The sequence below is a fragment of the Pezoporus occidentalis genome, unplaced genomic scaffold (genome assembly GCF_034315485.1).
Source record: "Pezoporus occidentalis ecotype Australia unplaced genomic scaffold, CSIRO_AGI_Poc_V1 ctg99, whole genome shotgun sequence".
In the NCBI taxonomy this organism is placed as follows: Eukaryota; Metazoa; Chordata; class Aves; order Psittaciformes; family Psittacidae; genus Pezoporus; species Pezoporus occidentalis.
The window spans coordinates 2,592,156-2,649,207 of NW_026916358.1; the positions used below are offsets into that span (position 1 = coordinate 2,592,156).

The 57,052-nt window shown below is 44.9% G+C and overlaps 1 long non-coding RNA gene across 1 annotated transcript; it reads right to left on the minus strand.

Annotated features, from left to right (window-relative positions):
• Positions 1-24,194: 24,194 nt before the first annotated feature.
• On the minus strand, positions 24,195-28,610 carry LOC134157699 (uncharacterized). The gene is made up of 3 exons (XR_009962427.1): positions 27,901-28,610; positions 25,816-25,886; positions 24,195-24,653 (listed from the first exon to the last, which is right to left on the minus strand). It is a non-coding gene; the product is annotated as an uncharacterized LOC134157699 (long non-coding RNA).
• Positions 28,611-57,052: the final 28,442 nt, after the last annotated feature.

Genomic DNA, 57,052 nt, shown 5'->3' on the forward strand with positions numbered 1-57,052 from the left:
GACGTGACAAAGATAGTTACTAGCTTTTCGTTCAGTTTAATAATGCTTAATGAACATGTCTAAGGCATGTTTGAGCCATCCTAGGATGGCATGAGCAGGAAATTCACTGAGCAGTAACAGGATTTAAAGAGATAAAAGTTAGCTTGCATTTTTTAAAGATTAGCTCACACCATCCAAACTTTTTAACCCAGATGCAGCTAGCTGTTACGGTTGTGTTAGCCATCTGGTACTATAGTCTTTGGCTGAAAACAGAAGCAGTACATATCACCACTGGCTTTTGTTTTCAGAAAAAAGGAACGCTGTTTTTATGATGATCCATTCATTTGGTATCAAGCACATTTCACACATGAGTTAACTGGAGACCTGCAGTTGATATATTCTGTGGTAAGAAGGGCTTTCTATGGCTGATGGTAGAAGCGGAGATGCAGAGGGAAAAGTTGCATTTTCAATGTGGCTGAATATAATATCATTGGGTTTTTTTTTAGCTTTCCCTTCATAAAAAGAGTCTTTATTTAGTAATGCATTGTCTCATAGAACAAAAGGGTTTGTAGTACTTTCTGGTTTTGCAGTTCAAAGCAGATAACATCTTCAGCCATATTTTGCTAAGCACAAAAACATTTGTAATTGCTTTCCACTAGCCTGCCCAGCAAACTACAAGCATTTTTATATATTTACACACTTGAAAACAACATTTTATTTTGTTCACGTTACAGATGTATGCAAAAAAATCACCAGCACTAGATAGCAGAAAGGAAACTGTGACAGCAAAGAATGTGGTGGGTGCTTTAAAATGATATTTGTGGTGTGCAACATCACCAAAGCACATCACCAAGGGAACTTCCTGGCTTCTTATTGCAGGAGGCTGAACTAGATGACTTTTAAAGGTCCCTTCCAACCCAAACCATTCTGTGATTCTGTTATTTCCTCCAGGGAGACACAAAGTCCTTTCAAGAAGAAAAGGAATGCTGCTGCCACACCATGCAGTATGGGACACCAAGGTCTCCTGTATACTCAGTGTCCTGGAGATAGGACTAGAGTTCGAGTAAGTTTGTAACCTCAGGTTTCTCTGTGTCTCATGGAAAAAATCTAGCACCCAAAAGAATGGAAGATAACAAATCCTGGGTTTGTAGTTTGTGACTTTGACCAATGCACAGTTAGGAAGTGATACAAGGATGCTCAACTATTGCCTGCCTGGCAGCAGCTGCAACAGCTTTTTGGAGGATAAAATCCTGCTCCCTCACAGGTTGCCATTAAAAATGCCCCCACCCTCTATTTCAATGAAACAAACCTGAATTTCTGTCCAGCTGGTGTGGGGGCCCCTTCTCTGCTCTCAGTGAAGTTACGTCCAAGCTGACCTGCAGTGCTCTCTGTTGGGAGGCTCACTGCTATGGATCAGCTCCCAGAAAACTGACTAGCATGGAGATTTTCCCTGTGCCGTGACTTCTCTATCAGCATAAGAAATGTCGTACTCCTGGCTTAAGGGCCCCTGTCAGCACTTACTACCTGACAGTTTTACTCCAGGGATGCTGGTGTCCAGGAGATGCCTAAGAGAGCCACATAGCCTTTTTCCAAGGTCTCACTCAGCTAAGAATGATCCTGCAACCCAAGGTCTTCAAACACCCATTCTTACCTTATGCATGTTATCCAGCAATTGTGGATCTTAGGTACCTGTCACCTTAGTGTCTAAATCCCAAAGAAACAACTTAAGTAACTGAGGGGAAGCTGGAACTGGGGCAGATATCAGTGGAAGCTACTCGTCTAACACACCAAGGAGTCTGAAACACTTCTGCTGAAGTATATAAATCTAAGTAGTTGAACAGCTTAAAGGATCTGGGCTTAAGTGCTGATGTGACTGTTGAAAATGGCTCCTACGTCACTTACTTATGCTTTATTGAAAAAATTAAGTGTTAAATACAGACAAGCTTCAGAAGTGCTGAAAATACATATATAGCTGCACAGGCTTCTCTGAGCAGGTTATACCAGCTAGTAGAGCTGCTCACATGTCTGCAAGAATGAGCAGATCAAGAGACCAAATAATCCAGATTCCAAAAACCCCACTGGAAAAATATTCTAAGCGATAGGAGCTAACATTATGACAATGGGAATTTACTCTTGGGATTAGAAGAGTCCACCATGTTGCAGGTAGATTAGTGGGCAGCTGGACTCACCCTGTCCATTAAGATCTAACAGGACATTTGGTTTTTTAATAGGCCAAACTTGATAATTCTGGTCTTCAGAATGGTCTTGGGAAGTGTTCTGCACAAATAAGCTCTGCTACAGCTGAAATGCAGGGCTGTGCCTGCGCTTCTCAGGGATGGCGAGCTGCAGCACGGAGAAGGGAAATCTCTGCTTTTGCCATTGGCTTGTTGCCCACTCACGGTCCAGCTGACTGCTGCACAGGCAGGCTCTCCAGCACGCCAGGGCATCCCTGGGAATATGGTTTTCCATATGATCTGAAGCACCAAGTGGCAGCCATGCCTGCAAGCTTGCAGTTGGAGCAGCGGGCAAGGCTGATCTTGAGGGCAGACTTTGACAGGCAGGAGAGACATCCCCTCAAGGGAAACTCCATGTGTTTCATTGAGAAGGGAGCTGGCAAACACGCCTTTTACACGGTCCCACTATTGCCATCTACAGATTGTGAGCAGTGAGGGTCAGGCTGCCTGCCTGTGGTGTATCTGCTGTTGTAAAACATCAGATCTTCTTTGTTATATTTCTGTCTGTGTCTGTATTCATGTTGTGTGAATCCACTTCATGCCTGAAGAAGAGCCCTTGCTAGCAGTATCAGGACTGAAAGGAGTCCCCAGCCTGTCCTCTGTCTTACAGAGCTGAAAACTTCCACTCATAACTGCCTCTGTTTTGCACTGAAGTGAAGCAACAGCTAAATCTTGTGCCTCGTCCTTGGAGTGCTGGCAGTTTTGCTAGCTCTGGAAACAGTGTCACTGATAATTAAAAAAGGGAGAAAGGGGGGAAGAAAAGAATGAGCAAATGAAATGAGCAATGTCCAATGCAAATAGGAAAAGTAATGGTGTAAGGGGAGGCAGCAGGTGAGCTCCCTTGCTCTGCTCTGCTCAGGGCCTCGTCCATCCTCCCACCTCCATGGTGATGTGATGGGGAGAGAGCCGCATTTCAGGGCTAATATACATCCTCCATCCTCCCCATCACAGCTGCATCTGGCCCTGCGGTGGGTTATCCTCTCTCTCCAAATGTTCAAGTCATTATCAGTTTGACAAATCCAATATATATAGAAAGATCTCCAGGCAAAATCTGTTATTTCCAGAAAACGAGATTCCTATACCATCTGCAGCTAATTGTTTCATACCATATTCGTCTCAGTCCTGCTGAGCCCACTCTAGGCCTGCTGAGCCCATCACTTACCCTGGTTTTACACTGGAGGAGCTCCACTGTCTTCAGCAGATTAATACGATTAAAACTTTTGTGCGCGAGAGCAGAATCCAAGGATGAAGGAGCATCCACTGCTGTCGCTGATCACCCTTGTCATAACCTTAATGCTGATGGGATGCGCTTTGGTGGTGAGCAATGTCTACTTTTTAGGGGAGAGGGAAAGGAGGCTACCAGCCAACACTCAGATTGTGGTGAGGAGGAGAGAGAGGTATCCCTGCCTCTGAAATCAGATCCAAACCATGGGACAGAGAGATGCCCACTGCAAAAGGTTGTGGCAGTAGCCCCATGCTTCCCTCTCACCTAGGGTGATTGGCAGCATTTCCCCTCATTCAAAATTAGAGAAAACAACAGAGCTCAGCAGTAATCTTGACTCTAGAGCTTGTTGAAACTCTAGACACACATATCTGACAGATACAACAGAGATTAATGAGCCATGACCAGAAGTTTGATTTTTCTGTCAAGTGCTCCCATCAGTTTTTAATAAACAGGGGAACAACATAAACTCCAGTGCCTGCTCTCCACTGTTTAAACCAGCCAGGTTGCTTTTGGTACCATGTGTGTCTCAGCTCAGTTATGACTCCAAACCACTGAAAAATGCTGGGGTTTTGTTGGGTATTTTTTCCCCTGCTGGCCCTTTTGTGGCTGCTCTTGTGATGAGCTTTGCTTCTTGCATATTGTTTCTTTTCTCCTTAGCAAGGACTGTCTGGTGTTTTACCACTGGAAACTGTCAAACGTAATACCATGTTTACAGCTAAATGAGTTCAATTTAGTGTCATTGGTGGATTATCTGGAGCACATAAGTGCCTAAAAAACCCACTGCTTTGTTTTAAACAGCACTTTGCTTTATTTTTTTATGGGGTTTTGGAACATGGTTTCCTCATCCCTTCCAAGTACAACAGGCTGAGCCAGCTAGAGCGGAGCCTGAGGAACGTGTCATAGACTCCTCATGCTTCTGGTTACTTACATTACGATCAGGCATTGCTCTCATGAAAAAATAATCAGTACATAGACATCTGAATGTCAGGGATTCATGGTAAAGCAGTCCCAAAGGATTTTATGCTACAGAAATGTGTTTGAGAATTCCTCTATTTTTATTTCTCACACAGCATAACAGAAGCCACAAACAAAACAAAAGACTATCAGAGGATGGCTTATACCCTGAGGTATTTATGGGAGGGGAAAATAGAGAGGGAGAGAATGCTGCCATAAATCTAACTGGCCACAGAATGTCACTCTTGCTCCATGCAAATAAAGCTGAAAGGAAATTTACCTGGTAATAGTAAAACCTGAGTCTTAAGGAAGGCAACTTAGGGAAGCTCTTGCCTGTAGAGCGATGAAGAATGGCTATGCAGATATGTACAAGTGGGTACGCACACCTACTCTCGCAGGGAACCAAATGACACACTTGAACAAAATACCTTTGCAAACCACTGGAGTTCTGATCCAGATCTGAAGTTGAATCCTGCAGATGACTCTTCTCCCAAAGGGTCTTGCCAAAGGGGGGGGGGGCTTTAAGGAGAAAACCCCTGCATCCTAATAAACCTCTCCACACTGACACAGGCATGCACAGCAAGTGCAGCCAGTGCTTAGGGCACTTCAGTCTCCTTGCTTGGAAACACTTCATTTCCAATAGGATTGTGGCTGTGAGTGGGGTCCTTTCTGAGGTGCGGGATCAGGGCCACAGAGAAACTGGCTAGGCTGTATTATTTCAAACTAAAGCTGCTCTTCAACAAAAAGCACTCTCAAGTTTCAAAACATGAAATAAAAGCTGCCCTGAAATTGAAATTGTCCTTGACTCGATGCCGCCTACAACTGAAATTGCCACTAAATTTAACAGACCGATGCTTAGCATTTAATTGCCCCTGAAAAGAAGTCACCGTCAGGAAGGCACAGCATCAAAAACCACATCTTTTGGGTTTTAGTCAGGGCTTTGTTTTGAGTAGCAGGTACCTGCTTCTCCAAGCTGTGAATTTGACCAGAGGAGGACACAGACGTTGCCCCCCATGCAAGGGAGGGACCCCACCACAGTGCCACCTCTGCGTACAGGGGAAAGGCTAGTGCTGCAGGGCACCTCCACATTGCTCTTTTGGGAAACAAAAGCTTTCCCGGGCCTCCAGAATGAGACTGAGGAAGCAGAGCAGGGATTATCTGCAGGCCACTTCTAGAGAAGATATTAGAGGTTGTGTGGTACATCTCCAGCCTGCTGAAAACATGTTTTTGCAGATCAGCGAAAGTGAAGGAAAATGCTTTTCTGTTCTTAACATATTTTACATAACTGCAGGAACTTTTCTGTCTCAGATTGGTCCCAAAAGTGCAACTTTTGGGAAAAAAAAGAATAGAATCTATATAAAGAATAAAATACAAAAGTTTAGATTGGATCAAAAATAATTTAGTTCTGAAATGTTGGTCTTTGGTAAACCTTGAAGTGTTTTGACTTTATTTTTTTACCTGTGTTTTTGGTGTATATTTACTTAGATTTCAAAACAGAAGCTTACTCTCAGTCTAAGAATTACATCTTTTATTTGAAAGTATAGAAAAAGGTTATTTTGGTCATTTTAAAAAACACTTTCCAATTGTATTTGAATATGGTGTACTCATTAAAAAATCCCTTCTCCTCCCTAAGGCTTTGATTTTGACAAATCCACATTTTCCAGAAACATTTCCCAGAACACTCCCCAAATTTCTCTGATATTTACATCTGTTCTTCTCTAAGAATGTGTCACAGCTGTAGATCAACAGGAATCACACAGAACGCAGTTGATTTATGGTCAAATATTTCTAAATCAACTTGCATTTAAGAGTAGTGAATAGTACATGTCCATATACCAGCAGTGTATCATAAGGATTTTGTACCTCTTTTACATTTTTCACATTTCTTTTGCATAATTATACACGATTCATGTGCAATTGTAATTTTTACAATTATTTTACATAATTACATGTTATTAGAGCTGAAATTTGGGCAGAGTTAAAGTCTGCGAGCCAGATCCTCAATGTTTCAGGCACCCGCCCTGATGGCATCATCTGTCTCCAGAGCTGGGCAAATTGGACCAAAAGGAACTACTGTCCTCAAAATTCAGGACAACCCCATAGCGACACATGGCTGCGAAGTAGCAAGGAAAAGGTAAAACTGTTTGCCTCTGCCACTTTTATCCTTAACTGCAGTTTTGTCCTTGCTAGACATGGAGCTCCCAGCAAGTCAGATGAAATCTGTGGGAAGCTGCATACCACTTGCCTGCGTCTGTCCCCACTCTGCCTTCCTCTCCGGCCCCCAAACCACAGGCACTTGGATGCAAGACAAGCCTACTGAGGGGCTTCCGTTTAGTCCCAGAATATTGATTCCTCTGGCAGAAAAATCAAATTTTCCATGTGCTTGGTAAATAAGGGTAGGAAGGGTCCCACACGCAGCAGCCGTAGGGCGTTTTCTTCACCTTCACTAGGCGGCTCAGGCATACTCTTCATGAGTGGTGGCTTAGTGGGACACACTACCCTCTGTGAAGGTGAATATTAATAACAAGCTTAGCTCCTGGGCTTTGCCACTGCCCTGGTTTTGGCAGGCTTTCTGCTCTGGTAAGGCCTTTGTAAGCTGAGGCGTGCAGGGTGTGTGGACGCCTTGCTTCCCTAGCTGGATTATCCCTCGTCCCTTCTGCATTTTAAGAGATTTGGTGGGCCTGTTAACAGCTTCTACCTGTTTTAAGACCTGTGACAGCAGGCTGAATGGCTCGCTTCATGCGGCCCCGTTCACCCGCCACTCCTGCTCGCGGTGTTGACATGATTGATGTAAATCATAAAACGCGGCTGGGTGACCTCACGAGTGTCCAGCTCTCCTCACGCACGTCTCCAGGCAGAAGGGCTCATATTTATAAACAGTGGTATATTCACGTCTCAGTAACCTGCTTTATTTACACTGCTCGCGCAGGGCCACTACCACACAAATGAAATATTATTCCCCACCATGTGTGTTTCGGTTCTCTGCTGGCTGTGTGTTTTCTTTCATGCACTGCCCTCACTGTCGGTGAGCTTGTCGGCAGCTCTCCCCAGCATGGGGCTGGGGAATGGGGAGGGGGGTGAATTACCTCCACTGCTGTTTCCAGGGCAGTGCGGTGACAAACAAGTGTGGGACCCCCCAACCTGGTTTGGGGCTGCAACCTGCACCCTGGTTTCTGCAGACTGGAGGGGAGCAAGTCAGTCCCCTCACATTAACACCTGGGAAGGCTGCCATAATACAACCATCATAGTGAAACCCCTGTCCTTGCTCATCACATCCTCCACTTGCCGTGCCATGCTGGTGGGATGCTAGCTCCTGGGAGATGGTGGTTTTGGCTATGCTCTGATGAGGGCAACTGGGAGTTAGTTACGCCATAATGAAGCTTCTCAAGCATCTGGGTATGGCGGAACCAGCTGGTATTCTCTAGCAAAGACATCTTTCCGCAGTCATTTTTAAGGAGATCTTTTTACTACAGCCTCCAAAGAGCTCATTTCTGGCTCATGAATTAAGAGAAAAATGTGTTTTCTCCCAAAATAATCACAGCAATGAACTCAACAATAAAAGTTGGTTATCACCCTTCTGGGCTTTGCTTTGGATTTTTTTTATATTGTCTTTCTACCACTAATTTTAAACAGGGAAGGCAGGTTTAATGCCTTTTAAAAATCTTGTTTAAAAGATATTTTTAAAAGTTGTGTCTGGTTCATTATCTCCCCAGCTTCTGCTTTGAAAATGTCTTTTTTTAATTTTCTCATCAGGATGTTTATGGTAAATATTAACTTATTAACAAGTCAAGAAAGTCAATAGCTGGAACTCCGTCGATCTCGAAAGACTGTGCACGTTTGAAAATGAACTCCACGGCCTGAAGCTCCAGAGGTGAAAGAGCTCTCTATTGCCTTTACTGATGGAAAGAGAAAAGTATCTCATAAAAAAGCTCCGTTTCTTTAAACTGCATATGCATGACTCCTTCAGCAGCACTTCAACGACATCTAAATCATGGGGCCCCAGAGTGCTCACCGGCTTCTGGATCTGGATGCATGCTCTGGACACATCCTGGCAGTGAGCAGGATGGGACCTGTGTTTAAAATGGATCCTCCTTCTCCTGTCCCATACCATGGTTTCCACAGGAAGAAAACAGGGAGCATGAACAGGGAGGGGACAGTCAGTGCTGTGAAATGTGATGGAGACAGGGCGCGTCTCCCTGGTGTTTGTTAGAAACCAGAGCAGGGGCAGAGCTAAGGAAGGATCGGTATTTGGGCAGCCTCTTATTTGCTGAGTACCTCAGGAAAGTTTAGCTGCCAACCTGGGGTCATGGGCTATGGGACGAGGGAGCAGCTCCTCTGGGGCTGGCAGACACATCTGGAAGCAGACATTTGGCTTGCGGCTGCAGCGCATGTGTCGGGTTTGGTGTGTGTCTGGAAAAGCGTGCTGCAAGGACCATCACCCCTGGGACTGAGGCAGGGAGAGCGAGAAGAACCAAATGACTGAAAAAAACTTGCTCAGGGAAAGTACTTTTCTCTTTGTGTGCTTGTATATCCTTTTACCTGGCCTCACAGGTTCACAGCTGCATTTGCCTTCCCCTCTTGAAGGTTTCCTTTACATTTGCTGTTGTTATTCCCAGAATGCGATGGAGGAATTCCTCTTTGTCAAAGGCATCCAGCAAGGCTATGCTAAACTTCCCTGGTTTGCTTGTTGGGATCACAAGGCAGTTCAGTTATTTGTCAAAGTGCACTTGTTGAAACCTGGGCCCTCTTGCGTTTCCCCATCTTTCAGAAGGCTTTTAGGAAGGGTCTGATTCTGCCCACCCTCCCTTATAGCAAATAGCACATTTTTTCCAAGCAGCAGTGGGATTGCCTGTGCACAGCCTATATAAATAGAGGTAGCAGAATCTGGCTTCAGGAAATTTTCAATATTCTTGAAGTATCTAATAAATTATTTCAGAAATCTAAATGACACTGAAATGAAAAATTGCCCCATTGAACCATAGGGAAATTTGGCTGGGGAACCCCCACATTTAGTGTTTGATATTTGTAAATATATCAATATTCTCTTCAGCTTCTAGTTGAGGAACTGAGACCACATTGTAATTCTTACAAGATGGATTTCCTGCTCTCACTCAAGGGGTTTTCCCCACAAAGTTTGGTAGGAAGTGTGTTGAGCCTCATTAACTTTCATCTTGTTGCTGAAATAGTGCTGGAAACTGTTGGAGGCGCATATTAGGCAAATCTAGCTTGGCTGTGTGGACAGCAGTGAAGAGCTGCTGCAAGGCAAGGTGAACCAAGGTATGGTCAAAAGCAAAAGCAAATCAAATATGATTGCAGAAGGAAGTTTGTCTCCAGCAACAGTTACTATATCCCACCGTTCTTATGTGTCAGTACCTAATACCAGATTTCCTGTCCAAAATCAAGCAGGACTGGGTTAGGAGCTAAGGAGGCCATTTCAGAGCACTACCCTTCAAGACAGCTCCACCTTTATTCCTGTTATATTTAATTGGCTTTCTATAAAATCTCCATAATGTCTCTTTATCTCAGAAAAAAATACTTTGCTTTTGCTCTCTCCGTGATCTGTTTTACCCTGGCACTGTTCTGTCAGCTTCTGTGGAGCTGCTTCTTATTTACAGAGGGGTCCAGAAGAAGAGACCTAGGGACTTTGCATCTAAACATTTTACACACTGTTCCTAGTCTTCCTTTACCCCTATCCCAGTCTATCTCTCTGAAAAAAAGTGGAAAGTCGCCTTGAGGATGGCTCTGGAAGCACTTCAACACCTCCTAAATAGAAGACAACAGGAGCCAGCAGTGCTCAGGATACTGAGTCCCACAGGACTAGACTGTGATCTTTGTGCACATTCTGTCTGTTCTACTCTCTGGCTCAGGGCTGGGATAGCCCACGTACATGACTCCAGATGCTAGCAATATAGAGTACATTAGAAACAGAGTTGAGCCAAAATGCTCTCTTTGGACTTCTTAGGGAGTATGTGGAAGTGCAGATTGAGATTTGAGCTGTAAACTTCCCCAAAACAAAGACTGATAGAGTCAGTGTGATTTTTGTACGGAGGGAGAAGGCTGGGGAAACCCTGTTCGCCTCCAGCATATCTGATGTGAACAGCAATGTTTTCCAACGCAGCATCAGAAATTCTGCCTAGGATGCCGGGTACGTTGTATTGCTGAAAAGAGAGTAACACAGTATTGATGTCCAACTATGTGGGCCTTAACCTTTTAGCCCCAAGGGACCTCTGGGAGTTTTGTCTGAAGAGCACCCGAAAGGTCAGGGCACAAATTTGCAGGTGCAAAATAGAGTTTGCAAACACAGATCACAAAGGTGCAAATGTCATATTCTGGTCTTTTGCTCTGCCATCTGCCAGGCTGTAGGCAGAAAGCTGGGTGCTGTGCAGAGCTCCAGGAAAACCCATGATCTTAATTGTTTAATATAGTGTGCCAGTCAAAGGATGAATGTTCTCCTGCTTCTGTGATGCGCTTTTTCATTTTCTATCTCGGCTTGCACACTGCCTCCTTCTGACAGTTTTTCGAGTCATGACCTTCAGAGTCTGTGTGTGGCTTCTCCTTCTTTCTGCACCCAGCCTAGAGATTTTACAAACTTCCCACCAAGAGGGATGGATTATTTTAGATCACGTGGACACCTGATTTCTTTTACCTTTCTGTATTCCCAAACAGCTGTAATATTTGCTAACAAGAATCTCTTCTCAACCTAATCCAGTTCACATGAATATCACATGAGGCTACCTCCTGCAAGAGGCAGCCTTAAGATGTAATGCATGTTTTGTGTTCACTGTCTTCCTTCCCTTGTCCTTATTTTGCCTTCAAAGGGTCTGTCTGTGTGAGAAGGGCAAAAAGACATGAGCCTTGAAGTGCATACCTATCTGAATTAACGGTGAGTGCAGCTGAATATTTGCTATCTGGAGAGCATGCAGTACAGTGATTGCATTTATTAAACATGTCAGGGTAATTTCCAAACTCGAGCACTGCCACAGTGCTGTGAGAGAAAGCTTGTATTGCTGTTACGAGCCCAGCTTGTCTGCCAACATGTCTACCCGTTCTGCAGGTGTATGAGTTACAGCCCAAGGCAAAAATATCCATGCCTTCCCCAAAGATCTCATGGTGCTTCTGCAGGCCAGATGGTTCCAATTTGAGGCCTACGCTCAGTGATGTAGCTGTATTGAGTTTCTTCCCTGAAACCAACAAAACCTGCTTTAGCATTTTGCTTGGATTAAAATATTTGTCCCTTTTTTCACAGGGCAGAAGAGGGACTCCTGAAGCCACTGAAGGAAGGAAATCATTACAGGGTTCTACAGAAGTAGGTCATGTGCTACAGCTGCTCATAGTTTAAGAGGAAGAAACATGGGACCTCAAACATGGAACATGACTCCTTCAAAATGCTTGAGAGCAACCCAAGAAAAACATCCTCAGAGGCTTATTTAATAAACATTATCTATAATAGTCTCAATGTGTGCTCATGTTTCCTTAGGAGTTTGCACCTACTTTCCAGAGCTAACGAGATTTCAAAATAGAGCGCAGAATAATTTAATGAAAAGGATTTAATAGTTTGTGTTGAAGCTAATACGGTCCATTAGGAGCTGTCATTTTATAAACAATGAAGGTATGTTACCCTCTTTATTGCTGTAAAGCCATTCCAAGCAAGGTTTGTAAACAGTCAGTAATGATCTATAGAACATGCACAAAAGACAATTAGATCCACATTTGAAAAATGTGCTTTCCCTCCCATTTGATTTCTTTTTAAGTAAACCTAAGAAGAACATATATGTATGTCGATGGATAAATGCATAGCATAAATACCACAGATATATATGTGTGTTTATTTATTTATATATGCGTGTATGTGGATTTCATTAACAATCATACAATGTTCATTATCTTTAAAGCACTGCTATTTCCACAGCTCAGAAAGCGCCTAAAGTGAACTGTTAAATCAATTGAAAAGTTTTTCATTATAATCAAAGTGTCACTTCACTGTGGCTTTTTTTTTTTCCCAGCAAACTTAACATGTTTGTGAAGACTCAACCTGCTTTCTTTAACAACTGTGAACACAAAAGATTATGAACCAAAATTATGCCAATTTCAATGTGCAGAGTGTTTTTCTTCACAATAAGATTTAGTGTAACCACAAAACATGTCCGTAAGTTTAAAAAGAGAGTCGCCGAGGCTTGGAGCTCCTTATGCTTGGTGCTGTTTTCCCCCCAGTGTGATCCCAGAGGATGGCAACACTATTGTAAATGACAGCTTAAAGCAGCCTGAGAAAGAGACGGACAGAAGAGCTGCCCAGCCCGAGTTCCCCCTTCCCCACACCCCATTTTTTTGGAAGCCATGCAAAAATGAAGTATGAGAGAAATCAGACCTAATAACTACAAGGGAGTTACTCCTGGTGTACAGTGAGGTAAGTGTTTGGAAAATCAGGTCCATAAAGTGCCTTTATTCCTTATTACTACATGATCTAGAAGCAGATGAAATAGTCAAAAGATGACTAAGTTGGTAAAAGAAAATGGATACAACCTTATTATTTATAAAGTGAACTTCTCATTAAAAAGGGGCAGCTTTTTCAAACAGCATTTAGATTCTTACTAAAGAAAACAGGCAAGAAGGAAACTTCAGACTGTTACACGTTTACGCTAGAAAGATTTCTCTGAGCTACTCTGTGCGATGTCTTAGGAGTGCCAGGTGCTTGAAAGCCAGGTACATGGAAATCCTACTAAAAAGCTGAGCAGAAACATGTATAACGAAGTAGGATCAAGTCTAGGCAACCAATTGCAGCAAGTGTTAATCTTTTTGGCAGGTTTGGTTATTCAGCATGTTTTGTGCTACCTTTTATAAATGGTCTATCATTATTTGAACATAGGGTTGGGCTGAGCTTGAAGACTGAACGAGATCCTACTTGAAATCCCATAGAAATTGTAACGAGAATGAAGCATGTCTTTTCACATGACAGCAACACCAAAAATTACAGGGAAAAAAAATCCTACAGATGTGCTGTTTGGTTATTCCCTTCTTTCCTATAGCATGTTTTATTTCTCAGATGAATAAGAAAGGAAACTATTTTACATCTATATTCTCAGCTACTGTCAATGGATTTCATTGAAATTAGGATTATTGATTTACAGTGCTGCCTTGGCTGACTTCATGATAGCACATGTAAGAGACTCAACACAGTCTCTCTGTTGGTCAATGGACATTTTTAGTCATTTTTATGGGAATGGCACCAAGTCTGATCTAGCATTATATCCATGTCTAAGATCATTCAAACCTGCTAATCAACTGCTAGGGAAAACTGAAAAGACTTCACAAACTCCTCTAGACAGGAGAGGCATTCAGGGCATGGAAGTACTTTGTCAGGTACACTATCATTGTCACAGAGATAAAAGCGCAAATCAGTCATTTTCTATTAGAAGATGTTCAAATAAAACTAATGCAAATGGGCGCAGGTATAGCCTAGCAGAAGAAGCTGAGTGGACATGTGAAGTCTCAGGATGCATATGAGCACCCAGCATTCTGGATTCATCTAACTGAACACAGATTTTCCAGACGAAATACTTACATCACTCAAGGCTCTTTCTGAAGTCAATACAGAGAAATAGGTATTTCTAGGAAGTATCTATTCATTACCTCCTAGGGCTGAAAACTCCATCTGACCAGATGAACTGAGTCTTCAAAACACCTATTTCCCTCTGTTGACGTTGAAGGGATCCAAGGAATCCACCTTGGCTGTCAAGGTATACAAGACAAATGCCTGAAGCCGAGGACTGAGGGAGTCCATCCCACAGTCTGCAGAACTACTTTTGCAATTCAGACAAAAGCTACAGGAGCATATTGAGCCTCTTCACATCCTTTGAGGTGGGGAACATCTGGATTTTACCAGTCCTGAGGTTCTACTGGACCATTGTTACTGGTCTTGACCCAGACAGATAATGGGTAGGATGGATTTGTTTTAAGATTGCTAATATTTGCACTATATTTAAAGCATATTGCAGTATTTATGACTTTGACTTGGTGAGCGCAGAGCCAGTCTCATAGTTTCAAGTGTAATTAAAAAATTCCTGCTACCTGGTGGTTTTTAAACGAAAATTATTAAGAAAGAGATAATTTTAGGTTTTTACCCAATGGATACGTTTCTAATGTTTACTTACTTTTGAAAATTTCCCTACGGCTGAAGAGGATCGAAAGAGGGGATGCAGGATGGGAAAAGAGATTCCTGTTCTCATTTACTTTCCTTTCAGGGAAAATTTCAGTACTTTAGATTTCTTCCTTCCCATGTAAAAGAAGAGAAAACAAAATATTGGGGACAGGTGCCTCTAACGTATTCTTGTCAGACATGCTGGGAACAGGAGAGCTCTGTTTCTGAAATACTACTGTTAGCTACATTACGTGGAGGTCTTGTTAGTGGTAAGCAGCAAATTGGTGTTTAGCGATGCAGGTGACAGCACTTATTAATTTGGGGGAAAGGAAAGAAATCTCCAAATTCTCAGGGAGACAGGCATAGTCTTGTATGTCAATATGAGGAATTTATGCAAGCATCCTCTCATTCTAATGAGGTAGAAAAAGCACTACTGCAGAGACAGTAGTAGAATAACAGCTTATGCCCTGATTCGGAAAACATGTGCTTAAGCCATCTTTATGCAGGACAGCACTTAATCCTCTGCTTAACTTTGATTTACACGGGTGCTTATGTGGTATCTCAGGTAGGGATGACTACAGACTGGGACGAGCAGTGCCTCAATTAATAACAAACTCAGCTCTGCATTTATCTAGTAACAATAACAACAATAATAGTAATGACAATAAGTTGTGGTTACGTAGCTACTTTCAATTCAATAGATCAGGTATAAAGCTGTACAAACATTAATGGCTCCCTGCATTCCCAAACTGGGAGGAGGTTTAGTCATTCCTCTATGGTAGGAGAACACCTAAAGGTAGCTGGTGTGAGCCACTGTGGGGTCTCAGATGAAGAGAGCAGTGAGCTGGTCAGCCTGCTTGGAGTCCAGCAACTGATTCTTGCTTCACTCACTAAGCAGTCCAAACAAAATGCAGAAAGTGCAGTCTCCTGTACTCAAAGTTAGGCTGTGGCAGAATGCAGCAATACAGGGGTGTCCTGAGCCCACCAGGCCATCACACAGTCACAAGAACATCCTTTCCATTGTCATCACCTAATAACAGACAATGGGAAATTAATTTAATTTACAGACTTCATTTGAAACAAAAGCATTGCAATTTGCATCCCCAGTTCAAACTTTTTATCTCAAAACAAACCGATTTGGAAAGAATAGAAGCATGAGATATGTCTGGTTTCTTGTCTGGGTTACACTCCAAAATTTGATGATCACACCCAGATGACTAAAATAATGAAGGTGATAGATTAGTGTATTGATGCATAATCACTGTCTAGCCTGAAAAACTTATGAGCTGTGTGATTTTGAAAACAATTACTTGTAATTAAAGCAATGCTGCTCCCCTTCTCAAAGAAATATTTTGTGGATAACACCAATTAATTACATTTTTCAATGAGAATAGCACTTAAATGCCTGTGTTGCTATTTATTTCTGACCACATTCAGAATTTTGAAGAGATATGAATTATGTATTGTTTAGCAGTATTATTTTGGGGTTGGGATTTTAAAAAATACTTCCCCCTTTTTTGATAGCATCTCTTGAATGAATTAAAAGCTAACCATTTCCACAGGGTAAGGATATGAACTGACTCTCATAATGATGAAAGGGAGGTTTTCAGCCAAACAAACATTGTCTGATGAAGTCAGCGTATCTATCCAGCTTAACTATCTGCTTATTTGTCTCTGATTTTCCACACCTTTCAAAGATAGATTTGGTGAACTAAAAGGCAACATAATGCCCTGGAAAGCAGAAATCTACCATTGTGCTAATTAAATGCTAACTACATTTGCTTTTAAAAAGTCAGAACATGTATTTTTTTCTGACTAAAACATGGTGTAGGCTTTCCTTCCAATGAAGTTGCAGTACAGGGTTATAACCTATCTCAGTATTAGAATGTTGCTGTGAAAACTGTTCTTGCAGTAGTCTAGCTCTACATGTTTCAGCTATTCATCTAAACATGAATTAAAAACTGAGTTTAACATCTGAATCCTGGCTTAGTATTTGAAACCTCACATAGATTTGAAAGAGCTGTATGGAAAAAAAAGAGGGTTTGTTTTTTCTAAAACTGCAGCTTTACCTCACTGATTCTACAAAACCAAACTCTACAGTCCATCTTTTAAGTGAAACAAAACACGAAGCCTGGGCTTTATGTATTTGCATATGCAATTAACATTAAAACTTTTCCACCCCTTCTCCCCTTCCCTAGCTACCACAAAGCCTCTAAAAAACTGTGTTTGCTAACAACATCTATCTGACACCTTTCCTCTGGCAGCTGTGGTTCCTTGAAGAGACAGATAGGTCTCACTCCCTTTTCTGCCTCGAAACAGTGAGTTCTCACTTCCTAAAAAAGGCCAAGCTTCTCCTGATAAATCTCTTCCCAGGTTTGTATCACTGGCAGCCACATGAAGTGGTGTTTTCTCCCCAGAACCTATCTTCCATGTGAATTGCCATCCTCATCTTGGTAAATGCTCTGCAGAACACAGTCGCAGTGGCTGCCAAGAAAGGAGGACTGGACTCCTGCTGCCTTCCCAGCTCACTCCTGCTACCCTGAAATTCTGGCTCCATCAACATATGGAAAAGAGAAGCATCCTCTGAAAATGCCTGTACACACAATAGGCATATGAGCAGCTGTATCCAGAGAAAAAGCGTTTAATACATCATATATGTCGCACGTGCCCTGGGAACAAAAAGCAAGACAACATTTCCTTTAAAATCAGTCTGCACTCTCAGTAGAAAGTGTGTCCATGTAACCACACACTCACTTGTGAGTGGGAAAGACTGAGATCATGGCCTCGATTTGTTTGTGTTTTCCTGATGTGTCACAGTGAGGTCTCTGCAGCAGCTCAGCCATCCAAGGAACAGCATGCTTCAAGCTCAGACTTTTCCATGACCCACAGAAACATTCTCCATGTCTGTTTTGGCAGCTGGGCATAACTCAATCTGCTATGGTATCCATGCTTAGACAATTCTACGAGTAAGCAAAACAGCTACTGTTTTCATCCTACCATGCTTTCCGTAGTATCTGGATGTTGAAATAACACTGCCAAAAAATTGACATCTCATGCTTTGACAATGGTTGCTCCTGATCGTACACAGCAATACATGATCTCAGGCACAGCAAGGAGCCCAAGCCTCGGCTTTCTGACATGTCAGTCACTCCTCAGCACCTATCAGGCACACATACACGCTGCCAATAGCCAGCAAGTTCAAGCACCTCCGCTTGAAAATAGCTGCAGCAACGTTGGAAAAGGAGGCATGTTTTTCAGAATATTGCGAACTTGTGAAAACAATTCTGCAACTGAAACTGAGAATAGCCTTTGCAATCGCTACTCCTCTCAGGCAGCCAGCTCACTCTTGGGTGCTATAAATACACAGTAATAAACCGTACCCAGAAACCATGGTACAGTAATGTTACAGTAAATTCTGGTAGAATTGCTTTTGAGGTGCACCAGCCTGTGAAAGAGGAAGAGAAATGGGAGACACTCGCATGTTCGGGGGAATGAAGAGGAAATACCTTCACAACCTCATTTCCCTACCTCTGAACACAGCTCTCCTGTGCCTTGTCTGTAGCCTATGGTGCCCTGGCAGCCCATTCATGCATAGAAAGACTTGGCAGAACACATGGTTACCCTTACACTGAATTCTTTTGCCATGTGTGTTTAATATATCTCTGTGATCTGATTCAAGTAGAGCAGATTTGAATACCTCATTATACGGAGACCAATATGTCTTCATACACACAGTAATTATATTGTTCATTCTGATGTTAGAACACTGGATCTCTTGCTGAAAGTCAGAGGACTCACATACATTTTCAGTCACTTAGACATAAGTGACTACGCTGACATTCAAATTCTAAACAAATTACTAATGAGCTTCCCCACTTTTTTATCTTCTCCCGAAAAGCAGATTTCTCAGTCTCTGAGAGAAACAGAATGGAAGAGCTTAAATGAGAAGACACACTCACATGACTGCAGTCTAAGGAATAGAAGCCCATTTCTCAGCCAGTGTGAACTGCCAGAGCTGTGTTGGCTCCTTGGGGAGAGGAGAAAAGACAGGAGAAGCAAGGGGATGGAAATACTTTAACCACACTTCAGATATCTACCTTTGTGCTTGGATTTTGTAACGAAGATTGATCCAATTTTTAGCAAGTGAGCATTTTCCCCTAACGGAAACATGAGCTGCGGACAGTAGTTTCTTTCCTTTCTCTACTATTTTTTTATCCTCTAGTAGCCTTTTTGGGTATAAAACACAAATTGTACTTGTATTACAATTTGTATTATAAAATACAAATTGTACTTGCATTTCTAGTTAATGTATATTCTTTGGAGTCCCAAACAATGTCTGGGTGTGCTGCAGGACTGCAGGGTACACTCTGGTTGGACACAGGAATACATAGGACAGACTGTCAAGATAGACAATGCCTTATGTGACCACAAGTGAGTTTTGGAGTTTAAAGGACATGCCTGTGACCATCACAGTGACTAGTATGGAAGCACCCTTTGAGCAATGTCCCTTGGATGTGACCTATGATGATTTGGGCAGACTGCAGGTATTCAGAGCACTCAGTGCCCAGACTTCACTCCCTCCATCACCACCTACAGGTATAACTCTCTGTTTTAGCACTACCCTATAAAGATATGTAGTCTTTGGGTCTTAATTGCTTCACAGTCATCTTTTCTTTCCTTACAGTACCTTGATACTTGAGGTCAGGTGTTGAAATGCCACTTGGGTGTGTGGGACCAGAGTGTTAGCAGCTGGCTTTCACTCCAGTTCCCAAACCATTTACTGTGGGGGTCTGTATTCACTCAGAGTTCACTGTGACATTCATACCCTTATTATTATCCTGTGTTAATTAAATTTCATATTGTTCTTAATTGTGTAGGTGGCCCCTGAGACAATGTGAAGGATTCATTATTAGAAAGACAGAGTTTTATTTAGTGCAGAATTCAGCACTGAGAGAGACCTCATTTCACCTACCCAGGGAAAAAGCAGCAGTAGAAGGGAAATAGATGCTGCCATATTGGTCAAGAGCAAAACTAGCAAGCAAGGCTTAAAGAAGCAAGACCAGAAGGGTGAGATTAAGAACATTTAAGTGCATGTGTTTAAATTTAACCTTAGACTAAAATGCACTAATAATATTATGTGGCATCCACTTGTCTTCTGTCAATGCTGTGTCTTATTGACAAAGTTTTTAATGCAGAATTTATTCCATTTTCAGTCACAAAGTGATTCAGCTGTGGGAAGGAAAGGTGTGTAACAGGATGACTGACTGCACCCGTGTGGCTTGGAGCATGTGTATGGAGCCAGGCAGCAATAATGTGGCCCCTTTTACTCATGCCCCTCAGGGGCTGCAGGGGCCATGTGTGGGCATAAATCCGGGCCCCTTACTTGCTGATCTGCTCCTCCCCTATACCGAATTTCTTTCCACTTTCTGTGGAAAAATAATGATACCTCTGTGCAACAAAGCACGTGACTTCTTCAAGGGGTGATGAACATTTGGTAATAAAATTCCTTGCCAATCTCTGTGGTTCACTCTGTGTATTCAGACTAACAGTTAGCTGATCTCCCTGGTGAAAACTGGAAGTCCATGTGCTTTCTCTGCAGTAATACAATATGATGCCCCAATGATACAGTCCTAGATAAAACATGGTTTTCACAGACTACATCCTCTTGTCTATCTCCCTGTTTGTGGGAAAATAAATGAACACACAGTGTGTGTGCTTGTTCTCAGAAACTTCCAGATGTGTTTTCTGGTTTCCATGTTTTTTGTCAAACCACTGTGGATGCTCTTTCATTGCTTCCCATACAAAAAGCAGTCCTGGTTGAACACAGTGCATACCAGCTGGCAAAGGGACGGGTTCCCAGCAGGCTTTTGGCATTTGATACGCTAATGTGTACAAACAGGTTGATATGATTAAGGTTAAAGAATAAGAGACAATTCCAGACTTTTCTAATTATTGTATAGCTTTAAATATTTGCTGGCGCTTTTTATTTTGAAGAAGTCGGGAAGCCATTTGGTCATAATGGCAGCCTGATGGTTAATAGATAAGAGACATTATATCCTTCTTCTACCATTTCTGTGACCATAAACCACACTTACAAGCAGAAAAGAATACAGCACAAAATAGAACTGTATTTCTGGATGTCCAAGTTTTAAAAGCTTCACTATCAACAAGAGAAAAACTGCATGGGCTTCATTTTCATAGCATTCACTATAGAGTTATTAGGAAGTGATTTGGAGAACTCTACAGCTGTAAAACCAAGGGGACCTAGAGAACAGAAATCAGTGTAGCCAGCACACTGCAGTTTGCTGGTTGGCTTGGGTCTCCTTCCAGCCCCGCAGTATTCCCAGTTCTCTTTGTGCTGTACTCAGGAAAGGCACAAAGCTGTTTTCTTTCCAGACAATTTTACCAATGGGCCTGACTGCTTAATTGGTTTGGCATAGGATACCAGTGCTCCTCCATTTGTCTGCCCTTCCTGTTTGCTTCTGTAATTCAGGCTGTAGAGCTGCTCTTCAGAGTTTTGTGTGGTAAGGTGTATCAGATTGTGTAGCAGATTGTGTGGCTTCATATTTGGTGACAAATTTGGTGTTATTTAAATGGCCTTAGGTAGCTCTTTACTTCAAACCCCTTGTCTATTTATTTCCAGCTCCATGTCAGCGTGATGCTTTGCTTAGCCAGGTGTTTATGTGCCCATGAATTTCAGCAGCTCAGGGAATTGATCTAGTGGGAAAACAGATCTTGCTTCCTTCTCCTTGTTCGCTGTTTGGCCTGCAGGCAGCAGTGTCAGCCCTGCCCAGTGCACCAGCCCCGGCACTGAAGGACCACTTGAGGAACTGCAGTCTGCATCAGGCATCACCCCATGGAAGCATGAGTATCTGCAGAGCACTCACTGCATCAGCCCCGAGTGTGCACTGCTTTTTCTGCAGCAGATCAAGGTAAAGGATTCTGCCTCTCTACTCTTCTCTGGTGAGACCCACCATGGAGTACTGCATCTGGCTCTGGGCTTCTCAGCACAGGAAAGACATGGACCTGTTGGAGCGGGTCCAGAGGAGGGCCATGAAAATCATCAGAGGGCTTTAACACTTCTCCTGTGGAGAACTGTTCAGCCTGGAGAAGTCTCCTGAGAGACCTTATTGTGGTCTTTGAGCACTTAAAGAGCGCTTATCCAAAAGATGGGGACAGAAATTCTAATAGGGCCTGTTGTGACAGGACATGGGGTAATGGTTTTAAACTCGAGGATAGTTTCAGACTAGATATAAGAAAGAATTTTATTTGTTTTTTTACAATGAGGGTGATGAAACACTGGCATAGGTTGCCCAGAGAGGTGGTGGCTGCCCCATCCCTGGAAACATTCAGGGTGAGGTTGGACAGGGCTCTGAGCAAGCTAGTCTAGTTGAAGATGTCCCTGCTCATTGCAGGGAAGGCTTAGACTAGATGAGCTTTAAAGATCTCTTCCAACCTAAAGCATTCTATGATTTTATTACATGATTCTATGTTAACTGAAAAATTATATTTGGGGGGAAAAAAATCACAAAGCAATCGAGGGTCAGATTCTCATCTAACCTATCTTAGTAGAGCCCATTGAAATCAGTAGAGCTTTGCTGATTTATGTCAGCTGAAGATCTAGTCACGACTTCTTATAACGTAAACTAATTCCTGCAGTAGGTTTATTGAAGGCAGGATTTGCAGATCAGGATTGATTTGCTCTTTTTTTTTCTGAATTATTAAAGCATCTTTAGTTTTATTTTAAATTTGCTTTTACTATTGATGGTAGCTTTTGTCTCTTGTCCTCATAATTTATCTGTTAAAAGTTCTTCTGAGTGTCAAATACTTAGAGTATCTTTCAGATTCTCAGGTGACTAAGATAGGATTCTTTCTTTAATTAAAAAGAAGAAGATTGAGTTTCAGGGCAATCATGTTTTGATATTCCCATATGTATCTAAAGTCACTCAGATTAGGAGAACTCGGCTTCAGTTTTTGAAATTAGACTTTGTTAAATTGGACTCTGAGAATGCATTTCCCTATCTGACTAAAATACCAGTGGTTTTAAATATTACAAGGTAAGCCCTCATCAACTCTGATAGATGCTAAATGGCATCTTTCTTTACGACTCAATTCTGAGCTTGTTTCTTACACTGTAAATCTGGTATAACTCTTTCAAACTCAGTAGAATTACTCTTGGTTTATACTGCCATAATGAAGGTTAAAGTCTTTCTCTAGACTCCTACTTCCCCAAAGAAAAATGGTTTGCCATGGTAACCAGTGTAACCCAAACCAGTATGTCAGATAATAGAAATTAATACACCAATATTGAAGGGTTCAGAGTTAGGCTAATTTATACCACATAAAATGTGACTTTCTGTTTTCCTGAATTAAAATACCATCTTCAGGGTATTTTACTGAACTTGACTAATTATTACAACTAATTGGAATTCAGAAGTCCACCTATGAGACACCATATCAATAGCACTAGTGAATAGTTCAGGGCCTCCTTGGTTGAGTGAAAGGGAGGGTTTATCAGCCAAGTGTGATGGTCAGTGTCACAACATTCAATGTGATTTCCTCTTCAGACTAAAGGTGTTCAGAGCACATGGTCAGCATCACTTCTGAAGTCCACCCTGTGCACGCAGACCCTGGGTGCCCGCATTGTTTCTGGGCCACCTCTGCTCCTCCCTCCTTGCTCATTTCCCCAACCCTGTCAGAGAAGTCCTGTTCCTCTCCCTTCTAGCCTCAGGAGTCTACATCTCATCAGCTGGCAGACACCTCTATCTTGCCAGGCAAATGTGGGCAAAGCAAACCAGATCGAGGAAGAAGTGAAAACAGAGGTAGTGTGGGTCAGCAGCAGAGTCCAACTGTGTCAGACACCACAGTTAGACTCTGAGGTCCTCTCTCCTGTTACCCAGCAGCAAAGGCCTTGTGCACATCTCTTCCTTCCAATGAAGGAAGCATTTCAGAGCTCACCAGAAGAGTTTGCTGTCGAGATTCAAGTCCTTACAATGACCCTGGTTTTTAATAACACACATATATCCACCTCTGTGGCTTCAAACCTCCACACAGTCACACTGACAAATGATTCAGCCTAATCAATCCCTTTAAAGAGATTCTTACCTTGCCTGGCCTGGCCTGGCCCTCCATTCCTTTCCTTTCCCTTTCTTTTTTTTGTACAGATTACTTTTCACAGCAAAGCCCAACAATTTTCCTTCTTCAGCATTTCTTCTCCCAGTGCTTTCCTAGGATAATAGCATAGTGATGGCTGCTTGATGCAGGTGCAGGTGAGGGGGGAGCCAGCAAGGGCAAGGACAAGCTAAAAAAACTAGACACTGGGATGAAGACTTGCATATAATGAGGGTTTATGACTTTCAAAACAACAGGCATACAGCACCACAGCATCTCCAGCTGTGGTCAGGCCCTCTACACAGAATGGGTGGGCAAAACACCCATCACAATTTAACTCATTTGGCTCTGATGGGTAAATGAATGTGATTTCATGATGTGTGATGCCACCTCAGTCACCTCCTGCAAACTTCTCCCATCTATTCCCCCTTGGTCCTGCTGGCATCATACAGAATATGGTCTCAAGCCTGACAGAGAAAGTCTACTATCATGCTCTTAAAAAAACAGGGGGAAAGGATTTTGTTTTTTAAAAAGAACCATTTTACTTCCACTCCACGTTTTTTTCCTGGTGAAAAGTTCAGTGCTTTACATGGTACCTGAAATTGGCAGTGATGTGTCACAAAATAAGATGGATAGTGAACAGCATGATGGTTCTGTTGACCTAGATTTGTTTAACTGGCAGGGCAAACTGAGATACCTGCAGAGCCTTGGACAAGCAAGGACTGTGGAAAAACCTGTCATGATATGTCCTGTTATATGGTGGCAATGGCAGTGAAACAGTGCAGTGAACAGCAACAGCTAAAAGCACAGCGGAAAAAATATGTCTTTCAACTGATGTGTAACCAAAAGGTCAAGCATACATAAAAAATGGTGATATAGGTCTTCTAATGGCCTGGACAGGCGCCAAGCTTTGTGCATCCAATACTACAGGTAGCACAGCGCAGAATTCTTCCAAATGGCACATACCACCTCGTGAGCAGTCTTTCTGCTTTTCATCATTCACACTTCAAATTGCCTAGAAAATGTAATTTAGGTTGTCAGTTTCCAAATAACCTTTACAACCCTTCCCTCAGTACTTTGTGAGAATCACGACAGTCACCTTCCCCACCAGCTCAGATTTTCACAAACGCTATCTTTCTTCTTTCTATAGCTGATCATCTTTCATTTACAACATGCTCCTCTATTGCCACCATGGGTCCTTAACAGCCCAGAAATAGTCCATACCTGTCCCGCTACCAGGTAAAATGGATGTCTGCCACTCCTTGTGGCAAGCAATGTGTGCAACTGTAAATTCTAACTCTTCTTGGAGCCTAGGTCACAGAGCAGCATGCAGTGGGAACCTGCATGCCTCCACATTGACACTTGTAGGATGGCTGCCATGACCAAGAACATTCTACTTTTCACCGCTGCTTGCAAAAGACAAGGAAGCAGCAGTGAAATACGCTGGTATCCTACTGCTAGATAGCATCCTAGGTGTAGTGTAAGCTTCTTTACATTGAAAAAAGGCAAACCAGCCCTCCCCAAGGAGCTCAGAACTAATTCAGTGGGGCTGGACTCCTACTGTCTTGATGAGCCAAGGCCAAGCAAAATGCAGTGAGACAGCAGGCAGTGGGGCAGCAGCATACAAGTATCACATGAGGAGTTCAACTAAAACATACATGTGCCACATACGAAGGGGGCAAAATGAACTATTCTGATGAATAATGCATAACCCAGCACTAATGAATGCAGAACAGGTGTTACAGATAGGTTGAAAACACTTCTACAGACATGACATAGACTGCTGTACAACTTCACAGATGCAGTACTCATCTTTCATGTAGAAGAGCTTTGGCCACATCCCTGCTTTTGATTAGGAATAAGGTGGAACTGAACACTACTTTCTTACATGAACATACCAAATAGACCAGTAGTTGATCCTACCCAGGCTGCTGATTTTGCCTGGAGTCCCACACAGAGATAGTGGAGTATGTGCACAGGCTGCGGAGAAGCTGTTCGCACCCAGCTAGAGCTGTGAAAAGCAGCAGGTATCCAAGGCAAGGAAACCATCAGCAGAAATCATTGGCAAGGAAGTGTTCTGTATTGTTCGGTTTGTGATTTACACTGGACCTGTATTTAAATATACCAAAGACAACCTGGGGTAGGGGTGTCATTTCAGCTTTTAGAAAACTTCATACCTCTCTCCTGCTCAGCACTGCACAATACTTTTGCTTACATCCTCTGACTGATCACATATGATTTAAAGTGGCTGAAATAGGTAGATAGTAGCTGTTATTGTGTCATGTTTACATGCATTGATGTGCAGTAGAAACAGAGGGAAAAGAAGTGATTGTGGTCAAGTGAACTACTGTAGGATAAAGAGAGATAAATAATTCAGATTCTCATTATAACAGAAGAGTACAGCTCCCATAGAGAGAAGGAAACTGTCTTTGTGTGAATTGGTATGCTGTGGCTGTTTAGTAGCCATAGCATGTAATCTAGCATTAGTATTAACATAAATCAGTGGCAGGAATTAACAATATTTCTAAAGTCTTATATGATAACTGGATCCACACTATATTGTTTAGTCCTCCTGGGCATTTTAATAATCACGTAATAGAAATGTTGGAGTAGCTGAGATATTCTTTATATTGCTCTATGAAAGGTCTTTAACACAATGTCTTTAGCAGACAGTTTTGATAGAACGTGGTGTACAAAAAGAAATATGCCTATTTTGGTAATATGGGTATGTTTCATTAGCTCAGCCCGCAGCGATATGACATTACATTTAAAAAGGAATACAATTAATAACAATGAGAGGGGATTTTTTTAGCTCTCAGAGTATAGCTGGAGGAACTGAGCAAGGTGTCAGGGCAATTAAATAGAGGCACTGTATTACCTTTGTCTGAACACTCATAACATCTTCCCACCTCAATACACTGAATAGGGGATTTCTTTGTAGTAGGATCCCTAATTTATTTTGATGTTTCCTATAACTCAGATAATAATAAGATGGACTTTTTTATTAATCTTTTAAAAAGTACAAATCTTGGGAATTAGCATGGCTGTGGATCCATATATTTCCCATTTTTACATAGAGTGTGGAATGATTATATTAGAGATACACACAATAGCTTCTCAGAACTGAATTTAATGGAACGACCATATCAGCACCGTGGAAAAGTGAAAAATACTGCCAGTGCATGTACAGCACATGGATTAGATAACTGAAGTCCAGGGGAAAAGTTATACTTTGAGACTATTAAAATAATCAACATGGGTATTATTTTATTCAGCATTAACCTTTACGTTCTATGTTAAATGACAATGAAACTGGTGGAACACAATCCTTCCCTAGAGTAACAGTATCCGGCATTTCTTTCATCTCTAAAGAGGCTTCTTAATATCCTGCAATCCTAAAAATGCTATTTTTCCCCTACTGCAGGTCAGATTTAATAACAGTAACAGGAGATAAATGGATTGGGTTCAGCTGAGCCTTCAGCAGTCCTGTGGATGGGAGGCAGGGATCTCTGCCCTCCCGGGAGAAGCAGCAGCAAAAGGCAGCAGGGACACTGCAAGGACAGCCTCAGGGGACGGAGTCCTTATTCCCACTTCAAATGCAGTCCTTCCTGTTGTGCCCACTTCTCTGCCAGAGGCTATTCCGCTTGTCCCAGTGTGGCCTGCACATCTGTGTGGGAAGATTGGGAGCATGCTTTGGCCCTGGGGATGAGGGCGGCAAGGACTTAACTTCTCTGCAACCAACACCCAAACACATGTGGATGCTTCGAGAAAGAAAGGGGGAAAGTGTCCCTTTTGCAGGGCAGCTCGCTCATACCACTCACACTGTCTCAACAGTGACAGCTCTGTGAGAAAAAGCCTTAGGCAGGCACCAAAGCAGAAGTGACCTTCCCATCCCTCCACACCTCCACATGCCCTGGGTGCTCCAGTGCCATTTATGGGTGCCTGGCAGCAGTGCACCGGAGGCTGCAAGAAAACACCGAGCCAAGGGATTAATGAACAACTCCACAGCCGTTCATGAGTAACATATTACAGCCCAGCGGAGTACAGTTTCCTAACCCACGGAGCTCCGGGTTACTCCTCCCGCAACAGCACCTGGGTTAATGGCACACGGCGCCAGCCACCCCAGCCCGTCCCCAGGCAGCAGCTGCCCCTGGCCCTGTTTAGCCTCACACGTATGCGGCGGCACACGGCGCCTCGAGCCATTAAATCCCCCCAGCGCGGCGGGAAGGGCTCCCCTCCCCTGCTAAGTGTTATTGACAGACCCATCACAGGCAGTGATGCATCAGTGCCCGCCTCAGCCCCAGCAGGCCGGGCTGTGGGGTGACATGCAGTCGCCGTGGTAACGGCGGGGCGCGGGGCCTGCCGGGAGGGGTGTGGTGGCTGCCCGGCGGCCATGTTGGTGGGGCCCAGCGGGGAGGTTTCACGCCCTCCCATCGATCCGGCGCTATCGACCACTCCAATTTGCAGGAATTTATGGTATCGATGTGGGGCTGATTAACATTTTGTGCCAGAGCGGTTCAATACGGGCTGGTAACAGCTTTTAATGATTAATTGACTTTTACGATTCCATCTCGGTGCTGCCAGTGAGCTGTGAGCGGCGGGCACGCTGCTCCCTGAAACACTCTCCAGTGGCATGGGGCAGTGATTGAGTACCTGGGAAATTAGTGTCCTTGCTGTCTCGTTCTATGAAAGATAAATGCTATGACATTTAATGCAGACCTTAATTTAGATGAGAAGACAGCAGATCATTTTGCAGTTTAATCATAAACAGGTAAATATCAAAACTGGTTTACCATTTTGCTAGTTAGGTGGACAGATAGCAGGGGTAAAGCTCAGCAGGCAGCGGGGGGAATGGCAGAGGTAAGGTAAGGTGATGAGACTTGGAGCCAGCAATAGTTTAGCGATAACGGTAATATAAGTATAGACAGTGTATCACACCCAGAATCCAGGTATGGTCTTCCCACATGGCCATCCGCTCTCGCTTTCCTCCTGTAATCTCATTCACTGCGCTCATTCACCATGCGAGCTGTAAAACGAGGGCTTCCAATCCATTATATGGGGGGAAAAAAAACACCTACAGTTAATCTGTTCTCTAAAACAAACATAAACATTATGGAAAAATTGCAAAGCAAAACAAAATTTTATTATACTCCATAACAACTGAAAAAAGATTGTCTGGGAAGCTGTGTGCTGTCAACTCCTACCTTCCTGTGTTCATATTTATAGCCTATTCCTTTGCATTCATTTTAATTAAAAAGATTGTAAGTTTCTTTTTAAATAACTGTCTAAACAAAATGTCAGATTATGCATGTTTATCCATATTTTGATCCTCTTGGAAATTTTATTCTCTGCTTTCTCACCACTCCATCATCCCCTGTATTTGAGCTGATTTACAGATGAAATGAGGCTGCAATGGGCCAGCTTCTTAAATCATTTTGACCCACTTTAGAGGAGCTGGAGAGCTGCCGGATCTCCCCATTCGAGGATTCCCTTGGCACAAGGGAGTTCCTAGCTCGTACAAAGCTGACGGAGCCAATTCCTATGCCATCTGTTCCCACAGGACCCATTTAGGGGAGCCTAGTGGGGGCAGAGTAGGGGTGCAGTTGAGGTATTTCTGCATTTTCCCTCCTCTTTCCCAAGACCTTCATGGGGCCAATGGCTAACCTGTTAAAGTGCAGCATGAATCCCAGAAGCATAACGGTACAATGGGCTCCCTTTCAGCTCTTCTTCTGAGCTGAACCCAGAACTTCTTTTTACAAATTGGCTGGGATACTCTAAGAAGCTGTGCAGATGAGGCGAGCTCCAAAGGCTCTTTTCATTCAAGCTGAATCACCTTATAGAAATCATTGTCAAGGAGCAGTCAGACAAAGCATTAAATTGCAAAACTGACTGGGCAGTAACCTCTGGGGAAAGGGGACAAACTTCTGGACACAGCTGAGTACATCCACATCTTAACCCTGATCAGCAGAAGTCAGAAGAGCTCACCTAATAGCAGCCCTTGGTGGTGTCATGCCAGCTATGTGATACCTGGAAGGGGGTGCTTAGCTCTTGAATCAAAATTCACAGTGCTGAGCAAGTCACCTAAAGCTCTGTCTACACTAGATGTTTGTCTATGGATTTGTTGTGATGAGCTTTGTGACCTCCCTGTTGCTGTGATCAAAATGGCATCTACTCTGGCAGGTATCTCTGCTTGAAAGCACCAACTATTAGCTGAGAGGTAGTAAAGGATGGCTTTTTAAACCACTTCTCAACTGGTGCCGCTTGTTACACTGCAACTCAATAGTAGGAGCACATCCCCTTCTTAGCACACAGGCAGGCTGGTGGGTAAGTGGGGTGCATGCTTCCCTGGAGTTAAGCAGGGACAGAGTCCACACAGGCAACCTACCTCAGCAATGAAGTGGCAACTATGTGTTGAGGGTGAGCCTTGATGTGCTGTTTCTTTGTATTTTTGCCACCACCATTCAAGGGTTTGCTACTGTCTCTCAGCCTGAGCTCCTCTGCAACTGGCGCATTTGGAATGTGGCAGCGTACCACACTGTGCATGGGACAGACCAAGAGGTTCCTAGCAACATCCCAGAATCCAGCTTTGATGCCTTAAGGGAGAGAGAACAGAGCAAGTCCCCAGGGCTACTCCAGCTCTAAGAGGGGAGGGGAAGCAGTGTAACATGTCTGAGAGCCATTCTTGGCTGTGGTCACTGGGTAACTGAGGGAATGACTGCTGATCCTAGGAGAAGCAGCAGGTTCTTTGATGCATACTCTGACCTCTCATTCCATGTCATCAGACAGCCTGGCTTTCAAGGATGCAGGACACTAGTTAAATGGCTATTATAACAGCCCATTATAACCAAGGCAAAGGTCAGCCTAAGCCACTGCTCTCACTGTGCTTGTGCTAACAGCTGGCTCTCGATAGAGCTTGAATGTGTCCCCACAGACTGCCTCTCCACTGACCCAGAAGTTTGAAGATTCAGGCTAGTCAGTGTGCATTCCAGCTTTAGAGATCAGCAGTGAGTAAATTCCTGGGTTAGGTCACAAGTTTGGGCTAAGGCATAGGCAAGACATGTAGATAGATATAAAGCTTAAATTTCCTGTACATCAGCTGAGGAAAGCTAGCACTGAGAAAGAAACTATGCAAAGATGGGCACAATGAGACATATGCCTGCTCCTGCCATGTGTGGTGATCCAGCCCTAATCTCACAGCTGTGTGTATCCATGTAACTACAGCACTGGACCTAAAACTTGTATCTCCTGGGACAGAATGTCATATAACCATTTGGCCTGGATCACAGATGGAGCAGGTATGTCTGTCTGTACTCATTGATGTAAAACATACCTTAAGAATGTGCATGGCAAGCTAAATGTGTCACCGAATCTCCCAGTGAGTGGACTTTTGCTCCCTATCAGAGCTGCAGTTGTATCTTTGAATGTCAATGCCTGAACTGGGCTGTCCTGTGTTCGGCTACCTTAGTCACACATGTGGGGACAGGTGGCTTATCTCTGTTCTTCCTTTGGTATGGGACTTGTGGTGATAGTTTTAGCTAGCAGCCTGTTGAATATGTGCTGCAGAAGTGGGACTCCAGCTATATATCAGCAGACTCTACAATAATATAGAAAAGGGAGTCTCATCAGAATAATTTAGGTGAGAGTGGGAATAGTGATGAGAGTACTTGTATTTTTTCTGTATTGGCTGGGTCACTCTGCAGCCCAGAAGGCAGAGCTCATAAAGCCAGAGCGAGTAGAAAGGAGTGATATGAGAGGTGCAGGTAATGAGTATTCCCACTGTGAATGGAAAGCTCTGAACCCTGGTTTTTGGTCCATGCCTGTCTACACACACTGCAAAAGCAGTGCCTCATCTTTGCTCTATTTAGCTCTACAGCTCTTGACTTCCCAGCTGCACTGTGGCTCACTTCAGTGTGTAGTGTGATGCGTTTCTGGCCCCTGCTACCTCTCATTTCTCAATGAGAGTCTTCTTAAGAGACTTCCAAACGCATAGCTTAACTTAAAGAGAACTGAAAACTTTTATTTCTCAAAGTGTTGCAGCTGCCAGACAATAGCACAAAAGGTAGACAGCAATTGTCACATTTGAAAGGAAGTGGCTGCAAATGCTGGAGACCAGGAGACTATGCTGACATGGTCTTTTGCCGGCAGAGGTGAGCCTGTTTCTTCTGTTTTGCAAGCCAGCTGGGGAGCCGCTTTACTGTAAGTTGATCCTAAGCTAATGAAACTACACAGCTTCATGTTCAAAAGCTTCTAGTTAGCAACATGTGCCCCAGAAAATAAGCTGAGGAGGGGGGGGTCTCAGTTGCCATTAAAAGTCCTACGTTCTGGTCCTGTGCACCTTTAGGGCAAACCTCTTGGTTCTGACCCAAAAGAGTAAGGAGGGCCCAGCTTGTGAAAGGAAACAGGAATGGCTCAGCTATGCAGCCCTGCAGCAGGGCCAGTTCAAGATGTCAGGCAAGCAGGCTGTTGCTTTTTCTGCTGCCTGTTGCAAAAAGACAAACCCAAATCAAACCAGACAAAAAAGCAATAGCACTGCTTTGCTTCACACAGAGCCCAGGAAAATGAGGCAGAAGTCTGCATCTTGGGACAGTAATTGGTGCCTCTGCTTCTTTATTTCCGTGACGGGACCAAGAGCCTTGCTCCCCTAAACCCTGCTTTTCTTCCCCAGGTTCTTTCCTACCTTTCACTACATCTCAGCACTTTCTGCCGCAGGGGGAAACACACGCCAGCTCCTTCCCTTGCAGGAAGGCTCCTTTTCACTTGATTGAGCTGACTGTGGGTAGGAGTGGCTGAACACATGCAGTAGGTCTATACTGGGTACCTAAGGAAGTCCCACTCAGCAACATACATGCCTGGGAGACACCTAATCAAGATTGGCAGGATTTTGTGTGACCCCCAGTATGACCTACATTCTGCCTAAATTGCATTTTAGGCTCATAAAAGACAGTTTGGGATCATGCCCAGGTTCATCTCATGGTGCCTTGAAGAAATTCTGCTTGCTTACCTGCAAAAATGAGACTTTATGCTTCCTGCTCCCACTGTGGGGGAGCCGAGGAATCAGGAAGCATCTTGTGTTGTCTAAATAGCACAGCAGAACAAGAGTCAGCTAAAGAGAAGGCAAACTGTATGGGGAAATCTCAGCCCCACTGAAGTCCCTGGCAAAAAATCCACTGACTTCAACAGCTTACTATTCTCTGGCTGACGTGTCCTCATGCCTGACCGCAGACCCCTTTCAGTGGCAGTATTGTGTGACTACTACAAAGGGCAGAATGCAACCTTCTCCATTTTTTCTTATGACACAGTACACACACTCTGAGTGACGAGTAGCATCTCTTTACATCAGGCCTTGTGCCCATCAGGTAACACAGAAAGAGTATTATATTATTAAGAAAGTGTTTCTCTCACAGTGTAGAGTGATCGGCACTGAATCTTTTCCCTCTCTATTCTATCATGTTTCTCTCCATTCTATGACTATGCATATGCTGCATTCACTGAATATTCCCATACTCAGCCTCACTGACTTTTGTTCAGGTGCATGGTTAGGGATACTGGGGGAGGAGTGTGGTAGACTGTACTTATAATTACATCTCTGATATTTATCCATTCAAAAATAGCACAATAAATTTTTGAGCAAACAGAATATTCAGAACTTTGCCAAGAAAGACCATTGTTTTTCTACAGCCACATGCCAGCCATTCCTCAACAAAATCCCCCACATTATCTTTTTCACAGGTTCAGAGGGCAGTTACCAAGAGGAATTTCCACCTGTAGGCACTGATTTAGTTTTCTTTTTATGATTCCTCCTCCAGATTTATAACAGAATTTAATTAGGCTTCTTAGAGATTTCTTTGTTAATTTTTGAATATATATATATATATTTCTCCTTCTTGATTATGATCCCCTTTAACTCACTGGATGTCCCAAATTACAAGCTTTGCATGGAATCAGTTGCCTTTGGCTATGTTTGGTATTATGTTACCTTCTGTTCAGTTAACGGTGTGGAGATAGGCCATAAGCACTGGAAAAACCTCAAAGCTCTTTTCTGCTGTTTTGAAATTGAGAAAGCAGAAATATAATTGCTTTTGTTGGATCACAATCCTGAATAGCAAAAGACTTTTTAAACATCTGCCCTTCCTTTGATTGGCTTTACATCTTCTCTCTTTTTTGTCTACTGTTCATTATTCTGCATTTTATTCACTAATGAAAAATTCTATCCATGACAATATTTTCATATGCTGTAAGATGACTGGGATTCAATGCATTTAATCTGATCTAGCCCTACAGAAAACCTTAATAGGATGTGACAATATATGTTAATTCTGTGAGGTTTGTATTTCCTTCTTGCTCATGCAATATCTGATCTGTCCTGACTACAATCTCAGCACAATCTCCCACAACCCTGACTTTTAACAGAGCCAGACTCTAACTCCCAGCATGTATTTGCAACACCTATTGAAGTCACACAACACTGCATAGCTATATGGGAAATAAATTTTGCTTTCTTTGTCATTGGGCCCTGCTCCCATTCGGATCTGTGGCAAATCAGCACAGACTTAAATTCTGCCTAGATCAGGCATCAGAACTGTTCCATTTTGCACAGGATTCTCTCTGATGGGAGAACTCACATGTGTCTTTGTGTGCTGATCTCCTGCTCCCTCTTTATCAGTAATCAAATGACTTGATACGTCTCTCTTCTTTTTTTAATACCGGTGTCAAATACTTGTCATGATATTAGCATTCATTCCCAAGGAAATGTAGCAGCCAGAAATAATGCTGATCCCCGAGTGGACTGGAATAATCTGTTCATTCTGCAGGGAATAGCTATCCCTATTCAATAGTAATATTGAAATTAAGAAATAACATTCTTTCTTTTAACATGGGAAGACAACACAAATAATTGGGGAATTTCCTAATAAGTCTATTATTAAAACAGTATCTAGAGGAAACCTGAGCATTCAACCAACTGAAATGTGTCCTTTTTTTTTTTTTCCGCTGGTTCGAGCATAATGCTTGACATCAATACCACAAGTATTTTCAGTGCTACCTGAGAATAAGGGGGAATGAAGGCAGGAGGCTTTTGAAAAGTCACTTCTGATTTTGCTCATTTAAGAGCTAAGTATTTCAAAAAGCAAAGAGGGCCAAATTTTGAAGTGCCGATAGTCCCCAGTTGGATCCAGATTTTCAGAAAGATTCCATTCTCATTTACACTTCTCAATAGCGCACTTTTCCACAAGTGCTCAGCAGCCAGCAATTCTTTCTGGCCAGGAAGCCATTGAGAAAGCTGGCCTCTTTTTTTTCTCTTGGGTTTTTATTTTTTTTTTTTTCAGAGCATAAAAGAGAATGGGGAGTTATTTTATGAATCAGGTTCTTCAGACAAGTTATGCCTGATGAGCATGGCACTGAGGAAAAAAGTGAAATATAACTTTCCTTGCTGAAACCTCTGGAGGCAGTGGGTGCTAGAAAGAACCAGTGCATTGCTGGGCAGAGATAGCTCCGAGAGAGCTAGCTTGGAGACTGGAAGCAATGCAGAAACACCCATAATTCCTCCTGAAGATTTGCAGTTTATGAAGGAACAAGTATTTCCATGAATACCAGAATTATTCCGGAAGCCTAGTTTCCAATGGAGTTAGTGTTTCATGCCTGACTGACATTTTAAATGAATTATACTATGGCTGCGGTGTGAATTCTGCCCTTATCAGATACTGGAGAATCCATAAGGGAGAGAAGCCTTGGCTACGGTGTGGATTCCCTTATATCTAATAAGGTATAAGCTCTGACTGAAGCATTCCTTCACATACATCCAGTCTCTCTCCCCAGTGGATACTGTCCATGTCAAATGAGAACCGAGCGTGGGCTACAGCCTTTCCATCAGTAGGAAAACTCTTCAGCTTTGTATTTTCACAAAAAGTTAGGAACTTGATTATCTCTGAAACCTCCACCTTTTGTCCAGGTTCAGCTGCAAGTGGCCAGTGGGTTCAAAAGTTATTAGACAGCCATGTGCGCAAGCACACACACACTGCAATTATATGAGCTGTGCTTCCTCATGGAGCTGGGCTAAAAACACCCCTGCTAAAATCTAAATGACTGCAGCCTGCTGTGTCTGTGAGCAAGTTGGGGAGGCTGTAATAAAGGACTGAGTGGAAAGAGAATAAATAATTATGTACCTCCTGACCCATACAACAATCAGTTGCATGTCTCCCTCCATCCCTAGCCATAGGGTCTGCCCATCAGATGCAACCGCTACAGAGCCCCTTTGGCATGGAGCACTCCTGGGGGGAGGTGGTCAGGGGAGCTGGAAGTGTTCCTGGCTGCTCTGCCAGTGTGAAGGATTGGCAGCGCTTCTTGCAATTTCCTTTCCCATGAGCAACTAGCAGCAATCAAATACAATCTAGCCCTCATTATTTGCCGTTAGTTTCTTTGATTCTGATTTGGAAATACGTTGCTAAGGAAAGCAAAAACCGTGGTTAACTGATTGATAGAAAATAAGAGTCATAGAAAACATCTGGAGAGCCAGATGAGTACAAGCCATTGTTTAGTTTAATACCCTTATAATATTTGCTGCAAACAGCCAAGCTGGAGGGTGGATTCTTCATCATTTTTTTATTGCGTGCTTATTCCAAAATATTACTGAACGGACTTCGATAGCAAAGTTTGATCCATGTCCTTTTGCCCAGACATTACCATGTCCCAGCTTTCTGAGGGTGTGTAAGGCCAAATTATCAAAACATAATATCAAAATGTAAGAATGGTCATACTGGATCATACCAAGGTCCCTCTAGAGTCTTGCCTCTGATGGTGACTAATAGCAGATGTTCAGGGAAAATACAAAGCCAAAAAATGCAGCCGCTTTTCTCTGATACACCCTCCTAGCTTTGAGTGATTTACAGCTAGAGAACAAGCTGAGCCAGAGGTATTATTTTGTATTTAATATGGCTAGATGGATTTTTTTTTTCTTCTCGGAATCTCCCCTTCAACCTTTAAAGGTAAAAATAGTGAAGAGCTTCTGTTTTATCTAGAGAAAAATGCTGAAGAGGGAAGTACTACAGCTGGAAACTTTGTGAATCACAGTATCACAGTATCACAGTATGCTAGAGATTGGAAGGGACCTCAAAAGATCATCTAGTCCAATCCCCCTGCCGGAGCAGGAACACCTAGATAATGTTACACAGGAATGTGTCCAGGCGATTGTGTCCAGTTCTGGGCCCCTCAGTTCAAGAAGGACAGGGAGCTGCTGGAGAGAGTCCAGCGCAGGGCAACTAAGATGATTAAGGGAGTGGAGCATCTCCCTTATGAGGAAAGACTGAGGGAGCTGGGTCTCTATAGTTTGGAGAAGAGGAGACTGAGGGGTGACCTTATTAGTGTCTATAAATATATAAAGGGGGAGTGTCACGAGGATGGAGCCAGGCTCTACTCAGTGGCAAACAATGATAGGACAAGGGGTAATGGGTACAAACTGGAACACAAGAGGTTCCACTTAAACTTGAGAAGAAACTTCTTCTCAGTGAGGGTGACGGAACCCTGGAACAGGCTGCCCAGGGAGGTTGTGGAGTCTCCTTCCCTGAATCATCCCTATGAAATGGCGTCCATTGAGCTGCAGGAATATATCTAACCAAAAATTAAAGAAGAAGAGGCTCAGCTTCTGATTTGAACAGTTACTGTTCACTCTTCAGCTAACCATACAGCTGTTGAGCAGTAGAAAGCAGGGGAGGGAATGGGGTGGAAGCAGACTACAGCTGGTCAGAGCCTCCCTTCAGGTGGGCAGGAGGAGAGAAGACCAGCACATCACGTGGCTGATCATACAGCCCAAAAGCTGCAGCCCTGGGAGCCAGCACCCTGAGCAGGGTGGTCTCTGGGTACATACAGAGAGTTGACAGAACTGCAGTTAATGGCCAACTTTCTTCAAGTCTTTCCAGGTCCATTCCTATGCTGATCATAGTTATTCAACAACTGTGCTCTACAGCTACATCAATGTGTTGCAGATTTGTTAACGAATCCTCTGTGGGCCCAGAAGGACAGATAAATGTTAGCATATTTCTGATTTCTGCAGATACTGAAAATGAGACAAAGAGTTGAAATCACTTGCCTGAAGCCCACAGAGAGAACTGGGAACAGAACCAGGTGTAGGAACAACACAACCCTAATTTTCTGTTTTCAATGGCTAGCCAGCACTTCCTTTCACCTAATTTACTGTTAAATCTACAGGCGTAGATATACCAAGGGGGCTGTTTCCTTACAGAACTTTATTCAATATTTATAATATGTGCTTATGTTGGTGGTCATCTATGAAATTACATTGTTCTGACTCCATAAGTGATATTTTAACAAGAACTGTTGCATAAAAAAATTATGCACTGGCATTTCCAAAAATACCATGTTTTTTTCTTAATTCACACATCAGTTCTGAATTTATTACAACACAAAGCTGTTTGTAGTGCAAATGCATTTTTGCACTTCATTCAGTCAAATTCTACTGTGAGTTTACATCATGTCTGAGATCGGCAAGCAGAGGGAAGGGAAGGGAAGGGAAGGGAAGGGAAGGGAAGGGAAGGGAAGGGAAGGGAAGGGAAGGGAAGGGAAGGGAAGGGAAGGGAAGGGAAGGGAAGGGAAGGGAAGGGAAGGGAAGGGAAGGGAAGGGAAGGGAAGGGAAGGGAAGGGAAGGGAAGGGAAGGGAAGGGAAGGGAAGGGAAGGGAAACTTGCACACATTTTGTCTGCCCCTAGTCAAGTGGCTACCTTACTTCTTCAGGTTCACTTACAGTTAAGTCTGTTGTTTTCTTACATGTTTGCCATTGTTATGAAGTCACTTGTATTCTAAGTAGTTTTTTGCAGCTTAACATGGTCAAAATGTTAGTTTGCCAGAAGTGGCTGCTGAGCTGGTGTTGAGCCCACAGCTCGGAAGGTGACTCCTGAGGAAGTTCTGTGAGTGGAGGACACTCCTGAGGGCATTCACTATAGTTTTAAATTCTACAAAGGCTGTTCCTCCCCTTTCTCACATTGCACTTATTTCTGCCCAAAACTGATGTGGTCCTAAAGCCATCCCCACTGAATCACCCTCCAAAGCATAACGGACATGGTATAGTCCCTGCTATTCCTGCTATTCCTACTATTCCATTAGACCTTGTTAGCTACATGTGAAAGGGTTTGCCAGCATAGCTACACTAATATAACACCAACAGAGCCACCTCAGTGGAACTGTTTTGATGAACCAGCAAAGAGACTTTTTTTTTTTTTTTCCTCCCTGATATTTCTCTGTCTACCTCAGGCAATTGTTTTCATGCTTCTGACTGACACAGCAAGGATAGCAAAATGCATAGACAAGAAATCCTGAGGCGGGGAACAGAATATTCACTGATGGTTCTGGTTGCATCTCAGTTGTCTTTCTGGGCTGGCTGCTTGCATGAGGGAGTTTGTTTTTAGAACTGTATTACAGGAGATTTGGGGCAGATGCCATTATTATTTGTTAATTTTCCATTCTTAATATATTGTTTATTTTAAAAGAGCACTAGGGTCTAGCATTTTCTGATGCTATAAGATATGAAAACTAGGCAAAAAAAAAAAAAAAAGAGTGCTTTGAGGAAGACCAATAGATAACAAAAGGACTGGCAATGTTTGACCACTGGGATGTATTTACTGAAAGAAGACCCTTTTTGAAGGACAGACTCAGTCTGAGCAACTGTGGAAATAGCCTTCTGGAAGCGAGTCTGGCCGAACTGATAAGCAGAGCTTTGAACTGAGAAATGAAGGCTACAGAGTCAAAGACTTGATAATCTCCACATGCCCTTAGACCACCAGAGGAGAAAGCCTAGGTACATGAGGGTATGCCAAAGCATAAAGAAATTTCAGCGATCAGAATAGCAGGGAATAAGCAGAAAGAAAGTGCGAACTGTGATGAGAATTGCTTCCAAGTTGGCAATACAGTGAGTGTCAGGAGCAGGTCTTAGCAAAGCTGTGGTGTGGGGTACAGAAATATTTAACAACAGTGTATGTACCGGAAAAGACAAGAGCATAAACTAAGCTGGCAGGGCATTAGGCAGGACAAGTATACACTGGTAACACAACAGAATAGCAATCACTGCTGGAACACTGGTCTCGAAGCCTATGCATTATTCAGAAAGGCAGAGATAAAGGTGAAGGTGGTGGCAGAGAACTGCACATTAATGATACGAAACACTGCAAAGAAGGATGTGCAGAAGGGATAGCATGAAAAAGCAGAACTTGTTCCAGTTAAAATCATTTTGGGGAAAGCTGGTAAAAGAGAGTACTTGGAAAGTGCGATGCCCCTGATCTGGCTCTGGTTATGAGTAAAGTCAGCAGTAATGCTATTGGAGAGATGCATTCTGTTGGGTTTGTATTGTGTAGGGAAATATTTACCTTCCCAAATAGGGATCAAAGAACAAATGCCGCTAATGATGACAAAATCCAGATACTTCCAGATGTAGTAGCCAACAAATTTCCTAATGAAATTCTCACAGAACTACTATGAAGTGATGCTGATTGAAACTTGGTTTTGGTAACTGATGACTGCAGCAAAAAACGACCTTGGATCAAGTGGTCAGGGACTGACACTTCCTAATTAAATGGAACAGATAAATGAGTCTGTTAATAAGGTTTCGCATTTCAAAAGGGCAAAGTTTGGTAAAGTCATGGAATTGATTAGTAAAGGCAGATGGATTGCAGAGTCCGGGCATTAAAACGTGAAAGAGACCTGGAGAGTCACTCAGACTTTCTATGGGTTTGAGTGACTAAACATTTGGGGAATCTTTGTAACAGGCAAAAGAGAAAGCATATAAAGACTGAACACGTGTAAAGATTGAAAAAGATAATTTCGATGTTAGGACTAACAGTACAATTTCCCCTGCTTGCTCTAAGCTTGTAAGTGAACAGAAGTACATGGCAATGCTATCCAAGGTGACTCTTATGCTACAGTATGACCCAGCCTTCAAAACAGGTAACTAAAATCCAGTGAGACAGTGATTGGAAAGTATTAATGCTTTAGCATAAAACTTTGATGAAACCCTGTGGGCAGCTATGAGCATCCCATGGGCAGGAAAGCTGGATAACAACTGGAAGCACTGAGCATAAACACGGCCAACTTGACCAAGAAGAAACAAGAAGAGGCCTGAATTACCTGGCTAGATACAAGCTGGCCACAAGAAATCAGCAAAATCAGAAAATACTTCCTTGCTGTTAACAGTCTTGCTGGGGGAAGAGTGAGCACCAAGAACCTAATGGTATTTAAGACTGAACCTGACACATCGTTGAAAGTAAATCTATGTGTTTGTGATAAGAGGAACTCTTACTAGTCTGAGAAGCCTCTTCTAGTCTGATAGGCCTAACTGCGGCTGTATACCTGAGGGAGAGATTAAAAGGAGAGATTTGTGTGATGAGAGAAGACTGCAGATCTCCTTTGGTGTTTGGTAAATCTTTCAGCCACTTCTCAATTCTAAACTTTTGCTAGTTTGCTATACATGAACTGAAACAGGACACAAATCTTGCAAAAAACTTCTCAAGTTTGAGCAACACTCAATAGTTTGAATGGTGAAAGCGGAAGAACTTGGATTTTCATGTAAACTTCAAACCATTTATCACAGACTTGTCTGACTACTCAGCTGAACTTTACCATCTGAAATAGATGGCTGGCTATATCTTATGCAGAGAACAAACCTCATTCACTACCTGCCTGCCAGCCAAGCATCCAAAGTAAAATGAAGTGGCCTAGGACATTTGTTTAATGCCATCTCATATGTATGCAGCATTGCTGTTTGCCAGTTGAAGCTAAACAGACCTGCAAGAGCTAAGAGCTTTTTGCAAGGTGCCATAGGAAATTATCCATTGACTTCACTGGGATAATATATATGGAGTTTCTATAGCTGAGTAGGTGGATATTTTCTCCTCTGTCCCCAGGGTACATCTGCTCCTGCTGCTTCTCCAGAGAGGTCCTTCGAGTGAAATTTTCAATAAGGGTGACAGGGTCCCCTGAGATACGTTCTTCTGAAGAAACTGGTGTTTGGTTATTCTTCTGTTTCTGTCACAGCTAATCAGCCATTCTCTGTGTCATGCTCTACTCTTGAGACTCACTGGTCCAGCCCCTGTCGTGCACCATAGCTCTGGCAACTTGCTTCTTTGCAGCCCAGTGCTGCTGGTTGTCCCAGACTGCTGACATCCCAGGCAAGGTGTGATTGATCCATCACCACCTGCTTCCAGCTGACACATGAAAGCTTGAAGCAAAACAAACAAAAAGGTTTGGGGATACATATGTCTCTTCCACTGTAGGCCAGCACAGCAGCTTCCTTGCCTTCATACCTCTCAGTTCCTGTGGTCTCATTATCTAGGTAATGAGATAAAAGTTTATCATGCTGTAGATTTAACTCTATACAAGCTGAGTGTGCCAGCCCTGAGTAAAGGGGTGTATTTCATCCCAGCACAACCACATAAAAAGGTATTCTATATTTATTTCTGCCAGGTTTTAGTTTGGGTTTTGGAGTCTTTGTTTCATTTAGCACCTGCCTGGCTCCTGGACTCACATGGTTGTGCAGAAAATAAACAAAAGGGAGAGTCCAACTCACTCTGTCATGAAAAAAAACATAGAAGACTTCATGACACAGAGAAGCACAACAGCCTGGATGGCAAACAAAGGGCTACCAAAGTAAAACTGCATTTCAGCCGGCATCACGGTAAATTGATCAAATGAGCTGCAGGCAGGGGTCATTTTGCCTGAGTGTTTTGTCATGGACTACAGCATAAGTCAGGCCCCTTTTTTAAAACTGAGCCCACCCAAGAGATGTTTGTTATGGGCAAAACACATTTGTGCTCAGTAATAATAGCTCATCTTGACTAGTCCTGAGTCCCAAGGCAGTACTGAATGCAGCCTGTCCTTGTCTGCACTGCCTGCAGAGAGGTAGGACAGGATCCATCTACCCTAACTTCAGCCATCTGGTCAGGTACTCTAGAACTAAGCTAGCTGTCTGGCCTCCTGCTGCAATCTGAGTGATGCAGGCAGCTTCAAAAGGTGAGTCATCCCTCCCTTTAATAGGTGCCTAAGCTAGCTGGCATGAATAGGCCTCCATCTATCTCCACTGAATAGAGAGGGAGCCCAGATTTGGCCTATGCATTAGCCAGTGTATGGCTAAAGTTAGTGAAGATAAATCCCATCTGCAGTCAGTGCTGTATCTGATAACTCAACTGCTAAAGCCACATTTGAAATGCAGGCATTGCTTTTAGAAATAGGTATCATAAACTTATTGGTATCAGATGTTCTCCTTAAATGGGCAGCTCTAAAGGGGAGACAGGACGGGGGAGGGATAGTAACCCCTTGATTGTGAAATTACATGATTACTAAATGAATATGATTCTTCAGCAGGCTGTTTTTAATGTCTAGGTTGTGTTTCTAATGAAGGAAAACATGTTGTATCACTGATCCATATCACAGTGCTCATGCTGTCTGCTATCAAGAGAAGGCAAGTTCTAAACACAGGATCTCTCAGATTTTTATTCATACCTGCAGAAGTAAAACCAGAAGGTTGTTCTTTTTTAAAATCAAAATAGTCCCTGTGCAGTGTATCTGATTCAAAACATATTGCTAGCAAGGTGGAACCTTGAAAACATTAAGATTTTTCTATGGTCAAAGTTAAAGATTAGAGGGCCCTGAGGAAACAGAACATATGGGCCAAAATTTTTAAGCCCAAATATTAAAGGTAGTCAGCCAAGTCAAACATTGGCATCTACATGAAGGGCTCATGAATTACAGAGGGACCGAGCACCCACTGAGTCTACTTATTCCCTAGCACTTCTGAAACCTACTCCAATTTTAATTAAATACCTTCCTGTGGATGAAGCTGCTTCAATTTTGTACAGAGGAATTAATGTGCTCCTTGCTTTACTAGAAAAACCTCATAGGGTTTGGTCCCTTGTCTTTCTACGCTGGAAAGGGAAGAACTGTAAGAGAAGCCTTTGGGGCTGACAGAGGGGTTTTCAGTTGAATCATAGCTAACCCCCCAGAAAAAAAAACAAAGGTGCCCATCACATAATTCACCAATGGCTCAGCAAAAGGACTTTGGAGGAACAAAAACCTCCTATACAACTTCAGCAAGTTCAGAATCAAAAGTTTAGGATGGTGTAATAACTATGCATTGCACAGCAAAACATACCTTTGACTTGCCATAGCTGATCCTGCCTTGGGCTCTCCTTGGACTGACCTGGGAAATGCATTGCTTAGAATTAGCTCAAGGAGCTGTTCTCATCTTTTGAGTACGAGAAAACTCACAACACTGAAATAATTTCAAAGCCAGAGCTTAACTTCTTTGAGTGATAGAGAAAACCCCAAGCTACTCGTAAGATTATATAGTCAAAGAAAATAGGTGTCATATTTTAGGTTGAATGACAATCTTTACGTCCTACCTGATAGAAAAGAATTAATATCTGCTACTGTAGAACTAAAAGTAGGTCTTCCTCACCAGGGTCAAGAGGACCTTTCCTAAGCTGGAGGTTGTGATAGCAAAATGTGCCAGCTGCCATCCTTCTGAACTCGTGCTGCTTGTGGGATGACTGAAGAACAATCATGGAGAATCCTCCACCTGAAAGACATTGGGCAGCTGTGCTTCCATCACTCTTCACATAAAAGTGGAAGAAAAACTTTCCCTTTTGTTGTGATTTAAACTCAGTCAGTAACTCAGAACCATGCAGTCTCTCTCTCACTCCCCCCCCCCCTTCCTCCCCCTTCCTCCCCCCACTCCGAGGGATGGGGAGAAGAATCGAAAGAATGTAACTCCCACGGGCTGAGATAAGAACAGTTCAGTAACTAAGGTATAACACAAATCACTGCTGCTGCCACCAATAATAATAATGATAAGGGGAATAACAAGGGAAGAGAATACAACCCCTCACCACCCACCGACCGATACCCAGCACAACCAAGCAGTGATCTAGCCCTTCTGGGTACCTGCCCCCAGTTCTACATCCTGGGCATGATGTGCTGTGGTATGGAATACCTCTTTGGCTAGTTTGGGTCAGGTGTCCTGTCTTTGCTTCCTCCCGGCTTCCCCTGCTCCCTGGTAGAGCATGAGACTCAGAAAGTCCTTGGTCAGACTAAACATTACTGAGCAGCAACTACAAACATTGGTGTTATCAGCGCTGTTCCCAGACTGAAAGTCAAAAACACAGCACTGTACCAGCTACTAAGAAGGAGAAAAATGACTGCTACTGCTGAACCCAGGACGCCTTTCTTTTTAAAAGATTCTGTTGAAGCCACTGATTCCTATTTCCTGATATAACCACAAGCCCAGGCCTCTCTGCTGTTCCTGTCCTTTCTGGACGGTATAGTTTTGGACAAGGTACAAAAGATTTGGCTGTACGCACCTTCTCCATTCATAGTGTAGTAAGCCCAGATGCCAAACATAACACCAGGCATGCCAGCCTCGGGGCATGGCACTTGAAAGTTAAGTACTGAGACAACTAACTCTTAAAACATGTAAATCCTTCACTGGATCTAGTCATAAACCTCTCTAGCCTAACTCTTCATAGGTAGCTAATGAACTGGGGTGTGCCTGACTTTTCATGCCTGCTCTGAGACATCCTAGCCTGACTATCAGAGTTTGTCTGGTTTTCATACACCCGAAAATACATTCTTAATTCAGCATAGACAGAAATAGCCTTTCCTCCCAATCATTGAACAAGATGAGCGTCTGCAGACTCAAGAATGAAAATCTGTTCTTGTCTGTGGATACACACATTAAAATTTCTTGTCTATAAAACCAGTTGAGTGACAGTATTTCATTTTCGTCATGCAAAGTTTAGTTTGTATTTACAAGCTTTATTTTGATACTGGAATAAATGTGTGTTATTTTTCATTATTAGTGCTCCTAAGGTGTCAGGAGATTACATGGGAGAGGGATTACGAATCACACTTTCACCTCTGAAAATGCAAAACCCAGTGAAAATTTGACCAAGCAGCAGAGAATTGATCAGGCAGCAGTTACTGATGCTTAATTGTCTGGTTTAGGTAGTGCCTGTGGTGCAGCACAGTCCAAAAGGATAATGTCCTGGTCGCCTTTCACTTCAGATTCCTTCTGGAGTGTATGAAGTTTTCACTCCTTATTCTAAAGCAATAGAGAGCACCTAAAAAGTCTGATTCTGTCTGTCAGAGGGCCTCAGAATTGAGTTTCAGGGTGAAGGCTTTTCAGCATAGTTGTTCCTCTGTTCAGAAGGCACAGGCAACCTGGGTGGATGAGCCCCATTTCCAAATGGTACAAGTCCTGTCAAAGATGCTTTAGATGTTACATCAAAATAAAGAGGGATTTAGAACCTAAATATTTCAGCATGGGCTTTAAGACTGAGGTCCACATACAGAAAATGATTTAGACTCATAACTCTTGTTTAGGCTTTTCTTTCCCTGCTGGTGCCTAGAGGAAGTCAGGACCTCCCACAGGAATTTGTAGCCTAAACCCTCTGTTTGGGCTGGGTCTTAAATGCCTTAGCAGTAGTAAACTTCTGAGCCAAGGGATGTCAGTGGCTCTCAGGTACCTAACCTGACAAAATCACTGGCAAATTTAACCTGGCCATCTAAGACACATAGGATTTGCCACAGGCAGAAGTGATATACAAGGGATTGGACAACCTGGGCTGAAAAAATAAATACTGTTTGAGTGGCTGATGCAAATACAGTTGGTGCTAGGCAAAGGCTATTCTACCATTTTGTGGCTTTAGGCAGGAACAGAAAGATTTCTGTGCTTCACTGCCAACATGCATGTGCAGAAGAACTAGGTAAACACAGCAAAAGCGGTATGTGTAATTGAAGATGTAGGTTGTATTCTTTATCTGTAACAGAAATACAGAAACTGAATAAAGGTAAACTTCAAACCTGAAGGAAAACTTCTGTCCTGGTTCAGTAGCAATGCCTGTATTCCCCAATTCTAACTTGTGCCCTTAGATGTAGCAAGAGCTGTAGAGAGGCAGACATTTGTAGAGGCTGGTAGTGATCTTACATGAGCCCAAACATGTCCCAGAGGGTCTCTGCTTCTGTTTGCTACACATGCCATGGGCCTGGAGTCAGCAGGCTCCTAATCTGAGCAATTTACTTTATGCCTTAGATCAACTGGGGTGACTGGGTCAGGTGCATCCTGAAATAAGTGTCACTCTTAACTGTGAACACAGGCAGGGCTGCAGGGCCCCTGCAAAAGGGCAACGTCATCATTTAACCTTAACAATTAACATAGGCTCAGACATTCTGGTAACAGAGAGCTTCCTGAGCTACCAAAGAAGCAGCAGAAATGGGGGCCCTATTCACTTGCACGATGTGGCAGATGGCTGGGGCCCTGCCTGACTTCCCACCCTCAACTCTGGCTGTCTTTGCTGGGATGTATTCATCCCATCAAAATGAAATAAAGAATTAATAACTAATGATGATGATTACAATAATAATGATGATGATGCAGCTCTACCAGTTCTTCACAGCTACAACCGCATAATAAATAAAACTAAAAATAAACACGCAAAGGCTCTGGAGCAGGTTTTGTACAGAGGATCACCACCTTTCCCCTTGCAAAGGGCACCACCTCTCTCCCAGGAGTGGTGCCCACCCCAACCCTGCTCCGTGGGGCCGGGGCCACTGAACCCACGGGGTGTCTATCGGTAGGAGCAGCCGGAACGTGCCTTGAAAGAAATCAGCATGACATGCGGTCGGTGCCTGCTTTGCCCGGGACAGAGGGGCTTAAATAAAAAAAATAAAAAGAATATAAAAAATAAAGAAAAATAAGAAAAAAATAAGGCGCAAATAGAAAGAGGGGAGGAAAAGGAGCAAATAACTCCTCCGCCCCGAGTCCCCGGCGTTCCAGAGGAGGAAGGGCGCCAGGAGGCACGGGGAGAGACGGGCGGCGGGACCGGGGCCCGCTGCCCCCGGCAGTGCGAGCGGCGGGGCCTCCGCCTCCCGTTAGGTGGCGCTACAGACCTTGCAACCACGTGCGCGGAGGAGAAAAGGGATCAACATCATCATAACGATAATCATTAAAACCCACAAACTCCCAGTGTCCGAAGCGCGCAGAGCCCGCCCCGCGGAGAGCTGCGAGTGGGGGGACACCTGCGGCAGGATGCCCCTTCCCCGCCCGCACCCCAGCGGCCCGGCCCCCGGGGGCCCCAGGACAAGTTGTCAGGGGCGCAAGCGGTCGACCATGTCCTGGGGAGCCGTGCTCCTCCACGGGGAAGGGCCTGGAGAGATGAAGGGACGCACGAGCGGTGTCTCAGAGGGGTCCCAACCGGCGGAACCCGGATCCCCGTCCCTCCCCGCCTTCCTGTTCTGCTCAAAAAAAGCTGCTCCGGCAATGTGCGCAGTCGGGCTGGGACCTGCTGGCTGAGGGTTTCATCCATATCCCACACACACTCCCCGTGTTTCCCCTCTTTAGGACCCCTCACGTTTCCGATCAGCCGGCCGGTGGCCCGCGTAGGGGACCCGCCAGAGTGAGGCTGCCCTCGGTGGGCGGCTCTACCCCGGACCCACTCCGGCCACGGCGGGAACGGACCGGGGCAGCGCTGAGAGGTGACAACGCTGGTCCGCTCAAACACCGGGCACCCAGCCAGTGGCCGGCTGGGCTTTACTCCTCCGCCTAGTCCCCAGCAGAAAGGCGGCCGCGTCCTCAGCTCGGTTGCTGAGCGTGGAGGCAAACATCCCGGGAAGGGGTCAGGGCTCTCGGGACGAAAAGGCCATGCCCCCCCCGCATTCCGTCCCTGCCGTCGGGCATTGAACTTCCCGGCAGGGTGAGTTCTCCTTTAAGAAAGGGAACGGTTCCTTATGCATATTTAAGAATGTTTGTCTGCAGCAGTGCCCAGCTGACGCGGGGCCGGAGGCTCACACGCGGGACCCGAATTCTCGGGGAGTAAATCATCCGCGCTTTACATGCACCCTCTGCCAGGGCTCCAGTGGGGAGCCCCTTGCCATTGCGCTAAACACATGTAAGTCAGAACCGAGGCAGGGGACTGGGGAGGAGGAGGAAGAGGCTGAGTCTAGTTAGGAAGATGAGTGGGCTATCTTGTTCATTCCCATCACCTAAATCCAATTAAAAAAAAAAAAAAGTCAAGGAAAAGCAAAACCCTCCATCAGAGTTTAGGGCAAGAAATCTTGTCCTTGGACTTTCTTTTTAGCTTTTTCTTTTGTTCTTTCCTGTTATTTCCCGCCCAGCCCAGGGGCTCCTGACCCCCTCAGCATCCCCTACGGTACCCAAGTAGTGGGGTTTGGAAATCCCCCCCCCCCCTTTCGCTCTCCACGGGAGCGCTTTGCTGGTTGCGCAGGTGGCCGTGTGAGGAGCGGAGGGGAGCGTCAGGAGGGTGAGTAAACCCTTCGGTGCAGCCGAGGAGGGGGAGCGGGAGGAGCCCTCTCTTCTCACCATCATTCATCACAGGGCTCTACCGCCGTAACGGGGGGGGATCCCGAGCCACCCCGGGGCCGCGAGCGCCTTGGAAAAGACCCCTTCGCGGCCAGGCACCCCTCCACCCATACGTATACATATACTTCTATACGCGTAGGAAACGATAGGGTGTATGTGAAGGTCAGTGAAGCTCCAGTGGGAAGGAGCAACTTTCAGAGCTGTGCTCTTAGCGGTTTCCTGCCTTTTAAAGTGAACTTGTTCGAGTGTGTTATTCGAAATGTGGTTCAGTAGTTATGCCTTCAAATTAAGTTGCTTCTCGGTTCTCATTGGGAAAAGCAGACATGTGTCCTCAATTGTATAGTAAAAAAAAAAATAAATAAAAAGAAAGAAATCTACTAGGTACTTTATGATTCCATCTGGAGAAATTAAAAGCCCAGAGCTGTAATGTTTATTCTTACATAGTTTACAAAAAAAAGGGGGAAATGTGTGAGACACATGTCTCCAAATATAACCGAAGTGCTTTCCCTTCTGGTTAAAAAGTTGCATGCAAATGTTTTCATTTTAATACTCCCTGCCACCTGTACTTAGCAGGGAAACTTTTCTTGGCTTTAGTGATGAAGCACCAATAGTACTTATTAATGAATTAATTATTATTATGGCTGCTGAATTGACTTAAAGTGCTTTGGAGGCCAAACTAATCCATGTTAATCAGTTACAATTGATGGTGTTTCAGCTGCTGTTTTAAGCACTGTTTCACGGACAGCGTTGAGGAGGCTATGATTGGGGTATAGGGGATGAGGGGTGCTCCGGGGACACCCCCTGGCCCTCAGCCCGACCCCCGTGCCCTGAGGGTTCCTTTTGGGTTGCCGGAACTGGCGCAACGTTGTCTTGGTGCCTGCCTCATGTCACGCAAAGGTGCCTGAGGTGACCAACTCCTCTTTCTCCTGCCGAAATCTCCAAAGACTAAGGGACTCCCGGGCTTAGGAGCGGAGGCCAGGGGGGAGATTTCCCTCTGGAGTTCGCGTTGTGGAGAGGGCAGCGGGCGGGGACTTTGCTCGGCCGCTTCGGTCCGGGGCTTTTGTGTTGCTAACGGAGGCAAGGAGGCAGCGGCGGGCAGGGAGCTTGTGGGGCGCTGAGCCCCCCCAGAGGGCCGGGCTGCGGCCCCCGACCGGGAGGGACAGGGAAAAGGGAAGGCAGGGCAAGAAGAAGAAAAGCCCCCCGAGGGGACAAGCGGCAGCTGGGCCAGGCTCTGCGCACCCGGTAGGACGAAGGGGCGGCCGCAGGGCCGGGGACAGGAAAAGCCGGGACGTGCAGCCGCGACACCGAGGGGATGGTCATACCTGCCCTGCTCCTCCCCGGCTACCGGCGGTTCTTGGGTGCTGGAATGCCGGGCTCATCGGGGGGAGCTGAGGAATGACAAGGCCTGGGAACGAAATTAGAGAGTTGGGCACAGCCTGGGAGAGGCCCCCGTGGCGGTGGGCCGGGAGGGGAGGAGTTGTGGGCAGCTGGTCGCAGGGCGGCCCATTTGTGCCCGGCACGACGGCTACGGCGAAGCGTCCCAGCCCCGAGGGGTGAAACGCGGAAACAGAGCGGGCCCTGGCTCGGGTGGAGCGGGAGAAGACTGGGGTCAGGCCGGGAACCACGCACCGACTGCCCGCAGCCACGGGGGAGCTGGCGGCGGGGCGGGGGGGAAGGTGACTTGAATGACCAGCTACTGCTGGTTTTCCGGGCAAAAGGGCTTTTCCAAAGAAATAAAGTGTTCCCCTCCCAAAGTTCGGGGTGGGAGAGAGGGAGAGCAGGCTGTGTCCCGTCCGGCCCCCCCCCCCCCCCCCCGGCTGGGCGCAGCATCCTCCTAGGAATCGGGAGAACTAGCGGGAAGAACAGGAGGAGGGGCTGTCTTCCAGGGGGTCACCAGGTGTCCTGAAGGATTGCTGGTCGGCAGAGACTCCCAATTCCCGAATGTAACCCCCCGCCTCAGCCTCCAATCCCATCCTCTCTGGAACTGTATTGCTGGGGTTATTTTTTGCGGATAGATTTTCCTTCTTCCCCCACTCCGGCTCTTTCTCAAAGATTCACCCTCTTTTATTTATTTATTTTTCCCTTTATCCCATTGATTCTGCTCTTAAGCTTTAACTTAAGATGGGCAAGCAAAACACCAAACATCCTTTCCCCTATACGTGCAAACAGAACAGGAGAAGGTGTCTTGGAGAGCAGTAAATCAACTAAACAGAAAAACTTTTACTTGCAAGAGAAGACATTGCACAAAATCACACTCCACCACCCTCCATCCCATATCCAATGCAGCTGTAACTCAATGAAAATTGAGGGGAAAGATGCGTTTTCCACGTGGGCAAGGGACAAATAAGGCAGCAGCGGGAGGCCGCGTGGGTAGGACACCTCGGTCCTGCTCGTCACGCGTGGAATCGTTTTCTCCAGCTGGGGCGGGTGGCGATGCTCTCGCAGAGGTGCGGAAAACAAATCCTTGGCTTCCGTATATCACAAAAGCAGGCTGCCTTTGATGAAACATGCGTATTAACCAAATTCTTACTCCCCCTCCTCCTTCCCTTCCTATTTTTGTTTCCCTAGGTTGAGGTACCTAGGTGGTCAAGAATAAAAAAAAAAGGGGGGGGGGGAAGGGAAAACCAGCACTCGCGTTTGTGGCGGCACTTTGTCGTCGGGCCAGCACACCCGCCTGAGATTATTGCCGGGGATTTATTTGCATGCAGCTGCAAACCCACCCCCCGGTGCTGACCGCAGCTCATAAAGGGCTGCCGGGGCCGGCCCCTGCCCTGCCGCCGCAGCTCCCAGCGGGGGCACGGCCCAGGAGAGGAGGGAGTTTGATTTGGGAGCAGGTTTGCTCCCGACAAAGCTTGAGGGGGGGAGGGATGTTACTGAGACGGCAGCAGCAGCAGGGTCCCCAGCTCAGCCAGAGGCTGCAGGTGCGGGGGGTGGGATGGGGGGTGGCAGCCGTCGCTCCCGCTGGCCTTGCTCACAGGAACCTCCGGGAAAAGCTTCCCCTAATGCACATGTCCCGGGAAAAAAGAACCGGTGGTGGGTGCATCATCGGGATTTCTTAGAGCTATTTTCAGTGCTTTGAAATTTGCACTAATGTTGACGCTCCCTCCTTTCCCCCTTTCAGCCCAGCAGCGTTTGACGAGGGAGATCTTGACCTTTGAAGCAAGGGCTTTAGGTTCAGACTACCTCCTTCGCTCCCCCTGTACCCCCACGCACCCTCTCACGTTGTGAGGACGGATTTGGCTACCTCTGGGATCGGTGCATCTGGCTCTTAAGACCTCCCTCTACCTCAGGCTAAGCCACCAGGTCTCCTTCCTCTTCTCCTGGAGAGTCAGGCGAAGGCGCAGGGCTCCCGGGGCTTGAACTTTTTCCCCTCCGAGGTTCGCGGGAACAAAAGCTCACCCCGGGGTGGGAGGGAGCCCCTGGGAGTGCTACTGTGGCCTGGCCCTGCTCCATCTCTCTGCAGAGAAGGACGGGGTTAGAGCAGCCCCCCTCAAACTTTGCGGGGGCTCCTATCTATCCTTCTGCCCTGACGGCCAGCATGGAGCTCTAGGAGAAGGGGAAAGCAAAACTGGATGCGAGGAGCTCAGTTATTTTGGCGGAGGAAAGAGACGTTCCTGCTCCAGGCAGGCTTCTTCCTCCGGCCGGGCAGGAGCGGGGAGGGAAGAGGAAGGGGGAGGGAGGCCTACACCAGGCGTTTCTCCCAAATCCGGGGGCTGAGGAGCGCGGTCTGCCAGGAGGGGGGGAGACGAGGGGGGCGCAGTGCCGGGTGGGTCCCTCCAAGGGGAAAACCGTCCAGAGAGGGAGAAGCTGGAAGGACAATGGAGATACACACACAGAGACGCTCGCCCCCCCGCCCCCCCACGGCAGTGCGTGGGGATGTCGCGCTGCCCCTCTTATCAGGCCACGCCGCGGTGGTGGTGGAATGAATCCCGTTTCCCTGTGACACACACACGACACACCGGCTTGAAGGCACCCATCCCATGCCGCCGGGCCTCCCAGTCCACCACGGACACCCCCCGGAGCGGCCCGGCTGGGCTGCGGAACACAGGAACGCACAGCCTCCTCGCTGCCCCTCGTCCTCCCCAGAGCACGGGGGTGGGGGGGTGTCCTCCAAGCCATTAAGCCATTTGCTCATGGAAACTGGGGAATAGGGGGCTTGAAGAGCTTGGGCGAAGCGGGAGGCGCCCTTGGGCAGAGATCAGGGGCGCGGGTTAGTGGTGAGAGTGGCCGAGAGAAGTCCGGGGAAAGGCATGAGGGGATGGAACCATTCGCAGGCTCCGTGCGGAGCGGGGAGGGGTGGGGGTGGGGGCTGTCATCTTTGTTTTGGTTGTGTTGTTTTGTTTTCCAGGGGACTGGGACAATAGCTGGAGTGGATTATTCATTCCCGTAGGCAATACTTCCCTGTATGGGCGTCGGGATGCAGTTGGAGGCTCGGGAACAAAGCGGGCATCTAATGTCAAGGTAACTGGTCCCCTTCCTTTGTTTATGCTATTGTTAATGACGGGGCTCGCTCAGCCCTGGCCTCAGCCCTGCTGTATGGCTTTAATACTGACTTGAGAGAATAGGCAGGACAATTAAAAACCCAACCCAAACCCCAGAGCAGCAGCAGCAGCACCCAGCCCAGTTCTCCAGGTAAAATACGCCTCTTCTGGGCTACTGAAAATGACATTGTCATGTCGCCTGGTATTCACAGAAACACACGTACCATTCGTGAGATTAAACACGTCCGTATCCGTCATTAACACTAAGGGGACACACCGTAACCCCGTCCTTCAGCCCCACATCAAAAGAGAAAAGTGTTATTTTCAAATGCCCACTATTACAGCATGAGGGAATTCTCACCACGCTAAGCAAAAGAAAAAAAAATCACAAAATAATTCTTTTAATTACGATAATCTAAAAGTAGCAGAAACCTGAGCATTTATTGACTCATTTTCTTCTTCTCCAGGTAGTGGATGGTATTTAAAGTTCAACATTTCACACAGCTCCTTGTTTAGTTTAATTTCCTCGACAATCTAGGTGATTTCAGTAAATTGAGTTAAGAATTTTGGTACACATTTGAGTGTGGATCTGCATAAAATAGAGAAGGTTTCAGAACTGGGGAGAGGATGTTCTATTATTTTTGGAAGAGAAGGGAGTGTGTGTTTGCGTGTGTGTGGATGTGTGTGTGAAAGAGAGAAACAAATGGAGAACTTTGCACCTTGCATTTGGTCTATGGCTTTACTGTGGACTCTAGAATAAATATCTATTAGGTTTCTCTGAGAAATGCCCTACTTGGGCAGATGAACCCCTGTTTTGAATGAGAGCTCCAGAAGATGAATGAAATGTATGTGACTCCAGCACAATTCTTCACCAACACGCACCTCCTTTTTCTTTCCCCCCTTTCAGAAAGATTAGTTTCAGCTCTGCTATCTTGGGCCCACTTTCTGTCGAGGAAGGGATATAATAATGATCAATGCCCAGCAGTCCTCATGCCTGTCATACCCAGTAAATATTCACAATATCTTCAACTTGAAGGGGAGGTGGAGAGATGAGCCCAGACTCAGCTCCAGAGGATGTCCCCATCCTCTGGCTCTCACAAGCACTCACACAGAGAGGGGGAAAAATCCAAACAACAAAACCAACCCATTCAGAAGACCCACCAGCCCACACCTCCCCTTCAGCCACATGCTTGTTTTTTGTACTTCAGCTGCCTGCTTGGTGAAGTGGTCTACATACGCAGGACTACCTGGTTTTGTGTGACTAGCTCAGGGTGTACGTTAGTGCTCCAGTTGGAAATGGAGCCTAGAGTTGTTGAGCAAACAGTTCCCACTCGCCTGTAGCATGCATTGAATGACATATAGTCAGCTCTACAGAGCGGTGGCAGGGAAGTAGCATCAAGCATTTCCAAAACTAATAACACAAAGGTTACTATATATATAACATTTATACAGCCCACGCTGCCTCAAGTTGTTTAAATTTTGGTTTGATGCACATAAATATAGCAGCCATGCGGTTCCCCATTAGCCAGTCCCTCCTTTTTTAAATCAATTCATTTCAAATTGGAAGAATGGCCCCGGACACAAGGCAGTCAACAACTCTGACTTTCTCCAATCAGCATGGACCTCAGGAAGAAATAGTACCTGTCAGTGTCATTTCACACGTGTATCACGCCACCTTGATGTTGTGTTTAAAAGCAGGCCTACTACCAGTGCAGGTAGCAGTCCCTAGCTGTTTACCCCCTTCTAATCCATTTTTTCCCTTCTCATCTTAGGCTTCTTCCTAGGAAGAAATAATTCTGCTGAGACCCCTTGCCTAGGCTTTGGAAAGCATGCAGAGCAGCATGACAGGAAAGCACCATCCCTGTGGATAGAAACTCTCCTCTCTGTCATGTGCCTTGCAAGGAAGGCAGCAAGGGGACACTTGGAGTGACCTGGTATCCAGGAGCAGCAATCCACTTCATTCTACTGCAGAAAAAAGTTTGTTTCCAAACCAAATATGTTACGGTGCTCAGTACTGGTGTCAAGTCAGTTTGAACCACCCCAGGTCTTAAAATAAAGATCTCCATTTGTGGTATGCCTGTGAGCTGGTCTTGATAAACTTTCCCTGTTTGCGTTGAAGGTATCGAGCTAATGTAACACCATCTTTTCACCCTACTGATGTGCTCAATAGGAACAATTCAGAAAAGTTCTGTTTAGCTCCCTCCCCGCCCCCCCCCAGCCTTTTAGCTGAAGAAATGCAAGCTATCAGCAACAAGCCTATGTTTGAAGGTACAGTTTTCAACATGTGAGTGGGAAACATATGTACTGGCACCATTCAACCGCTCTTTAAGGGCTGCGCTTGGATTTTGGCTTTTAATCTCAACTCTGCTAGAGAGAGAGAGATGTAAAATGGAAGGCAATGTGATTATTTATGCTGTAGCCTTGTGATACTCATCCTATAACCGTTGGGGAGAGAAGCAAAACACTCTGCTGTAGCTTTGGGTGAGCCTGAGTTTCAGGGGGACTCTTGTCTTCACAGGTTCTCACTTCACTGCCTTTTCTTCCCTTGGTATTTGTTACATGGGATTTTTTCTTTCCTTTTTGGTCTGCTGTTCTACGGTTTAAAGTGAGGAGAGACTAAACCCTGCTGGGAGAGAGAGCTCCCTCGATCACAAACTCATGTTTGGAAAATGCCTAACCCCCTCGACCATCCACCCCCCTTCAAGCCATCCTCCTCCTTTCAGGGGAAAAATGAAAACCTTAAAAGCAAAAGAAAGAAGGGGGGTGGAGGGAGGAGGAGGGAGCACCCCTTGATTCCTCAGTGACCTGCACAGCTTGGACAGAACCCCAAGTTCTTCCTGCAGATACACCCTGTTGGAAAAATACAAATAACAATAATAAACCACCCTACATGCCTGAGCTTTTAATGTGGCTTGGGTTTTGTGCAATACAGGCTCGATTTTAGCACTTTCAAGAGGAAAAATAAAGGGGCAGGGGAAAGAGAGGAGAAAAGAAAGTTTGTGTTTAACTCTGTTGCTAAAAAAGCACCACGACCACCCTCTCCCCCCCCCCCCCCCCAAGATGTCAGTGAAAGCAGCCAGCGGCCCCTGCAGCCACTGCCCCCCGTCCCAAATGCAGGCAGCCCTTCCCACAGGCTGGCGGGGAAGTTCTTTGGTGCTGCTGAAGCCACACATACATATATATATCTCTATCTCATACACACACATCTTTATATATAGCTTTATATGTAGGTGTCTAGTCTATGTTTAAATAATCCTATCTATACCCACAGTCCTCCTCTGATGAGGTCATTCTCCCACATATACGAGATTGGGTGTGCAATGCCAGAATCGAACGCCAAGAGCTTATCTCCACTGCTCGAAGAGTAATGTAAAGTCAATGTTGGCAGAAAGGGGAAACACATTTTTGGAGAGAAACATTCAACAAGGTCTCCCTGAAGGTGTTTCTTCTGCCCTCCCCAGCAGAAGTAGCCAGGCACCTTATGCCAAACAGAGCCACTCTGGAGTAAGGGACTGACTCCTGCTCCAGAACCAGAACAGGCAGCACCCCACATGTGAGTCTGTGCCAG